General features: G+C 33.5%; 1 protein-coding gene and 1 long non-coding RNA gene across 2 annotated transcripts; both read left to right on the top strand.

Annotated features, from left to right (window-relative positions):
- Positions 1-11513: 11513 nt before the first annotated feature.
- On the top strand, positions 11514-36575 carry LOC123666567. Its single transcript, XR_006745277.1, has 2 exons — positions 11514-11662; positions 36523-36575. It is a non-coding gene; the product is annotated as an uncharacterized LOC123666567 (long non-coding RNA).
- A 430-nt stretch (positions 36576-37005) lies between these two features.
- On the top strand, positions 37006-71660 carry LOC123666566 (filamin-A). The gene is made up of 17 exons (XM_045600675.1): positions 37006-37330; positions 38107-38276; positions 38453-38578; positions 38801-38914; positions 39157-39345; positions 39679-39781; positions 39993-40135; positions 40879-40987; positions 44339-44503; positions 44962-45201; positions 59246-59436; positions 62449-62604; positions 63372-63441; positions 66019-66137; positions 69046-69142; positions 69774-69980; positions 70604-71660. Exons 1-17 carry the CDS (start codon positions 37201-37203, stop codon positions 70786-70788), a joined length of 2514 nt encoding a protein of 837 aa, XP_045456631.1. The 5' UTR covers positions 37006-37200; the 3' UTR covers positions 70789-71660.
- The last annotated feature ends 429 nt before the right edge of the window (positions 71661-72089 follow it).

Raw genomic sequence — 72089 nt, 5'->3', positions numbered from 1 at the left:
GTACCCGTCGCCCGTTCGTAACTATAAAAACGACAAAATGATACATTTCACCTTAACTTTTTACTTATGTGACCACTAGTTGATATTTTTGAGACGCCATGTAAAATATTTGAATACCTATCAGCTGACTCGGCGGACTTTTGAATTTCGAATTTCTTGTGTTAATTAGTTAATTAATTTCTTTGTGAAATTCATACGCGTACATACATTTCGGCGATTATATTTTGATTATACAGATAAAAAAGATTGTAATAATCCACAAAAAACCAAGGGTTTAATAAGTCGCGTGTAAAAGCTTCGATGCCAATTTTACAGGTTGTTGATAAATATATAGTTAATAGTTAACTGACACAACAGTATCGAACGGATAAAATTTTCTGATATGCTTTTTTCTAACAGTACTAAACTAAACAGTATAATATCATTATACTGTTAATAATTATATGTATATAAAAGAAGCCAAATCACTCCCAACGTTCAAAAAATTAGTTAAAAAGCATTACGTTAAGACTGAGGGCGATTCCAATTAAATTTAACCATTTATTTTATTTATTAATTTTATTTTAATTTTTAATTTTTATTGCGAAATTGATTGTGTTCTATGAGATAGTGTTGTTATATTTATTAGTTTATTATATTATATTATTCTAATGTATATATGTATTGCTTGTAAGTATTAATGTGTAGATATTTGTATGTAAGTTTATTATATTATAACTGCACCACCTACCCGATCTTCAAATAAATAATAAATACTCAATCCGATTTCGGGTTGTCTGGAAGAAATGGCTAACTAGCCAAAAGACAGCCTCTTGTACTACACATTCTTAAGTTTTCTGTATTATTATTATTTTGTATTTGCGTATTGTGGTGTACAATAAAGAGTAAATAAATAAAAATAAAATATCACGGAGTATTTCTGTGGTCTGTGGTATGATAATACAATAAAAAAAAAAATTAAAACTTATGACATCTATGTAATAACATAATTCATAAATGAGGTAAAATGCACACATCAATAAAAATTAAGTAATCTATAAATTACACACAGAAATATAAATAATTCAAGCCACAGTAAAATCAATAATTAGATAAATAAATATGAATAGGAAAATTTCACCCAATTATTATCAATTAAATAATAAATGATTAAAGGTAAATTAAAATTCATACAACTTTACAAAAAATCAATCATACCAACCACTGATTCAATGCAATTATAATTATAAAATCAAATTAATTTAAAATAAAATTGCCCGGCACTAATAACCGTTACATTCTTGATTTAAAAAAAATCATAATATTTATTGAGTTATATACCACATAATAAAAACACATTAAAAAAATATACGATATTTTTGAGAACATTTTATCGACGTCTCAATATCAATAAATATAAAGGAAACCTTGAAAAACTTCGCATAGTTCCAATCAGCGCTGTATTCTTACAACAGAAATATAAAAATGTCAACTTCTTAATAAGAAACAATATATAACTATAATAAAAACAACCGAGAATGTTTTGTTTTAAATGCACAACCGGGTCGACAAACAGTACGAATTTAGCGTCTCATGTGCATTGCCGACCCTACCGCTGACCCTCACTAGGAACTCTGGTTACCTTAATCAATACAGGAACACAACACTGTTTGAAAGCAGTATTATGTATCTGTGATCTTCTGTAAGGTCGAGGTACCTCCCCAGACGCACTGTTTCAGATTTTGGCATATATAAATATATTTTGCTGTGCCATACCTCAATAATACGTGAAGAACAAACATAAAGACATAAAAAAGTGTAATATAAAATAGGTTTTATTAAACTTATGATAGATTAGACTAAAATAAATATTAATATTTCGTGCTATATGTTATTTATGTGAATAATATCGGTCTTTACAAACACCCCGTCTCGTAACCCACGAGAAAAATAGGCATTTATGTTCCTCCTATTTTATATGCGAACTTTGCGCGCCTCTCCTTCTACTTGCTCTACGTCTTTCTCGTCTTGGTGTGTCTGTAACTGCTGTGTGCTTGATAATTGCTGCGTTTCTCTATCTTGTGATAGATGTGTGTTTTGTGAAAGTGGGTCTTGTATGTTGTGTACGAAAACAGTATCTCCAAGAACTTTACTAAGTATGATTGTTGTATGTATGGCTGCTTGTTTCTGAAGAATGCTAATGTCAATGTTGGAATTTAGCTGCTCTAAGTACTTTTTTATGCTTTTAGCTACTGTTCCTGTTGCTCCTATTACTATTGGAATGACAACCGTTTGCGTGTTACAAACGGCTGATTTCAATTTTTAGTAGGTTGTATTTGCTTAATTTTTCAATTTTTCTCATTTTTTATGATATTATAAATTATTTTGCACAGAATCTGTTTTATATTATATATTTATGCGGTTGTTACTCGTAGTTACGTTGGTACTACCTATAAGTCGACGCTCATGTGTATTTTTAATTGACTTAGACGACTAAAAAAGGAGGAGGTTCTCAATTCAATTGTATTTTTTTATGTTTGGTATCCTCCTCAGAACCCTGACTGGGTGGACCGATTTCGATGTTTTTTTTTAATCGAAAAGCTGTGCCATGCAGTGTCATGTGGTGCCATTTAAATTTAATTGAAATCTGACAAGTAATTTTGGAGTTATATCCAATAATGCGTATTTACTCGACCATTTTTTTATCGACTTACATTGTATTATACTGGTCGATGTAATTGAAGTCGGCTTTTTTTTGTCGTTTGCAAGCAAACACAATTATACGTAGAATTTTTAGTTAAATTGTCTGAATACAAAAGCTTATATATTACAATAATATATGATACACGGTCAAACATAAACAACATAATTTCACTATGAAAAAAAAATCTATTCTCTTAAAAATACGTATTAAGATTCTATCTATTGCAAGTTTTTAGAAGCTCGCATTCCAAACGAAGCTTATGTGCTTGGCGTGAACCCAGCGCTGGAACATTAAGACATTACGCTTCTGAGTCGTCACTGGGGAACAAATTATATTCTATTTTCATATCTTTTATTAATTTATAAAACATTTCACGAATTTAATGTTTCGTGTATTTTGTCTAAACCTTCACGCACTACGCTTCACGCATCACCACCTAGAGACACTTCGGTTCTTTAATGTGGTTTTATGTGTACATTGTTTGTTTGTATGTTGTAAAGTTATTCATTATAATGAATGTTTATGCTTTTCTTATTGTAAATTCCAATTGGTATAGGTCACATTATTAATATTTGTACACTTCCCTAATGCTTTTTTACCGACTACAATAAAAAAAGGATGAGGTTATCATTTCGATTGGATTTTTTATGTAGCTACCTCATAACTTTTAACTGGATGACCCGATTTTAGTGACTCTTTTTTCAATCAAAAAACTGTTGACTTGTGACTGGTGCTTGATATGTACTCCCGTTTAAATTAGATCTAGGTTGAATGAGTACTTTTGAGTTATGTCTAATAATTCGCATTTACTTGATGATTTTTCTTCTAATTACGTATATTACTGGTCGATGTAATTGAAGTGTACTATATCGTCTTATATATCCACGTGGCTTTTAGAAAAATGATTTTATGGTTTGAACGAATGTGGATGTCCGTATATTATATATATATCACAACCAAATCATATTGCGATCAAGTACTAAAGTACTATAATTAAATAGAGTTGGTCCGGTGAATAGGGCACGATTGGACAACCAACGTTGTAGGATCGAATGCGTTGATCTAGAGATCTTAAATTATGATATTAACTTCTATTCATACGCGCTAAATTGCAATCATGATAACAATACAATTATTTTGGTCGAACTAGTGCCAAAAATAAATTCTTTTAGCTCGTAGTATAGATTCAAATCACGCCGCGCTTCATTCAAATCTAAAATAGTGTCACCCAGTCGGTGACAAAGATACGGAAAAACAAAAAATACAAAAATATCTCTTTTAAGTTCAGTAACATTATAAAAGGTAGGTGCAGTTGGAAATAATCTGTTTAAAATCTGGAACACCCTGACTAGGGAAGTACCTCGACCTCACAGAAGATCGCTACTAAATAATACTGCTTTCAAGCATGTAGTCCTGGTGATTAAGGTGACCAGAGCTGGGGGGGGGGGTATTAGAAGGAAGGTCGGCAACGCGCTTGCGGTGATTCTGATGTTGCAGGCGTCTATAAGCTACGGTAATCGCTTATCGTCAAGTGAGCCGTACGATTGTTTGTCGACCTAGTTGCATATATGTATATAAAAACTTTTTTAGTTTGAAAATATTTCCAATAGAAGCACGTCTCGTTAAATTCAGTAATACTGTGACACATCATAATAAGCGAATTAAATAGCGAAAACGCGTGAAAAATCGTGATATTCTAGTTGATATTAGTGCCAAAAGTTGTAAATAATTAGTCGCGGTGGGCGAGTTCTCAGACGCTTTCTAGGTTTCAATATCTTGTGACTCAGACGGATATTATAAGAAAGTATGCACGAGTCAAATATAAATGGTCAAATTGAAGTGTTGTTGCTTTGACTCTGATACATCCAGTAAAAGATATTTTTTTTTAACTTAATATTATCATAATTATGAATATGAAAATATTTTCTAATCATTTTTATTATAAATTAGTTTTTGACTGTATTTTGCTTGGAAAAAGACTTTCAATTTCCATGAGTGAAAATCCAAAAATCTTTAATTTTCAATAAATTAAGTCTCCAATATCCTAATTATATTAAAAGTGTTATAAAATAATAATGTTTTGCGTCATATCAAGATATCTATTATAGTATTATTTATTTATATTATTATATTATACACGTATATTATATTATTGTTATCAATAAGTAGATATCTACATCTTGAATAGGTACTTTCTTTTTAATGCTTAATTGGAGTTTGAATATAAAAATACGAGAAGTATATAAGCTTTAAGTTTTATATATTCTTTGTTTTATCTACTTAATTATTATTCTTCACATGATATAAATCCAGACGTAATCCGAATGACTTATTTTACAATTTGTCAAACGATTAATATAATGACCAACTTCCTTTTTACATAAATCCTTCTTTAATCTTTGACTTGTTTTTTTTTAAATGATATTTTCCAATAAAAATGATAAAGTTAAAAGAAATACTCACGGTTTCGTTCTCCGTCATGTATCATAATTTTGACAAACGACTCATCGTAAATCATTGGGATTGTTCGACTGATATATTTTGTTGTACTGGCTTTATCAAAAAAAAAAAAAAAAAACAAAAACAAAAGGAAACATATTATATTTGTAAAACAAATGCTGATAGACAACGCGTGATGCAATTGGACTTAAAGGTTTCAGCGAAAAAGCTTTCGCACATTTTTATTCATTATAATTATGAAGATAATGTATGCTAGTATTTTTTTATAAAACTCGTGTAAACATTTTTGATTCTATGCGACAACCCGCGATTGTTATTTTGAACGTCCTAATATTTCGATGATTTGGCGGGCGCCATATCATGTTTTTCTTTTTACGTACATATTTTTCATTAATAAAGTTATATCATTCAACACAGAATTATAACAGTTCTAAAGAGTAGCTGTTTGAGAGTTAGAATTTGCTGTGTGGTTACGGCAGTGAAGAGTATAGCCATCACCTCTCTTTCCGTGGGTGTCGTAAGAGACGACTAAGGGATAGCACAGTTCCACTACCACCTTGGAATTTAAAAAGACGACCAATGGCGGGAAATCCATCCTACTGCTGGCTTTGAAATACACAGGCCGAAGACGGGCAGCAGCGTCTTCAGTGCGACAAAGCCAGCCCTGCGGTCACCAACCCGCCTGCCCAGCGTGGTGACTATGGTCAAAACACATGAGTGGCCATTTTTGGCGCATACTTATGGAGGCCTATGTCCAGCAGTGGACTACGATAAGCTGAAGTGTGTGTGTGTGTGTATGTGTGTATAAAAGCAGTATAACTCCCCTGTAATCTTCTGTAATATTGAGGTATTTCCTCGATCAAGCTGTTCTATATTTTGAACAAGATTTTTGCTATGAATTTGTTTTATAAGTCATGAAATTTTACGTCGATTTTCTTGAGTCTGGTAATCTAATGGAACCAAGCGTTCAGAAGAGTTGATATATATTTAAGCTTATTGAAATGGTCCAATTCAAATAATATATTATAAAACCGTATATTCGTGTTTAATAATTACGGAACTGTACAAATTCCAGCTCTTATATATACACATAAAGATAAAATATATTTGTTACTAAGTGTTGTACTCTCGTGTCACATTTGGCAGACGTTCAGAATGAGAAATAGGAAAAAATTATTAATATCAATGTTTTGTGAATCATTTAGCGCCATTTTAAATAAACTCCTGATTCATAAAAATTATAATGATTTCAAAACGGTCTGAGACCGAAATAAGCCTGTGTCTATTGTCATTTACATTGAATTTATACTTTTGAAGTTTGTTTTTTACCACAGTTTTAGGGCAATACTCTAATATAAGTATTAAAAACGAATAGTTTGTTTGTCTGTAGGAATTTATAAGTCCGAATTTTTATTACTTTTTGCCATAAAAAATTACTTTACGACCCATAACACCAGCGGAGCAATAATCATAAACGCGGGTGAAACCGCGTGTGACGTCTTGTATATAATAAAAGCAATTTATTTTAAGACTAGCTGTGTCTACGAATTCGTCCGCGTGGGATTTAACAAAATAGCTATTGTTCAGTTCGCAGAGTTATAAAATAAATAAATTTCTAAAATTAAAGTAGCCTAAGTTACTCCTTATTACATCAGCTATCTGGCAGTGAAAGTCCTGTCAAAATCGGTCCAGCCGTTTCAGAGATTAGCCGGAACAAACAGACAGACAGACAGACAGACCGACAGACAAAAATTATAAAAAATTCTTTGATGGTTCGCAGGAAAGTGGAAACCTTTTCTGCGAACCGTCAAATAATACTTATAACAAATGGACACAACGATAAATAATTATAAAAAAATGTTATTTTGGTACATGTACCGTGTATAAATCCACATGCATTTAGTAAAAATTGGTTAATTTAATATTACAAACAGACACTCCAATTTTATTTATTTGTATATAGATGTACGTATAATAAAAATTTAGAGAAGCCAATTATGTACTTTACTTACTTACTTTCCTTTTTTTTTTAATTATTATCTAATTATATCTAAGTACGCTTTAGTGTCAAAAAGTACTGATCTGGTTTTGATAAAATTTTGTGTAAATACAGCCTATATTACGTTATAATGTAGATTTAAAAATTAATAGTTTCAGCGCGACAATAACCATTAGGTACATCTATATGGTGAAATCGCGTGGGCCATGTTATTATTAGTATGTTAATTTAATCTTTGTAGAGTTATTGTTTGAATTCTACAATGGAAAAAATATTGTAGCAAGTATTACTGTGATATAAAATAACTTCTATGAATATGTTAAGTCGATAACCGAAGTGAGTTCAATGTAATACATACATAATCTATATATATATATATATAATATATATATAAATTAATCTCTATTTCCCTTGGTCACGTCATCACGCGTGACGGCTGGACCGATTTCGCTAACTCTTTATTTGTTGTGTTTGTTATTGTCAGGAGAAGTTTTCATGAAAGAAAAATAAGAAAATTGCGCAGAAAATTAGAAAATTTAAGAATACTTAACCAACATATAAAATTTGACGCCACGTTGGCGCAGCGATCACAGCCATGGATTCTACCTGTTGCGCTGGCGGTTGCGGGTTCGATCCCCGCACATGACAAACATTTGTATTGGCCATACAGGTGTTTGCCGTGGTCTGGGTGTTTGTGCAGTCCTAGTGGGTCTCTCCATCGTGCCTCGGAGAGCAGGTTATAAGCCGTCGGTCCCGATTGTTATCATGTACATCTGATAGCGATCGTTACTCATAGACTCATAGTAGGGAATATATCCACCAACCCGCATTGGAGCAGCGTGGTGGATTAAGCTCTGTTCCTTCTCCTACATGGGGAAAGAGGCCTATGCCCAGTAGTGGGATATTACAGGCTGAAGCAAAATATAAAATTATTTCTAATCTAATCTTAGACAATATGAACTTTTTAATGTTAGCTTATGACGTTTGACGTAGAATTGACAAAAGATTGGTTATAACACTATATATATATATATATATATATATATATATATATATATATATATATATATATATATATATATTTTTTTTTTTTTAATTATACCAGTTCAAAGTCAATATTCATAGTTAAGACAGGATAACGTCTGTTGGGTAAGCTAGTATGAAATGAAACTGCCTACATTACCAAAAACGAAATTATATAAAAATAGACGATTTAAAATTGGACTTTAAATCTCAACAAAATGGATTATCCCAATCACTTCCAAGCAATCGAAATATTTAACACGATCTCATGACTGAGATCCTTATAATATTGGATGACTCCAATATTAACAAAGCGCAGGCGTAATGCATTGTAAGAAAAATAAACATCGTATATCAAAGGGATGTTTTAACAGCATCTCACTTGTCTTGATCTTCTCATTGATCTCATTCTTAATCCATGTTATGTTTACTCAATTTTGTAACTGTATTAAGAGCATCACTTATGGAAGACAATCGCTTAGTAGTGGCAGCTTGCCAGATAACTGGCAGACAATACATTAGGACTTATCCGAGTATGATCGTTGTAATCATTTAATGAGTATTTAGTAAAACATGCCAGATAGTATCAATGACCTTAAGGTGTTGTCTCATTGTTTGCTGATAAAATTTATCTCCTGTATAAGCTTTTGATAGATTTTATCAGAGACAGACACTCAGTGCCTGTTTCATTTCAACTAATAAACTTTAACAAGTCTTGTAATCACAGGTTGCAATTGAAAAATGTAAAAAAGATATACATGTCAATAGTTTTTATCTATTCATCACTTCAGCCTATCGCAGTCCACTGTTGGACATAAGCCTCCACAAGTTCGCGCCAAAAAATGGCGTGAACTCATGTATTTTGCCCATAGTCACAACGCTGTGCAAGTGAGTAGGCGACCGTAGAGCTGGCTTTGTCGCACCGAAGGCGCTGCTCCCCGACTTTGGCCTGTGTATTTCAAAGCCACAGTTTTAAAGCGTATTAAATGAGGTTCTAATGTAATAACCGCTCTTTTTCTTCTGTCCAAGACAATACAAGCAATTTCGTCAACGTGACGTAAAATAATTAATACACGAAGCTTCCCTTTCTTATAACACTGAAATAAAAACATACTCACGCACAAAAATATTATAAAATGAAAGGAAATGGCTTCGTAAACATATTTTTTTCGTTTTTAATTAAAATAATGTAAACATCAAATCTACAAGTGGCTATTTGCTTCATTTCTGGACATCGCCCAAAGCGAGCGAATTCTCGAAAGATTTAGAGAATCGATATGTAAACATCTATTAATTAATTTAATTAATGCGTTGTTGTATCGTACGCTTATTTACGAGAGAGTCAAATGTATGAACGTAATGAGTGAGGTTTTTAACCCCTGGAATTCATAGCCTGAAGCCTCAGAAATATATACTTGTTTATTTACTAGCTTCCTAACTTTTATCGCGTGGATTTTGGCTGTTCGGTTTTGTTCCTTTAAAATATAATTTATTTCACTCAGTGATTAGTAATAATAATAATAAATCCTTTATTGGATCAAATACTTTACAATTTCATAATCCGCCAAACTACGTGACAGTTTATCCGTGTATTTTTAAGTGTCTCTAATGGCGTGAAGTCATCTGTTAATTCATTCGTGGTAATTCATAATTTCATAATTCAGCCAGTAGTTTTTGAGTTCATCCATTACAAATAGACTTATGTGTAATTTAGTGATAATATACAGTTTCAAAATATTAACCCATACTATTATTATATAGCTGAATTTTTTTTTTTGTGTTGAATTGAATGAAATGAAATTGTAAGTTCATCTATAATTCTATACAAATAAACACAATTGGAGTGTCTGTTTGTAACATTAAAATAACCGCTTTTGAATAAATGCATACGGATGTATACACGATACATATACCAAAATAATGTTTTTTACAATTTTTGTCTGCCTGTTTGTTCCGGCTAATCTCTGAAACGGCTGAACCGATTTTGACGGGACTTTCACTGGCAGATAGCTGGTGTAATAAGGTGTAACTTAGGCTACTTTAATTTTAGAAATTTATTTATTTTAAAAGTCTGCGAACTGAACAATAACTTTTTTGTTAAATTCCACGCGGACGAAGTCGCGAGCACAGTCACTAATCTAAATAATATTTTAGTGCGTACTTTTCTGAAATTAACGCGGGACAAACCCTGGGGCCAGCTAGTCACTTAATATCTACGTAAACCTGCAGTGGATTAGCGTTTTTTATTTTAAATATATAGACTAGCGCTTGATTGCGATCTAAGATGGTTCGCGCTTGCCTAGAAGATGCCTATTCACTCTGATTTATAATAACGTAGTAGACTTATTTCTATTCTCTAGATAGGAGTATAGGTATTTGCCTAGCGGAAAATATAGGGAAAGATGAATTTTAATTCGTTACTATCAGATAGATACTTTAAAAAAATTTGAGATTAGTTTTATCTTAATTAGATTTACGTCGATCACGATTTAGCCTGTGCATATTAGGTTTCCTCCTCTTTCTCCATGTAGACGAAGGATTGAACCTTAATCCTCCACGCGGTTCCACTGCGATTTAGCGGATATATTACCTAATTCGAATAATGATTGCTATCAGATATATATGATAACGACCGGGACCGACGCTTAACGTGGTCTCCGAGGCGGGGGACCCGCAAGGACAGATATCCAAGCCGGAGAGAAATAATGATATTTGCGTAACTGCAACTATTACAGATATTGATATATTAGTGACACGTGCATATATAAATAATAATTTAACTTCTCTAATAAAATATCCAAAGTTAAAAATATATATTTTATCGTAAAGACTAATATAAACTTTTTAAATCTACATTCGCGACATTTATTGTATCGCAAATATATTATGTTTTGTATGACAGTTCCAAGGTCGTTTCTCCAGCGTAATGTCGTTCAAACCTAAGCCAAGACTGCCGCGCTTAATGTTATCTGTCAACGTCCAATGACGTTTACTATAATATTAAAAATATTCTCTCGCAAATAATAACATGAAAAATAAACCTACTGTACAGAGTATGTATGTATGTACTCTATACATATATGTACAGAGTATATACATACATAATCTGTGCACCTAAATTTTTTTTGGATGACACCAATTAATCAAACAAATAAATGTATACGTAAGGCATGTTTTGAAACGTATAAAAACAACAAAAAGTTCTTATATGTTAACATAAAAGGAAAAATGCTGAAAATACCAGCGCATAGAACCCGCGTCCCTCAGAGAAATCTCAGCGAAAATAACACATGTCGAAACGTGTAAAATAAATGTAATTATAATAAAATATATAAATAAATACTTAGTTGTATGTTACCACGCGGTCGGAATCCGACTAAAACCGACTGGCTAGTCGCAGGTCGCGCTCAACGCCGTGCGGTACCCTCTGGTATTCACATTATCAAATTATAAGTGGGCAGTGTCAAGTGATTTTAGTGTTCTAAAATTAAATTACGGTTTGTGTTTAAAATTCGAAATGGCGGGAGTACGGATTATTAAATTTTTAATTTTTTTCATACATTTTTAACACTACACAAGTATTTGTTTAAATTAATTAAGACTGGTATTGGTGAGCTACGCGACCGCTACGAAGAATACTCGTTGCTACGAAATATCTATACGACTGAATCGTAGCTAGATCGCTGGATCGTTACTGTCGATTGTTTCTAGATCAATTAAAAATTCGTAAAACGATGTGATTTTATAATACACATGTGGGTTAATTAGTTACACAATTTCAATATGACACTAACATTTAAAATAATTACACACCTAGTTAAAGTACAATTTATAAAAGTGCGGTAAATACACAGATATAATTTTAAAAAATAATAATTGTTAAAAAAAGTTTTTATAACCTTTTAAAAAACTATCTGTGGCGAAAAAGTTGCAATTTTTTTGATTAAATATAAAATATGCGATATTTAAAGCTTGATTTCAAATATGTTGGAATGTATAAAATTAATAAAATTTATTTTTAGCGAGTCACAAGTTTGTTCGTCCGTTATATTTATTACGTACTACAAGTGAGCGGTTGTGCTCGTTATTAAAATCATAGTAACTATTTTAGACTTTCGAGCCAAATTTCTTAGCATAATATTAGATTTCAAATTATTTTAATAGCGATCTTCTTAAAAACTTCTTTTAAGTGTAAAGGAGGATTCATTAAAAAATTGTATAAATATGAGCGTTAAGTGATGTTAAATCTTTGTTCCATCATCGTTACCAATTTGTATTGTTTTAAAATATTTCTAAATTATGAGAAATTGCAAAAAGCAAAATACAAGAAGCTTACGCAAAAAAACGCAAAATACTATTTCAATAAAGTATAGAAATTTCCAGCAGTTATGCACAAAGCAGCAAATCATCATATGTTGCATTATACTGTATATTAATTTTCAAAGACTACTAACTGCGTTATATTATCTTTGCAAGGAGTACTAATATTTATAACTTATTCCAGCCAAGGCTTGTTTCTTTTTAAATGATTTCGAAAAAAGGAGGAGGTTCTCAATTCGAACGCATTTTTATGTGTGTGAGTACCTCATAATGTTTTAATGTGTGTACCGATTTTATGATTCTTTATTTAATTTTTACTCAAAAGTTGGTTCTTGTCATGTGGTCTCATTTAAATTTGAGCTAGATCTGACAAGCATTTTTGGATTAATCCTGAATAATTTTTAATGTACTCTACTTGTCGATGTAAATTGAAATCAAAGACTCCTATCTTTTTTTTTAAACAAAACATTATATTACGTAATTTTTAGTACACACGTAGACACGTTGTCTATGAGATTTCTTATGAAGAAATATAGACTATATCCAAAAAAAAAGAAACAATAAATTTGTCAACGGTACATGCCATCGTAATGGTTAGTAGTGATAATAATTTAACACTTCATCTATACTACGAAAAAAATCTTTCATAAAGATAAATGGGAAAGGAAATATATAATAGAGGCTAGGCTTAAATTATATTGCTATGTAAAAAAATGGTACTTTATTCCGCTACATTTCAGTTTATCCTGTACGTGTCAGGATATACATAATTACAAGTAACATATCATTGCCTAAGCTAATTACTTGGCATTTGTCAACAAAATTTCAAATCTTCTAACTGTCAATTCCGAGACGTCAAAGTTTTCATTCAATTCGGTTTATGAAATAATTGTGTTTGCAGGCAAACGAAGAAAAACCGAATTCAATTATATCGACAACGTAGGTAGACGAAAAATTAATCAAGTAAATACGCATTATCAAAGATTACTCCAAAAGTTGTAATCAGATCTCGATGAAATTTAAGTGTGACTACATGATAAACATCGACTTTTGATTAAATTAAAAATCATCAAAATCTGTACGACGAGTAAAAAGTTATGCGGATTTTCGAGAGTTTCCCTCGATTTGTCTAGGATCCCATCATCAGACCCTGGTTTTCTTATCATGGTACCACACCGAGGATATCTCCTTTCCAACAAAAAAAGAATTATCAAAATCGGTTCATAAACGACGGAGTTATCTCCGAACACACATAAAATATATATATAAACGGTCGAATTGAGTAACCTCCTCCATTTTTTGAAGTCGGTTAGTAATATAATTGAAATTTCTCTGCATCAATTTTGAACAATAAGATATTAGCGTTCTTTAACAATCCCTGATTTCTTAAACCACGAAATATCCATTGCACTTAACGAATCTTTGTTTTTACGTAACGAATCATTCAACAATATTTATCATGACTTCAGCCTACCGCAGTCCACTGCTGGACATAGGCCTCCCCAAGTAAGTCCCAGACGTTATGGAGCGAACTCATGTGTTTTGCCCATAGTCACTACGCTGGGCAGGTGGGTTGGTGACCACAGAGCTGGCTTTGTAGCAGTGAAGACGCTGCTGCCCGTCCTCGACCTATGTATTTGAAAGCCAGCAGTTGGATGGTTGTCTTGCCATCGGTGGGCTTTATTAGTTCCAAGATAGTAGTGGAACTGTGTTTTCCCTTATTCGCCTCTTACAACACTCAAGGGAAAAGAGGAGGTGGCTATATTATTTACTGATGTAACCACACAGCACAATAATAATAATAATATAAAAATATTACAGACATGAAATGTCTTACAAAATCAATTTTCACACTACTATGACTAATTATTGTTATAGCTTTGTTGATGGTTAACACAAATGCGTATATCCTGAATGTACCAAGCTTTTCCTGTGTATTTCTCATAAAAACAAACCTTGGGATTAGTTCAGTCGTCGTATATGAAATTCTGAGTAAGTGCTTTTATGTCAGTTACATTATTTAATTATCATAGTTACTGCTGCGTCACCTAATATCGTATCGTGATGTTCTATAGCCTCAAATCAACATTTTTTTAAAGCTTACGGCTCAAATCATTACCGTAGCCTATAAGCACCTGGAACACCAGAAGCTTAGGAAAAGTGTTGCCGACCATGTCCCTAAATCGACACCCCCTATCCATCGAAGAACTGGTCACCTTACTCACCACAGGAGCACAACATTGCTTGAAAGTATTATTTAGCTGTGGTCTTCTGTAAGGTCAAAGTACTTCACTAGTCGTGCTGCTCCAGATTTTGAGCAGAATATTTCATAATGTGCCCGTACCTTCGTTAAAACTTCCATAAACAGGTTATATATAATAATACACTCAGATGTTTTTATATTGAAATTTATATATGCTAATATTTTGTTTTCAATAAATGATTCTTAAATAAAATTATCTTATTAGAACGATTATATAATTAAAAGTATGCTCTAGCAAAAGCGGCTTTACCACTGTTCATTTTGTATCAGCCAAAAAAAAATTGTGCGACTTTATTTGTGCGACGGGATTAAATAAAATGAATATTAATTCATATTAGAATACTAGCTAATCTCGGACTTTTTATTTCTTCGTGATCGATCGTGAATTTATGTCTTCTTGAATATATACATTTTGTTCGATTTCCTTTAGTACAAACCTGTCTTTATAATAAAATACACAAAAATAATTATTCGATTTGGTGCAGTTATTTGGAATTATGCGCATACATACGTTTCGGCGATCCATTTTAATTTATATACTAGCTGACTCGGCAAATGTTGTCTTGCCGCTAAACGCTATTTAAAAATAGGGGTTGATCATAGAGGTTGTATGTATTTTTTAATGTTGTATCATAAGAAAATAAAAAAGAAATAATTTATCTAAAAGTTAAAAAATAATAATTAGGGGTGGACTACCCTTAACATGTCGCGGTGTTTGTAGGTAAACTCCTCCGAAACGGCTTGACCGATTCTCATGAAATTTTGTGTGCATATCGGGTAGGTTTGAGACTCGAATAACATCTATTTTTCATACCCCTAAGTTATAAGGGAGGGGGGGGGGAGCATCATTGGGGCATTTGCGCAACAACGTTTGCGGGGTCAGCTAGTATAATATGTATTTTTTTACTTTCAAGATTCGATTATAGTATAATCTACAAAGCTCGGTTTCATATGACGGCTGCTTCGTTTCCTGTTCGACGCAAGGGGGTGAAGCGCGTTTCGTAGTTTGCTTTTCTACTCTTTTGTTTACGGTAGTTTTCTAACTCGGAAAGTTTTATTATAAAACCGAATAACTGTAGTACAATATGTTGCTCCTTTTTTTTCACACTTCGAAGTCTAGATGAAAATCAAGATTCTTGAAAATAATAAATGTAGTTAAAATAAATGAAGTTAAAAAAACATAGTCATTTGTATCTTGTGTTATAGGTTTTTTAGTTTGATAGCAAAACACTAGAAGTAATCTTATTGTATTCAAATCTTCATTTGACTTTTATTGAATCTAGTTTTGTTTCTCGATATTACATAATTTATAATATGATAATGACTACATTAGTATAAATATAAATAGTTAAGCTATATTTAACAGATAAATTACATTAAACTAAAAAAAAAACCTTAAGTATAATTATATATGTATACATAATATAATAACTAAAAAATATTATTAAAAGGAGTCCCTTTAGGCAAGGTTCCGAAGATACTGGCAGCGTTCCCCCTTTGAATAGCTAGACTAATTCTTTGTCCGAAGTAGCTGCCAGCTCTTCGGTCTCCTGTGACGTCGACTATCCTTTAAAAAAAAAAAAAAATTATAATATTATTTAAAAAATAAAAAATACATTTAAATATATATTTATTGTAGAGTAAAGAATCCTTTGTGTTTTGACCAACGTTTAATTTCAATACCTGTTTTATTCAATACTAGCTGCCCGGACAGACTTCGTTCTGTCAAAAGTTAATATTAATTGTTTTTTAAGTATTAAAACCTTCCGTTGGCCTTAAGGAACATACAAAAAATAAATTAGCCGAATTAATCATAACATTCATTTTTGTTTATACAGAAGTCAGTTTTTTTTTATCTGTGTTATCTGAAATAATATAACCTTTTCAAGTAGCCAAAAAGTATATCAAATAGCATCGATATATTATAATATTTCATATAATTATTTACTGGTCTTACTCAAAAAACAAACGCTAAAATTGATACCTCTCCTTGTAATATTAGTACAGATTATAATTTGAGTAGGTTTGCGGGGCCAGCTGCTCTCAGGCAGGATGTATAAATTTCTACGCGACATTCTTGGCGGCACGCGCTAGGCGGCGATGTACTGCGACCCGATTATTTCTGTGATCGTATCGAAATATTTTCATACTTGTGTCACTTTTGTATGTTTTCACTATTTTAACATATGATAGAATTTAGAAACGTCGGTATTTTTATATGAAATGTTTATAACGAAATGAAAAGTGAAGTACAGATCTGTAGACAATTTGTTTTCAACGTTTTCAGCTTAAAGTTCTGTACAAGTTCTCATATAAAATAATCTGTAAATGTGTACAGCGCTTTTAGTTGGAAATGTAGAAATTGTGATCTGATTATATTTATGATTCAAATTAGTCGAGTCCGTTTCGTGTCGTTTCCGCCGGCAGTCATTGATGTTTTATTTAATACATTTAAATGACTTTTAAAAATATGACGGAGTCTAAAAGACAGTATCGCTCACGTCTTATTGATTTTTCTATATAAGAATAGATGAGATAGTATATGCAAGGTATATGCCTATTCAAATAAAATATAGATTCGACACAATATGCCTCTAATAGTCATGCACCCTATACTCGTAATTTGTTGTCAAAAGAGTCGGAGAAAAATATAATATATTTTTACTCATACCCTCAGGCCGTAGGATTCTTGGAGTGTTGATTTTTAATTCTTAATTACCTCTGTTTTAATAAATAATGAATATAGCGTTTCTGTTAAAAGCATTTTTCATATATTTTTTTTATGTATGTTCGGGGATAACTCCGTTGTTTATGAACTGATTTTGATAATTCTTTTTTTGTTGGAAAGGAGATATCCACGGTATGGTACCAGGATAAGGAAACCAGGATTTGATGATTGGATCCAAGAGAAATCAAGGGGAAACTCTCAAAAATCCGCATAACTTTTTATTGGGTGTACCGATTTTGATGATTTTTAATTTAATCATGTGGTCACATATTAATTTCATCGAGATTTTATTACAACTTTTGGAGTATAATCTTTGATAATGCGTATTTACTTGACTATTTTTTTATCTACCTACGTTGTATTACTTGTCGATATAATTGAAGTCGGTTTTTCTTCGTTTGCCTGCAAACACAATTATATTATGTTACTTTTGTATTTTGATTACGTGTTGAGTTTATCACAAGCGCAATATCAATATGATAATGTCAATATCTATTGCGTAACGAAATTGGTTACGATGTTTAAAAGACGATATAAGTATAACATAAATGGTAAAAATGTAATTTAATTGTTGGTTTGTTAGGTTCGGCAACCCGCTCTTGATGCTCGATGTGTTACAGAGATAAACTTAGATAAGCGTTGATCGTCAGGCGAACTGCAGGCTTATTTTCCATCATAATAGTATAAAAAAGTTTTTATAATTATAAATTGTATTTTTAAAATAATCGTAATAATCTATGCAGTTTTCACGTAACTAAAAAAAGTTGGAATTTTTTTTAAAAGTCTGAATAACAACATGAAACTAATTTAAAATAATTAATTTTCATGATAGTCAAAATAGTGATCAATTATGAGTCACATGTTCCAACTTCTGGAGCATACAGTCTCTTGATGACAAAATCAAGGTTACCTAGACACTTCTAGTCAACAGCATTAATCACTTAGGATACTACAGTATGGAAATCCTAGATGAGTAATAGATATGTTGTGAGGTGTTGGAGCCAAATGGGTCAAGTAAATGTGCGGTAGGAAGTGGAAAGTTGACGAATACGAGGAACGTTCTGGAATTTTAGTAAGTCACTGTTCTCTTATGATATTAAATTTCGCTTATGTTTCTTAAAAAAACAAATTATCCATAACAGTTTCTTTTAAAAAGTAAGCGTTATTATGGATGAAACCGCAAAGAAATAGTATGTTCATAACTTCTACGTCACTAGTTTTATTTCAAAAATATTTATAAAATGTAAAATTACAACTGAATATTTAAAATGAAAATTGCACTAATTTAGCAGTATAAAATAGGTTTTATTATACCCATTAAAAATTTATACAGTGTTTCATACACAATTTCAATTAAGAAAAGTGTATAAAGAAAAAATTTCTTCCAGCTAATCAATTAATAATAACTAGTGGTCAGCTAGTGGTCGAAATTTGACCATAATTAATTTATATGTTTTTTTTTGTTATTTATAATATGTTTGAACATTATAAAGGTTCCGTTGTCGAAAACTATACTTCGATAATAATACACATAATTGTGTTTGCTCGCAAACGAAAAAAAAACCGACTTCAATTACATCGACAAGTAATACAACGTAGATCGACGAAAAAATAGTTAAGCAACTACGCGTTATCAAAGCTTACTCAAAAAGTAGTTATCAGATCTCAATAAAATTAATATGTGACCACATGATAAACATCAGCTTTCGATCAAATTAAAAATTATCAAAATCGGTACAGCCAGTAAAAAGTTATTGCGGATTTTCGAGAGTTTCCCTCGATTTCTCTAGGATCCCATCATCAGATCCTGGTTTCCTTATCATGGTACCAAACTAGTGATATCTCCTTTCCAAAAAAAAAAGAATTATCAAAATCGGTACATCCAGTAGAAAGTTATGCGGTATAATACAACGTAGGTCGACGAAAAAAGCGTCAAGTAAATACGTATTATTAGATATAGCTCGAAAAGTAGTTGTTAGATCTCAAATAAATTTAAATGGGACCAATTGGCACACACCACCTTTCGATTAAAACAAAATTTGTCGAAATCGGTCTACCCGGTCAAAAGTTCTGATGTAACATACATAAAAAAAAATACAGTCGAATTGAGAACCTCCTCCTTTTTTGGAAGTCGGTTAAAAAGAGTATAACGTGTGTGTGCCAAATACATGGTCGTGATGTAATGTTATTTTTTTTAATTAACTTAATGATTTTTTATGCATAGTTAAAAAAAGTATCATCTTTCTGCACTCCTTCTCTATATAATAAGTGTGCGAAATTTCACACTCCTCCGTCCGCGCACTTTTCGTAAAAAGGGGTACACAGTTTCTGCTTCACGTATAATTAATAGTAATTTAAAATATTATAAATTTTTAATAATCAGAATATGTATCCGCAATATGATATATTTAAATAGCAAGACATTAGAGTAAGTAAAATGTTGCTATTCCTGTGTTTGAGATAGTGTTATGTTCATGACCTACTCAGTGAATGTCTAATGATTTCATAACGGATATAAAGTTGACATTTAAATGAATGAGTCTCTTCTTACACTTTTGATGTGTAAAGACTACTTGAGTTTAAGTTTTATTTTTATAATAATAATATTTGATGATGATGAGAGACGATGGCAAGAGACCGGACGGTATGAGTTTGATTCCATGGAAGATGGGCCGGGTGCTGACACGCTGGCCCCTTCCCATCTACATGGAACCAACAACACAGCTGGTGCGGCTTGTGAAGCGGCTGAAAAAAAAAAAAAAGCAGACAAATACAGGGGTCTAGGCTCCGAATATGATTTTGTCCCATTCGGCGTCAATAATATTTTATATATTAAATATTTATTTTCGATCTGGATGTCTGTCCTTGTGAGTCTCACCACCGTTCCTCGGAGAGCACGTAAAGTTGTCGGTCCAGGTTGTTATCAAAGACACTTGACAGCGATTGTTTCTCATAGTCAAGAATATATCTGGATCCAAGAGTTTAGCAGTGTGGTAGATTAAGCTCCGATCCTTCTTTATTATAATTATTATTATTATTCTCCTACATGAAAAAGGAGGTCCAGCATTGGGATGTTAAAGGCTGAATCATTAAACAAATCAATCATATAGCTGACCCGATTTTGTATCGTCTCAAATAATTCAAACACGTGAAATTTAAATAGAAAAAATCTCAATATACCCGACTAGAAAATAAGTCAGGCTCAACTAGATCATTCTGCGTTACATACCTTATCCGGTCCAGGTCGGGCATGCCCGGTCCGATCCTTCCGAGGAAGACGAAAAAATTTCTACTCGGGTAATCGTCCTACTCACTTAGCCGTATAAAATATACTTTATGACCCATTCTCATACTTAACATATATGTATAAATATATTTTAAAAATATATTATAATGAGTTGAGTTCTGTGAAAAGACTGCGACCACAATATGATACGAGATTTGTATACCTTTCAACCCCACAGAAGTTGTTCTGGCTTGCGAATTTTCGAACGTGTAATAATCTATAAGTTTGGTTCTTTCTTCAAACTGTTTACGTATTTTCCTTAATTTCTCATTAAGCACCCTCTACAGAGCGTTAAAATTAAAAAAAAAAAGAACAATATAGGATAAAACCTGGAAGTAACCGAAAACATTAATATGGAAAACCGCACGGCTCCTGTCTTCTGTTAAATGTTAATCTTGTTTTCTGAAATTTTTTGAGTAAAATGTATTCTTTTTTTGAAAATCTTTTAAACCACAATACCAGATTTTATTTCTGTGTAGAATGATTTGAGGGTTATTGACCTCAGGTACTAAATTTTGCTGTCTAAAGCAGAGTACAAAATGCTAGTCTATGTTTTAATGAGTTCCAGTGATATATAAATTCACGATTAGTATCACGAATCCGTTCCAGTTTCCACATTTAAAACGATCTCTGCGCTCGCGCAAAATATTGTGAAATTTATAACGTTTATTATTATCTGCGTAGTTTAATTTGTATGATCTCATTTAAGTTGTTTAGCTTTTCATGTTATTTCCTAATTTCTGTTAGTTTGTTTTCGATAAATTACTTTAAAAAACTAATTTTGTTTATTAATCACACAACAACGAACTTTCAAAGAGATATTTCGTTCGAAGAAATTGATTTTTTCATACCACTATGATGGTAACAAAGCATACTATCCCGGATATGATATCCGCTGATCCTACGTATGATGCCGTAGTCTATGGATGCCTGCAACACCAGAGACCACGCAGGTGCGTTGTTGACTCTAACTCCGCTGCCAACAGAACCAAGCTCTGGCAACGTTACTCACCACAGGAACACAACACTACTTACTACTACAGAAGACCAGATATTTGGCTGCGACCTTCTGTAATATTGAGGTACCTTAATATTGTATTGTCTGCTATATACTTCATATGGTGTTCAATATAGAAGATAAAAATTCTAGCAGTTTAATTTTAGCCTTTTTTCCAATCGTATTTAAATATCGAAACATAAAACACACGTATACATAGCCTACGTATTTTTCTGCATCTCCAGCTACATGTCAAGTGTCATCGTAATCTTTTCAGTAATTTTTATTCGAAAAATAAAATAACAAAACTTGTTTTTCACAAACTTTCGCGTCTATTATCGAAGGAATATTTACGGACTATTGCCACAGTGTAAATTTCAAATCGAATTTTATTCTTAAAATCACATAATAACTACACTAAACTTTGTATTTATATTTGTAAGTACACAAATAAGTGTTTACGCTAGTAAATATTACTTAAATATAGGAACTGTTTATTAACGTCATCTGTTAATTTATTACTATGACCAATTATAAGACATTACTTTGACAGATGTTCCAGTGAAGTGGCAATAATCTTAGTGCTATACAACATACTATTTACTTCTTCTTAAAGCATACCTGACCTTCATTTTTAAATAGTTTAATTTTTTTAGTTATGGATGCCGGTAGAGCAAGCAACTATCCATACAATGATATATAATTTATGATGAGTAATTGTGAGGTTTTTTCTAAAAAGGGAGGCAACCATCTTAGCCTTAGCTATATATGATATTGTAATACTGCGGGCTTACGTTTGTGTTTATGAGACAATTCTGCCGCTTATTATGAAATAGTAGCTGTACCCGCGTTTTTGTCTGTATTTGCTATCTCTATGACATGGCTATAGTACCGTTCCAAACTAAAATACGGTAAAGTATAAATATTGGAATCCATGAAGTTTGAGATTCAAGTTTTGGATTTATCGAATTAAATATATGTTTATACACTTTAAATATACGTCTATTAAAATAGCGATTAGCTGACCTCGACGCCAAGCGCGATGAGCTCAAAGACAGTCCACTCGCCGCCATTCACTATAATTATGAGAGTGGTAAGCTCACTTGCCCACTTTGTGCAAGGGAGTTTACTGCAAAAATCGGCTATATAAGCCATCTCCGTGCGTAGTAGCGCCTAGCCCTGTATGGGGTCGAAGTGGTCGCCATGGCCGAAATTTGGTCGGATACATACAATTAAAATAGGTTTAAAACATGTTTCATAATTGTAATAATTAAAGAAATTAATGGCATCAAAATTTTACAAAAATTGTGAAAAACGGTTACTGCCTTTTACCTAAGCACGGTAGTGTAAGATAATGCACGTGTGCTATCTTAAGATGAGTGGTATGTCTAAAGGTTTCTGTACATTTTGCGTTTTAAGATATTTGGAACTAATATTGAGGATCTTATATTTGAGTAATATTTACTAGTGTAAACAGTTATTTGTGTACTTACAAATGTAAATACAAAGTAGTTCACTATTTTAAGCACCAATGACCATGTACGATTTTATTTTTGTGTTACCCACACATTAGGAATACTAAACATTGTTGAATATCATATCAAAAATTGACCGCTCCAGCGGGGTTCGAACCCGCGTCTCCGACTGACCGTGTCGGCGCTCTAGCCAATTAAGCTAAGGAACGACGTACCCGCTAGATTGAAATTTGTTGTGTTACCCACACATTAGGAATTCTAAATATTTTTGAATATCAGTTTCGCTTAAACCGAATATAAAAATCATCATATCAAAAATTTCGATCTAGCGGGTTCGAACCCCGCTGGAGCGGTCAGTTTTTGATATGATATTCAAAAATGTTTAGAATCACCAATGACCATGTTATATTTACTAGTTATTATTTATAGTACCTTATTTCTGAAAAATAATCGATTAAAATGCCTAGATTAATTCACAACGTACTTTACTAAAAGTTTTTTATATCTTTATGAGATAAATAACGTAACGTCCCTAATAAAAGATAAAAACAAAAACACCCAACGAAAACATATCCTATATAAACTGGTATTAAAAACACACTGTTTACCAACGTGTGCTAAATTAGTAATTGGTGAAAAATACTAATAGATCTCAGTTGTTGAAATACGTACAGCGCGTATTCAACGAAGAATTATTGAAAATTTAAATCTTTCGCGTAGCAGTTATATTCGGAAATGTTTAGAATAATTTACCTTTACAAACAAACAGACTCGCATTAAACTAGTAATTAAAATGTAAGTGAACCGTTTCAGAGAACGTTACTATGAATTATTGTTTTTTTATTTATTTATACATTTTATCTATTCTAAAAACTATTTGCGTTGTGATCCAAACGTTTTGTTATTTGTATAAAGTAATATATAAAGTTTAATACATAAAGTACTAACTTTATGTATTAAACTAATAAATAATATATAAAAAATATAAGGCTTATGTTATTACTGCTGATTTTGGATATTTGTGCTTCTGAGGAAGTGTTAGGAGATTCAGTTCGTAAAATCTTGGTAACGATCGTTACTCTAGGTAGGGAAACAGATTTCCTATATCTTATTGAAGTAAGCTCTAAGCTTTCTCTTATATGGAGAAGACGCATTTGACCAGTCGTCGGATATTTATCGGTTATTTCTGTTCACTTGATGCAACTATATGTACTATAATTATGGAATACAATGCACCAAAATAATATTCTAAAATTTATTCGGAATGTTCGTCAAGCTATGTACTTTGTATTTGTGTTGGGCTCGGTTTTCCGCATTTAGACGCAAAGGTGGTCCATTATGCGTGTTTGTATTTGTGTTTATCTGTTTTTTTATATCTTTACGTATTATCTTCTCAATATATATAAATTACGCGTCACGTTGTTTGTCCGCGGTGGACTCCTAAACTACTTAAACGATTTTAATCAAATTTTCACACCGTGTGCAGTTTGATCCAACTTGTAAGATAGATTATATTTTATTTAGACGTATGTAATTATTATATTTAAGAAAAAAAATAAGGCGATTCTAAGTTCGCCAGGTCAGCTGGTAAAATACATTTCTCATGACAAACATTTGTATTGGCCGTATAGAAGTTCGTCGTGGTCTTGGCGTTTGTGCGTGTGTACGAGTATTGTGCACGTATTTGAACCCCCGTAGATCCTAATCGAAACTCCTACTGCGGGCCGTTGACTGTGAAGCATTTATTTATGTCTTAATATGCATACAACGCTTCATGTAGGAGAAGGATCGTTAAGTAACGTTACTCATAGTAGGGAATATATCCGCCAACCCGCATTGGAGCAGCGTGGTGGATTAAGCTCTGATCCTTCTCCTACATGGGGAAAGAGGCCTATGCCCAGTTGTGGGATATTACAGGCTGAAGCGAAGCGTATGAGTAACGATCGCTATCAGGTGTACATGATAACAACCGGGACCGACGACTTAACGTGCTCTCCGAGGCGCGATGGGGAGACCCACAAGGACTGCACAAACACCCAGACCACGGCAAACACCTGTATGGCCAATACAAATGTTTGTTATGTGCGTGGATCGAACCCGCAACCGCCAGCACAACATATATGCATACAAGTAATAAGTATATTTTTAATATTTTGGTTTCTTCTTATTCGACATTTTATTTTCTTTGCTGATAGTTAAAAGGTTTCATATCATATCAAGGTCGTCTTTGTTTATACTAAAATATATAAATATATACTAAGTTTTTGTATTTATGTATAGATGTCGTAATACACATGACACCCGACCGTGACACGTCGTGAAGTTTTATGGTGTTTGTAGATTTTAAACGTTGACATTTGTAAAAACTATTAACCTATATTATTCAAAAATACTGGCTGTTTTACATAATTTAACTGTTGTTGTTTAGTTCATAATAATTTTTTAAATAAAAGTATGTAGTAATGCGTGGCGATTAAATTTTTTAGAGTGATCATATTAAAAAAATTGAATATAAGAAATAGAAATGTACTGCTTCTTTAGACAATGAAATTAATAAATAATAAATAGTAATAAATAATAAATATCTACACAATACAAACACGGTCGGTCGTCTGTTCCTAAAGTAAGCGACTTAATGCTTGTGTTATAAGTAACAGCTGACTAGTATTGCTACATTTTTTTTCGATAAACATACTTATAAATAATACATATACAAATATATAAAGAAATATATATATATATACTACAGCCAATCTGGCTGGGAATCGAACCCACAACCCCCGGAGCAGAAAGCAGGGTCACTATAAACTGCACCAATTGGCTTTTACGAAAAAAAGTAAATGGGGGTTAAGGATATGAAAAGAAAGGGTTGCAGTGACTCCTGGCTTTCTTTCTTACCTTACGAAACTTAAAATTATTATTTTTTTAAATATGAAAAACAAAAATCACAAAAAACGTCTAGGAACTATCTCTTCTTTCTATGTTCGGCACCTTTAAACAAAGAAGTTACTAAAAAAAACGTGATTCAAAAGAATATAAAATTTATGAACTATGTAAACATAGATTTTATTTTAAGTGTCCAATCGCGTGTAACAAATTGGCGTGACGAAATTCGAATGTTATCGAAATAGCTGTGAAAAAATGCGATTTTATTACATTGACGTGAAATATTTGAAAATCGTCGCTTTTTTTTGTCAAATAACTTCACATAGCGAGAGTGACATGTTTACTCGCAAAAAAATGACAGAAATTTTAACGAACACGTGTGTTTTTTCCAACGCGTATTAATAGTGTGTGATTTTTTAAGGACAGCAAGGTTCACTTAACGTCTAATAATTCCTAGTAATTATTTTCGATTCAAATCTAACTTGATTTATTATTGATATGTGGCACATCAGGATCAAAGTCTGGAGCAGCCCGACTGAGCACATAACTCAACTTACAGAAGATCACAGCTAAATAATACTACTCTCCAGAGATCTAGCTCCAGAGGAGCTCAACTTCTGGGGACGCTTTCGATGCTTCTGGTGGTGTAAGCGCCTATATGTTACATTAACTGTGCACCATCAGAAAAACTGAACGCCATTGTAATGTATAATTAATTTAATGTAATAAATATTTTCTCGATATTGATGAAAAAAACAACTTAACACGTGGTTCAATAAGTCCCGAGACTAAGTACGGTCTAAAAGAGCTCTAAAAGGTCTCCAAGAGCGATACAGCCCCTCCAACGCTTTTCTAACTTTTCTATCCCATGTGTGTAGAACGATTTGTCTTTGGCTTCAAAATAAGCCTCCGTTGCTGCAATAACTTCACTATTTGAGTCAAATTTCTTACCCTGAAGCATTTTTTTGAGGTCTGCAAATAGCCAGTAATCGCTGGGGGCCAAGTCTGGCGAATAAGGGGTATGAGGAAGCAATTCGAAGCCCAGTTCGTTAATTTTGGCCATCGTTCTCACGGACTTGTGACAAGGCGCGTTGTCCTGGTGAAACACCACTTTCTTTTTGTTCATGTGAGGCCGTTTATCCGCAATTTCGTACTTCAATCGCTCCAATAAGCACATGTATTAGTCACTATTTATATTTTGCCCCTTTTCAAGGTAGTCGATGAAAAGTATTCCATGCGCATCCCAAAATATAGACGCCATAACCTTACCGGCCGATTTCTGAGTCTTTGGACGCTTCAGGCGGCTTTCACCAGCCGCTCTCCACTCCGCTGCCTGCCGATTGGATTCCGGAGTGAAATGGTATATCCAGGTTTCATCCATTGTTACATACCGACGTAAAAAATCCTTTTTATTATGATTCATCAGCGCCAAACATCGCTCTGAATCATTGATACGTTGTTCCTTTTGATTAGTTGTAAGCAAACGCGGCACCCACTTAGAAAAAAGCTTTTTCATGGCCAAATTTTTATGTAAAATAGTGAAAACACTACCAGCTGAAATCTTCACTATCTCGGCTATCCCTCGCACTTTTACCTTCCGATCTTCCAATACGATTTTGAGGACTTGGTTAATATTTTGTTGAGTCACTGCTTCATTTGGACGACCTGAGCGTTCCCCATCATTGGTGTCCATGCGACCGCGTTTGAAGTCGGCATACCACCGACAAATGGTTGCTTTAGAGGGAGCTGATCCTGCATAACATTTTATAAGCCATTGCTGTGCTTCAACGGTATTTTTTCCCATTAAAAAACAATGTTTTATCAACACGCGAAACTCGTTTTTTTCCATTGTATCGAAATTACAACCGTAGTGTCACTTAAATGTTTCAAAATCAATAATTTTATTGTTCCATTTTTAAAAATTTGACACATATTCTTGTATTGATAGCCAGTACTTTTTAAAAATCAAAAGAGTTTTTAATATATGCGCCATTTCCAGGTTAGTCTCGGGACTTATTGAACGATCTAGTAAGTAATGAAAGAAAGTTTTTAGTTAGGAAACGAAACTCATATAAAAATCAACTTTACAATGATGAAAGTTTAGAGAAATGATTTCAATGTGTGGTAGTTACTTTATGTGTAAAACATGACTAGCCAAACAAATTTAGTCAATCTTCATATTTTTGTGGCCTAATTAATATGTCGGATTCTCAATAATATTTTTACAAACGTTATAGAAACAAATCAGATTGACGTGTTTGAGTTGACTTATATATTAAAAGTTAGGTTATCTGGGTGAGACAATAACGTGGATGTGTAGGCTTGAACTGAATCCCACAGCTGGGAATCCCTGATGTCCGTGTATGGAAAGCATTATTGTTATCATGGTTCAATAGCATCAACCGGGACCAACATGGTCCGACGGTGTTACGGCTACAAACAGATTCATTGTGATGGTAAAAATGTTTTATCAAAATGTTATATGTTTGTGCGTCAGAATATAATACAGTTTCAAGGCCTAAAACTCTTCGTTAACAATCTATTTATTTATTACTTACAGGTATATAATTATAGTATTCTAATATCACTAATTGATTCGAGTATGTTTGTCCTAAGAACTCTATGCGTACCATAATATACCAGGCACTAAGATGAGGTAGCTTGTACTGATTTTACCATTATTCAAATATTTTTTCGCGCTTACTATGAATCTATTTTCATATAAGGCCCTCGGTATGAAAAAAATATGATGAGTAAAATCTACTGAACGAATGACCTCGTTACGTTTTTGTGCATCCTCTATCAGAACCTAAGCTCCGATAGATGGCGTTGTTTGATTCGTTTATTTACCATTTGATATGCTATTAACCTTTTTCTTAGACTAGTAAGTCTTTTTTGTGCCTATTTAGACAGTCGATCTGAAGGAGTAAACTCCAGTCGTACGTCGCGTATCGGAGCTGACACACACACTTTTTGTTAGTATTTCTAACTCACGCCCTATATTAATTATTTGTATTAAGGTCAAAAAAAAAAAAACGGAGTCAGGCAAAGTCGCAGTAAAGTATGTTTTGGTTGTGTTATAATGTTCTAAATTTTAAACATATTTTGACTAAGCATAAGCATGATTTTGTAAGATTAATGTGAAAATTTTATTAAATATAGGACAAGCTGTAAGATTTATTTGCTATTTTAATAATTCTGTCATTCCCAAAATTGTTGTGTCTAGATTCGTTCTTGTCGTAATTTGTCTCGACAAATGTTCTGTTGTCTTTGATTCTTTAAATCATTATTACAAATATGAAATATTAACTTCACGCTTTATTAATAAACTTGAAAATTTATTGATATATGTTTTCAATAAACTGTTATAATATTTAAAAATTTAAATCAAGTTCCGAGCGCCGTCACCAATTCGGATAATTCTTTTTTTGTATTAGTTATTATCGTGACATTTTTTTAATAGTAAAATTATTAAAGAAAGGGTGCTCTAAGTTTGCTAGGTCAGCTAAGTCAATAAAGTTATGTTTTACTCTGAGATGTTTATAATATATTTATATTTTTTTCTTTATTGAAATTGAATTGTCTTTTCAATGGGTCACAGAATTTTTCGTTACATTAATATCACATTATTCAATATACACTATTACTAAAGGGGCTCAAATTATGCATAGTTAGCGCGTTTTTCTCGAACTGTATGATTAATGAACAATTCTAAAATTATGTCTAGACACACAAATAATACAACCATCTTCCTTTTGTTTAAATTTTATTTAATAAAAAATTATACACGTACATTGTTGACAGAGTAAAAATTTAAAACAGACGTTTCAAGTCGGAAATATCAAAGAGTTTGTACCGTTAGGATCGTAAAAAACGAATAAATTGATTTCTTTTGATATTCGTTGGAGATATTAAGTGTATCTGGCCGTCACGCGTCGTTACTGAAACACTTGTGTTTACTACAAATCATTCTAGTTCATTTAGAGTGTAACATTGATTTATTATTATAATGTGGAGTATGTATATTCTTTATGTTTTCTGAGAAATATATATGAAGCGAACTACATACCTTTGTAAATATTTATATATTTAATGGTTCTGGTAAGCCTGTGTAGCGTCTTTTATTCTTTATATCTATCACAAAAGTAAGCTAAAAAAAGATAAGAAAACAATAAAAAAATGTTAACGTTCAAAATATGGAGCAGCCCAACTGGAACAGTGCCTCAACCTTACAGAAGATAGCAAGGAAATAATACTGCTTTCAAGTGTTCCTGGAGGGTTGCATAACAAGACCTTAAATAATCTGCTACTTTCCAGTAAGAACAGATGATCTTACGAGTTTTTTTTAAACGAAAACAGCAATGTTCATCAGCATAGAGACAAATAACTGATCGATCGACTAATTCAGCCTGTAAAATACTAATTGAAGTAGGGCACAGCAGGAAATATCCTGTTCAAAATCTGGAGCAGCCCGATTGGGGTAGTACCTCGACCTTACAGAACATGACAGCTAAATAATATCTACTGCTTTCAAGCAGTGTTGTGTTCCTATGGTGAGTAAGGTGACTAAAGCTTCTTGGAAGGATTAGAAGTAGGATCAGCAACGCCCTTGCGACGCTTCTGGTGTTGCAGGTGTCTATAGTCTACGGTAATCGCCACCCATTAGGTGAGCCGTACGCTTGTTGTAAAAATATCCCACTGCTGAGCATAGGCCTCTTTCTCCTGGTAGGAGAAGGATTGAAGCTTAATTCAGCATGCTGCTCCACTGTGGGTAGGCGGGTATGTTCTCAACTATGACTAACAATAACGACTGAGAGGCATAGACCCACAAGGCCAGTCATCCAAAATGGAAAGAAATATTTGTACAAATACAAATATCCATCGCTAGCGGGAATCGAACCCGCAAACCGGTGTTTTAGGTGACCACTCGCACCACTATTCCAGAGCGGTTGTTACTAACTGAACTGTACTGAAATTGATTGTTGTTGTCACACTGATGAGCGACCTTTTCTCTACTACCAAAAGATGAGTTGAGGCTTAATGCACCACTTCGCTTCACTGGTTTTGTGGGTGATTTCCTTATCACGAGTAACATTATCCGTTGCATGGAGGAAACACTAACACAGACAAGGAAACACCCAGAACAGAATCAAATATTTGAATAAATATAAATATCCTGTTTGGGCGGATATCAAACACATGACCATCGGTTTAATGGATGTTTCGTCATTACACCCGACAAATCAATTTTTCTTCATAAACAAATCAATTTATAATGTTTGTTTATAAATTAGATTAATATATATCTGGGTCATAGTACATTTAGGATATGATGAATTTTTATTGAAATATGTCACAACAAGGATTAATTTGTTCAGATTATGGAACAACTCGCCTGGCAAAGTATTTCAACCTTACAGAGGTTTACAGTCAAATGCTGCTTTCAAGTAATGTTGTATTCCAGTGGTGAGTCACGCAACTAGAGTTCTGGGGGATGGAAAAGGGTTAGGGTCGGCAAAGCGCTGTTATGCTACTGGTTCTGTCGTCCATCGGTATCGGCATCGGTGTCGGCATCGGTATCCTTATACCATCAAGCGGGCTGTGCGTTTGATTCCCACCATTGTAGTAGAAAAGAGATCTAAATTCTTATTGAAAGAGTTTACCTGGTACTTAAGCTACGGATAGGTTTTGTCAATAGGAAAATACCTGTTTCACCCCAGTCAATGAACTATAAGTTTAGTATTCGAAGTTTACCATTAGAAATATCTGAGAGAAAGTGGACATTTATTTATTTATTACTACTTTTTTTGCACAATTAATTAAATAATTGTACAAAAGGCGGGCTTAATACTAAAAGCATTCTCTACCAGCCAACCTTAAGACGTACAAGAGCGAACGTTTGTAGGTGTGCAGAATTGAGTATTAGTAAAATTCACATTAAGAGAAAAAATGAGAAAAGAAAAAAAGAGAAAGGGAAGAAAATTAAGGTAACGTTAGTGAGAATCGTTCGTTATATTATACACACGAGCAAATAATTCATAAACATACTATACAGATACATACATACATACATAGATAAACAGATACAAACATACATACTTACATACATACATACTTACGTAATACTTAATACTTAATAAGTTGACGACAATAATCAAAACACAATTATACAATTTATTATTGACATTGTAGGCGAAAAAAATAAATTCAACTTTTATCATTTATTAATCAGATAAATTAATTAGGGGTCGGTGAAAGAGGCCCTTTAGTGTAGTCAGAAATATTAAATATTAAGCGATATAATTAAGCAGTCGAGTGTGCGACGTTGATTGACGCTGACGGTAATTATCTATTTGGAATGTTGCCTACCAAAGCGAATGAATTGATCCTGATAAAATTTAGTGGTATTATTTTAATGACACATAATATTATTGTTTTACATTGCATATTTATTTTATGCCACTACTAGCTTAACCAATGAACTTTGTACATATATATATATTTTACGATATATAGTTTTTTTTTTCCAATTTTCTTTCATAAAAACCTCGTCCTGATAACAGAGAACTACCTAAGTTGGTACAGTCGTCTGGTCTTTCGGTGATTAATTTTATTAGGAAGGGCACAGCAGGAAATTCCCTGCTCAAAATATGGAGCAGCCCGACTGGGGTAGTACCTCGACCTTACAGAAGATCACAGTTAAATAGTATTGCTTATGTTTCTGTTGGTGAGTAAGGTGATCAGAGCTCCTCGCAGGAATAGGGGATAGGGTCAGCAACGCGCTTGTGATGCTTCTGGTGTTGCAGGCGTCTATAAGCTACAGTCCCTTACCGTACCGGTGAGCCGTACGCTTGTCTGCCGACCCAGTTATATACAAAATAATTGTGTTTGCTCACAAACGAAAAAAAAAACTGACTTCAATTTCATCTACGAGTAATAACAACGTAGATCGACGAAAAAATAGTCAAGTAACTACGCGTTATCAAAGATTACTCAAAAAGTAGTTATCAGATCTTGATAAAATTTATATGTGACCACTTGATAAACATCAGCTTTCGATTAAATTAAAAATTATCAAAACCGGTACACCCAGTAAAAAGTTATTGCAGATTTTCGAGAGTTTCCCTCGATTTCTCTGGGATCCCATCATCAAATCCTGGTTTTCTTATCACGATACCAAACTAAGGTTATTCCCTTTCCAACAAAAAAAGAATTATCAAAATCGGTACATACAGTAGAAAGTTATGCGGTATAATACAACGTAGGTCGACGAAAAAAGCGTCAAGTAAAAACGTATTATTAGATATAACTCGAAAAGTAGTTGTTAGATCTCAAATAAATTTAAATAGGACCAATTGACACACACCACCTTTCGATTAAAAAAAAATTGTCGAAATCGGTCCACCCGGTCAAAAGTTCTGATGTAACGTACGTAAAAAAAAAAAATACAGTCGAATTGAGAACCTCCTCCTTTTTTGGAAGTCGGTTAAAAATTCGAGATGGTAACAACTGCTCTGGTGTCGAGGTGCGTGCGCCATGTATGCGCCTAAACATCAACGGTTTGCGTGTTCGATTCCGCTCTGAATGAATATTTTTATTTTTCCACTTTTAATGTTTGTTCGGTTTAATGTTGTATTTATTTGTTTTTTTTTTAATTTTTTTTATTACGGAATTGACTGTAAATGCTATAAGATACTTGTTGTTATATTTATTAGTTTATTATATTATATTATTCTAACGTATATATGTATTGCTTGCAAGTATTAATGTGTAGATACTTGTATGTAAGTTTATTATATTATAGCTGCACCACCTACCCAATCATCAAATAAATAATACTCAATCCTATTTCGGGTTGTCTGGAAGAAATGGCTAACTAGCCATAAGATCGCCTCTTGTACTACATATTCTTAAGTTTTCTGTATTATTATTATTTTCTATTTGCATATTATGGTGTACAATAAAGAGTAAATAAATAAATATATTCGCTAATCCGCAGTGGAATAGCATGGTGGATTAAGCTCTGATCCTTCTACTAAACGGAGAAATAGCAATATGCCCAGTAGTAGGATATTACAGGCTTAACCTTATCTAGATGGTTGTAAGCAAGCGTAGGTTACGCGTGATGATAAACGGTCACCGTAACCTTTAAGCGCCTGCATCACACAGTGTCACAAGCGTATTATCTACATCAGGGGTGTGAAACTCGATTTTGCAGAGGGCCATATTAAATTTAGAATGTGTAGGCGGGCCAGATTCAAATTAATAAAAAATGTTGTTTGCGCATTTTAAAACTTCCGTAGAGGAATCGAGTGAAGTCATGATTCTTCTTTGTATGACACATTGCGATCTTGGGCCTTATCTATGACGTCCCTGATCTACACTATACATCTCTGTAAGCTATAATATAGAGGATCTCAGCACTATTTTAAAGCAGTATTCATTGACTGTGCTATTTTGTAAGGTTTACGAGTAGTTACTCGCTCAGTCTGTCCGCTCTAGACTTTAAGCAAGATTTTTCTTGCTAAATTTTACCTTATTTTAGTTAAAGTTTCGGATAGGAATTAAGTTTAGAAATATTTTTATGCAAACTTTAAGATATGTGCCTATTAAGACACTAAATAATGTATTTTAATAAAAATAATCTACAACCAATATACATTTTATTCGCAGATTTTCAATTTTAATAACGACAAAATCATATTTCAATCGTCAAATAATTTTACATGCTATAAATTGGCGATACATCGTTTCCTAGATTTGTTGACACGGCGCGATCGTCAGACTGTCAAAGAGCGGAAACCTCGACTGAAATAACCGTAATATTGCATGCATTATGTGACAAACCTGTAAGGTCAGGTTTATGTAACGTTAAATGTATAACTATCTAATTCGCGTGGTTCCACCTGTATGACGTTCCATTGCTCTCGAATTTTAGTGCAGTCTTTGAGATCTTATGTTGCTTTTGATATTTAGTTTATTAAAAAAAAAATGGTTCAATAATTTTTTATATCGAAGAGTCTTGACAATCATAATAAAGTTGCTTTTTCGTGATTTTTTTTTTATTCGCGTGAATCTATATTAGATTATAATTTCTTCATTATAATTTCGTACTAAAAATCAATTGAAACGTGTTTCGTGGATAATTTTATGATTTTTAAGTCAATGAAACACGATATTGACTTTTGAAAATGATTTTATCCGTAAAGAATAATAAAATTAATTAATTATATTATAGTTTTTACCTAAATAAGATTCTAAATTTGAATTTGAATTAATTAGAAAAAAAAAAACGTTGCAAACCGCTCTCAATAGTTACTCTTTTAATTCTGCAATAAACCTAATTTTCTTATTTTTTTTATTTAATTATAAAATCATTATAAAATCTACACGTAAATACATACATAATACTCTAACATTATACCCACACATCTATATAATAAACTAAAATCTATATAATAAACTTTATATATACAAAAAAAAACCAATGATGAAAAATGTATCAAAAATGTACGACCTTCTTCACAGTATAATACAAAAATTATCTAAATTGCTTACACACTTAGCCCTTAATCTTGAATATTTATAAAATGGGTCTGAAGAAAGGAATGCCATTTGGTATTTAGGTTATAATACATTAAAAAAACACCAAAATCTTTTAAAAATACCTGCGCCATGTAACGCCGTCTTAACATAATACTGGAGGCGCATCCACTACGCTGCCAACTATTTTTATGATTTTTAATGTCAAAACTTACACATAAACACCGCATTTTATATATTTTATAAATAAAAGTTATATATTGCAATGTGATTGGGTGATATTCGACGTCACTTTAAAATAATGTATCTCCATGGTATGTTCCTAATTGATAATTATCTTGTCGAAATGTTCAGGACTCAAATAAATGGTACAGTGAAGTACTATGAATGATGTTGGACGTTTTCATCGACTCCATTTCACATTCTAGTGAAAACATCGAAAATCGTAATGTTAAAATGGTCCAAAGCGAACATAAATTAATTGAACTTCAACTAAAATACACGTGACGAATATAATTTACCGCTAAACTTCGTTCTAGCTTCAAAATAATTTTATATAATATTATTTCGGGAATTCTGCTGTTTATTTGTGCTGCTATTAACAATGCTGTTTAAATTTGGAACGCATCTTTTTTTTAAATGTTTTGTATAAAAGAAAAACATACATTTTTAACAGTTTTTCGTCTCCGCATTTTAATTTTTCCAAACTATTTTTACAAATTATAAATATTTAATCCGTCTAGTAAATAAATAAGATTATTGTGAATCTAATTTGTGGTTTAGTTATATAAACGCAAATACAAAAAAAAAAACATTCAAATAATAAAAAAACGTCTATTAAAAAAATTAAGTGTTACAGAGCACTAACAACAGAACACACACAAAATTAAACATGTCAAAAATATAAAAAAACCATACACCACACAACACAATATAAAATAAGTTTTCAATTTGAAGAGTTGCGAGGATTTTAATTCCTAAATGGCGTTTATGTCTGGTCTCTGGAATTCGATCGTCGGGTGCAACGATAAGGAAGACGACTGGAACGACGTGTCCGTCTTCTATTTTGATAAAAAAAAGAAATATTTCTCAGTGTCTGAGATTGATAAAGAAGTAATACCGATTGTGTTCTCTGAAGCTCATAAGATTGGCTTCAACAAAACCGGTTTCGGACTTTCGTACACACCTATTAATTTTCTGACAATCTTCCATATCGATAGTAGACAAGGTTTGTTGTTAATTGAGAATTTTCGAATTTTGTTCAATTTCCAATACTGTTCCAAAATCAATAGATAAAAATCCAAATTTTAAAATTTTAGAGTAATGGAATCAGTTTTCACTCTCATCAATTACTCTTTTGCACAATCCAGAACCCATAATTATATTTCACGATCAATATTTTATTTTTACACTTTTGTGCTTTTTTGCCCCGTGTTGTGTTTGTTTTTTTTTCGGTATTTCAATAACTCTTTCTAAAATATGGCATGATTGAGGATTTAGACTAAATTGTTTGTTTGGTATTCCAGCTGAAGTAAAGATGCCAAGCGGCCATATCGACCAACCAGTCATCGAAGACAACAGAGATGGAACAGTCAGTATCAAATACGATCCTAGAGAAGAAGGTGTTCACGAACTTTATGTGAAATACAATGGAGAACATGTTCAAGGTAATCCTACTAAATTATTTGGGCTAACGTAATAGGTATTAGAAAATTTCTGTTCTAAAATGAGAGCAGAAAACCTAAATATTATTAAAATTGTATCGTATTTTTAATGAGCCTTCGTATTTGATGATTTTGGGCTTGCCTGATTTCATTATATTTAGTAACATTCCCTCTAAATTGTGTCTAACTGATAAAAAACGCGACTAATTAAATCAAAAGTTCAAGGATAGTCATTCCGCACTTCAGATTAAATAAAAAATAAATGTGAAAATGTAACAAATCGTTTAGTTTACAGAATATTTTTAAAATATGTTTGCATTATTTCTGTTTGTTCTAAAAATCACCATTATCTGAAGAAAACTGAGTTAAAGAAAAAAGAAACGATTCTAAGAAATTAGTCTTACTATAACCTATATCAATAAATAACATTTGGAAGCAATAATTTTGCTGTAAACAAAACACATCAAAAATTACTTTAAGTAAATAGGTTACGGTTGCCTTTGATACAATACCGAGGAAACGCTTTGAATAATATATTATAAGATATTTTTGCCATCGAAACTATTAAATCAGAATTATAACAGCTGCACGAAAGTGTGATTTTGTAAGATGCTACAAATTGCAGCCAAATAGTTTAAGTGGGTCAAGGAGTAGCTCTTGTATCTTAAACGTCAAATTGTGATCACAGGCTGAATTTCTTTTAAGAGGTTAAGATCAAAAATCTAAAATGCAATTAGTTGAGAACATTGTATTTAACACTATTTTAAACAATATTTCAGGGTCACCGTATAAGTTTCACGTTGATTCCATTTCCTCGGGTTACGTGACGGCGTACGGCCCTGGACTGATCAGTGGAGTCAGTGGGGAACCCAGTCAGTTCACCATCAGTACCAAGGGCGCTGGTGCTGGTGGGCTGTCTATGGCTGTCGAAGGTCCCAGCAAAGCTGAGGTTAGCTACTACTTTTTAGTAAAACATGCTATCCGAAAATTTCTTTTGTAAATTAAAACAACATGTATAAGAACTTCAAAAAGAAGAATGTAACCTTTGAAAGAATTTAGTAAAGGAAATATTTTAGTGGTTATTGTAAACACCAATTCCTAAAATTAAGTGTGTAAATATTTCAGATCACATGCCATGACAACAAAGACGGTACAGTCGCAGTATCTTATCTACCAACTGCTCCTGGCGAGTATAAAATCTCTGTGAGGTTCGGAGACAAACACATTAAAGGTTCTCCATTTGTCGCTAAGGTAATCTTTATATCTCATCAATCATTTTATCAAGCTCTGCTTATCTCTACTCCTTATCATCTATTATACCGATTGTATTTAATTTCGATTCTTTATTATTTGGTTTCAATTTTATAAGTAAGACCAGCATCTCTCATCATCTCATTACCTTCTTTGATATAACTTTTTTTAAGTAGGGTATTAAACAATTACCTAATATATTTATTTTTATTTTGATTTTAGGTTACGGGTGAAGGTCGTAAGAGGAACCAAATATCCGTAGGTAGCTGTAGTGAAGTCACTCTTCCTGGAAAGGTCAATGATAGCGATCTTCGCAGCCTCAATGCTTCAATCCAGGTTATGATCAACTCACTAGATTTGATAATACTTTTGTGTGTCCACATCTCACCAATATTCTATCATGACATTATAACCCATATTTTACAGCATTTAATATTATGAATATTTGTTATTGATATAAATAATTTAACCTCACCAGTATGGCAGTATTAGATGAAGTAATTTATTTTAACCTATAAAGCTCCAAAAACTTTTGATATACTAAATATAGCACCTTCAATGTTTTTTATATTCCACAGGCTCCCTCTGGTCTTGAAGAACCTTGTTTCTTAAAACGTCTGCCTTCTGGTAACATTGGAATCAGCTTCACCCCACGCGAGGCTGGCCAGCACATTGTTTCCGTCAAGAAGATGGGCGTCCACATTCAAAATTCTCCCTTTAATATTACCGTCCAAGAACAGGAGGTGGGAGACGCTAAGAAGGTCAAGGTAAGGGCAGTTCATTTTATAGTACAACTACTAGTCTTGCCTAAAAATAATACAATTTCATGTTTCGATGATGACATGTACACAGCCCAAAAGTAATTTTAACACTAGCAGGCTAGCTAGTGGACTATCCACTAGTATTTTCAACAGCTGTTAATTCATAATGATTAGTTCTTTCCATTGACATTGTCGTTCTCGTTCGTGGAAAGAAATATGTTTTATTCCTAATTTATGAATTCTTTTCTTTTTCTTTCAAAACTTTAATATCTCTTTGAAATTCCATATACTCGTATATTGCTTTTACCAGAGTAGTCTTTGAGGGCGATGTTTTTCTAGGTCTCCGGAACAGCCTTGAAAGAAGGCAAAACTCAAGGCGAGAACACCTTTACTGTCGACACAAGAAATGCTGGTTACGGTGGTCTTTCACTTTCCATTGAAGGTTTGTTACTATTTTGAATATTATTTCATATTTTAAATATGAATGATGTCTGAATTTGTGGGGTGATGGTACAAAATACTAACGCCCTAATATCTGCTCTTGTATAGCCTAATATTGACTGGTAGAGAATGGTCTAGCATTATTCCCGCCTTTTCATACATAAATATGTAGTGCAATGAAGCATAAATGAATAAAACTTTTATTTTATTAGGTCCCAGCAAGGCTGAGATTCAATGCGCTGACAGCAAAGACGGTGTACTGGCGATCAGCTACAAGCCAACGGAACCTGGCTACTACATCGTGAACCTAAAGTTTGCTGACCACCATGTTGAAGGATCTCCATTCACGGTTAAGGTAATATATTTAATAATTGTTTAATATTATCTATAAATTAAACTGTACAAATTTACTTTTGGATCAAGAAGATCGCTACTATAAATTCACTGTATTTAAAGAACTTAGTCCAACTATCTAGAGAGATTTATTCACTACGATGAAAAGTTCAAAATTTTAAGGTTTGTTAATCGCTACATAAGTTTTGCCAAAATGGTATCACCATCTAGTATCGAGTTTTAAACAAACTTTATCTAAATAATCCATATGAGAAGTCTATCTTATTATTATGTTCTCATTCTTTCTATTTTTATGATAGTGCTTAAGAATCTGTACAAAACTAAATTAATTTTACCTTATAATAGTGCTTTGGAATGATCTATCGTAATATGGTTAAGTCGCTCCCCCATTCTAACTTATTAATTTTTAAAATTTAATTGAGGTAGGGCACAGCAGGAATGTCCTGCTCAAAATATGGAGCAGCCCGACTGGGGTAGTACCTCGACCATACAGAAGATTACAGCAAAATAATACTGTTTTCAAGCAGTATTGTGTTCCTGTTGGTGAGTAAGGTGCCCAGAGCTCCTGGGGGGGTTGGGGATTGGGTCGGCAACGCGCTTGCGATGCTTCTGGTGTTGCAGGCGTCTATAAGCTACGGTAATCGCTTACCATCAGATGAGCCGTACGCTTGTTTGCCGACCTAGTGACATAAAAAAAAACTCCCTCCCCAACCCTGACCTATGAGACGCCCCTACGGTGCGCAGGTGACGGGCGAGGGCAGCAACCGCCAGCGCGAGAAGATCCAGCGCCATCGCGACCCCGCGCCGCTCACCGAGGTCGGCACCAACTGCAAGCTCACCTTCAAGATGCCGGGTCAGTTCAATTATTTCTTTCTTTCTTGTACACCTTAAAATTCACAATTTAAGAACTTCCGCGTGAAACGGTGCCAAGAATGCTGGCAGCATTTCCCTTTTGAATCGCTTTAGCGATTCTCTGTGCTAAAAATGTACCAGCCCTCTTGTCGACAGTGGACTGTGGAGGTAATAGGGCAAGGAGTTATCTTTTTTAAATTTCTTTTGGCACTGCTACTCCAAGGTCTGTCAAGTCATCAACTTGCTGTTTTGACTAGCTCGTTGGAGCAGTTTGTAGTAGCCCTGCTTTTTGCTCCGTGAGTTGCGGGTTCGATTCCCGCCTGAGTCTAAGTGTAATATTTGTATTTATATATTTATATGTATATGTAATATTTCTATGTATATTTCTCAAAAAAAAAAATAGGCATTATCAGCCGACTGTTACCTATAATACAAGTATTAAGTTGCTTACCATAGGAAAAGACGACCGTGTAGTATTCATATTCTAATTTCCCGTGTCATTAAAAAGAAAGCCTTAATAGTAGGATGGAAAACTTTTTCCTAGTATCTGGAATAATACAAACGCCAACGGCGTTCTTACGATCTACGTAAGATTGCCGGGGTAGGCTGGATGAGGATTGCGGAAAACCGGGATGCCTGGTGCGAACTTGAGGAGGCCTATGTCCAGCAGTAGACTGCAATAGGCTGAACTGACTGACTGACTGACAACGGCGAGATTACGATGAATTTGTTTTAAAAGAGACAAGACGTAAGGAAAGCAAAAAGGAGGTTCTAAGTCAACTGTGTTTTTAGGCTTTTCTTATATGTTAGGTAACATATAAGAAAAGCCAAAAAAATATTATGCAATTTTTTTTTACCACCTTATATATATTACTGTCATGACGCAAATCTGTCATCAATTGATTTTTTGTTATCAAATGCTGTAGAACATAATGGAACGAAAGTTTTCCAAGGAATTGGTTAGGAAGGAAAACAAACTCATGAGAATGTTTTTTTTTTCGCGATTGCGTCTTGTTAAGATATTGAGTGCTTGAGTGTTTTGCGTCCATTCGCGCCATTTTCAGAGGAATCCGCGTGGCAGTCGACCATAGTTTATTTAAATTCTTGAAGACGTGCAAAGTTCTTCAGAAAACTCGTAATTGTTTTTAGTTCGTCACACAATTAGTACTGCTGCGTACAATATAAAAGTTCGTGATAAAAATTCTCATTTCATTCCTTTTCACGATAGTTAAAATGAAACTTACAAGCGAAAGAAAATGTAGTCCCAGTGGTTGTTTGAAATTTTCGGAACGAAGTTCCTTACGGCAGGCTTGACCGACTTGACCGAACTGAAAAAAATGTGATACTAAAACCGTAAGAAAAATATATAACGGAAGTGACGTAATATCAGTCACACGACTGTATAAACTTTTTTAAAAAAAAATATTTATGTAATTTTATACTGTCGACAAAAATAAATAAAGATATGTTTTTTTTATTTCACAACAGTTTGAATTATTATTATTATTTGTTTTGATTTATTATATTTTACGGTATCTGTTATTTTCTAAAATACTAAATTTCCTAAATACTTTTATGTACTTAATTAAAAACCAATCAACAAAATTAAAAAAAAAATTTAAGAACTAGAAAAAAAATATAAAATTCAACATTTTTTTCAAATTGTGTTGCTTCTATACTATCCGAAGGAACTTCGTTCCTACCTGGTGTCCATGACAACACATAATTTTTTTGAAATTTAGCCGTCAGTCTTACTTTAACATATATAACAGTTTTAGTGTGTAACATGCTAAGATTACACGAAGTTGGCGAAATATTTTGTTAAATAATGCTTTTCTACTGTGTTGTACTATAGCAATAAACTATTTTTTATTTAAATTGAATGTCGCCACAAAGGAACGGTTGATGTTTTATTAGAAATAACTATCTAGCAAAGTATGATAGAATTTAAAAATCGTCCGTTATATTCCTTAGTAGCCTAATATGTAACTAATTTACGGTAACAAAAATAACTTTAGCTACCATTACTCCTTTGAAGGTATATTATTATATATGTATGTTTACTTTTAACATCACTTCACAGTACACTCAAGTAAGTTGCTGATAAATTTAATCTCGTACATAAGTTATTAATGGGTTAGATCATTAGGACGTAAAAAAGCCCTTAGAGCTTAGAGCTTGCAACTTATAAGCTACAATGAGAATAAAAACATAGTATTGAGTAGTTTTTAATTAATTTATTTTTAATCTAAAAATAGGAATATAAACTTTATTTGATACTATTATATGTTAGGATCGAACCTGCATCTCCGACTGACCGTGTCGGTGCTTTAGTCAATTAAGCTATGGAACGATGTACCCGAGACGAAATTTTTTGATATGATGATTTATTCGGTATCGGATATATTCGGTTCTAAGCGACCGGTCGGAACGGTCGATTTTTGATATGATATTAAAAATTGTTTAGATTTAGATTCCCTGATGTGTGGGTAACACAGAAATAAGTAGTACGTATTATATATACGTTAGATTAGAAAATGATTGCTAATGCGCTAGCAAGTTCGAGACCCGCTCATGATAGGATTGGACTGGCCGCACATATTTTCATCATCATCATCACATCAGCCTTTCGCAGTCCACTACTGGACATAGGCCTCCACAAGTTCACGCCAAAAATGGCGCGCACTCATATGTTTTGCCCATAGTCACCACGCTGGGCAAGGCGGGTTGGTGAACGCAGGGCTGTCTTTGTCGCACCGAAGACGCTGCTGCCCGTCTTCGGCCTGTATATTTCAAAGCCAGCACATACTTTAGTGCTTATTTATTTAACATTTTAGTTTAATAATAGTCTCAATAGTTCTAATCTGTATTATTTATCAGCACGTAGGTATCTTCTATACATTAATACATGAAGCCAAAACTTTGTACCCCTTTTTACGGAAATTGCGCGGACGGAGAAGTATGAAATTTTGTACGCTTATAGTTTATATAGAGAAGGGTGCAGAATGTTAATATTTTTTTTTAAATTATTCATAAAAAATATAAAATTAATAAATAAATAAAAACTGTACACACTATCATGTGTTTGACTTTGTTGACTTTTGACATGTATTGACTTTTGTTGATAGTCAAAGTCTGTAGCCAATTGAAAAATTAAAAAAAAGGTTCATTTTTTATTTATTATTGCTTTTTTTTAATTTAAATTTTCAATTATGGCAGAATTTCGACCACTGGGCGATACTAGTATAAATAAATATATAAGTATATACTTACACATACACATGATTAAAAACTGTTCTTAACCATTTTATTGAAAGTAACTAAAACTTTATTAATAATCGTTTTCGTCCAGGTATTACATCCTTCGACCTGGCGGCGACCGTCACCAGTCCTGGAGGCGTGTCTGAAGATGCTGAGATCCAGGAGGTAGAAGACGGTCTCTACTCCGTCCACTTCGTCCCCAAGGAGTTGGGTGTCCACACTGTCTCCGTCAAGTACAGGGAGATCCATATTCCTGGTAAGTTTTGAATACCTGCACCGAGTATTGTAAAAGTCTTAACATCATCTGCAGGTCTTCCAAGCAAATAGATTACCAATTAAGCCAGCTTTCAAAGCACCATCTAAAACAAGTATCTATGTTACCTCAAGATCTTTTCATTTATTTATTGAGAATGAGAATAAAATAAAAAATTTAAAGTTTTACCATAAACTTGAAGCTATGATCATCTGATATCAAGAATTATTTTAGGGTATATATATTATATTATTGAAAAATAAATTAGAAAAAAGAAATACGCCAAAAATATAAGTGTACGAGTATTTAACATGTAATCACAAATTTTACGAATTTTACTAACTTTAACTTTATTTATTAACTAACGTATCTTTTACACTTCACGCTTTATTCTCATCCATCTTCAGAGAACTAGAACTTGATAGAACTAGAAATGTAATAATAATATTGGTTTCTTCTAGGATCTCCTTTCCAGTTCACAGTCGGTCCACTCAGGGATTCCGGGGCCCATTTAGTGAAGGCTGGTGGTACTGGCCTCGAGAGGGGAGAAGCTGGCCGATTCAACGAGTTCAATGTATGGACCAGGGAGGCTGGAGCTGGACAACTCGCCATTTCTTTAGAAGGTCCCAGCAAAGCCGAGATCGACTTCAAAGACAGAAGAGATGGATCGTGCGACGTGTCTTACAAGGTTGATGAGCCAGGTTAGTTTGTATTTTTGTTCATGTATTTTAAAATTTAAGTTCCTGTCAAGTATTGATTATGTAATTGGAACTTTAAGAATATATATTTAGACATGTTCTAAAGTATTTATAGAAAGATTTTGACATTTATTCAAATATTAAGAAGTAAAACTTAAAATGTGTACAGTATTTGTTTGCCAAGTATATATCTTTTAGAAGGTATGTCTGCTTATATCTTTATGTCACTGCATGTAGTCAAGAAAAAAAAAAACACGAGTTAGCAAAATATTAGGTTCAATAATTTTTAAGCCCTCGAATTTGGAATTCGATAACCAACAAAATCGTCTTTTCAAATATGGATAGCGACAAAGAACAACAGCTTAGACATTGTCAAAAATGGTATGTCGGGACACCACTGACCATTGTCAACAAGTCACCAATGTACCGCGGAGTTAGTATAATTCATTGCGAAGCCTTATCGTCCCCGGATCAGCAAGTCAAATGACCCGCCGCCCCCGCGGAGCCACGTTGAACTGTACACCATAAAAAACCACATAAACACTGAAATGCACTTCATAAATAAATCGCCGGACTTGCTCCTTATCCGAGCCGGCCACGCCCCTCTGTCGCGCGACCAATGCCGGCCGGCTTGACCGCGGCCAAGGCGAAATTTACTGCGAACCATTTTGACAGATCGATTTTTTAAATTGTTTTTCATTTTTTTACTAAACGGCTAGCATCTCTTTTCTTTTTTTTTTTAAGTGATAATAGCTGTCGCGTTTTCGGTCAGTGATTACGCGAATTTACGATATAAGTTTTTACTAATGTCCGTCATAACTCTTCGGTCGTCAGGTTTTGCGTGGTAATTTTATGAAGACATTTTTAAATGTTAATCCACTTATAATTGCACCAATCTTCGGATGCATTGAATTATGTACTTTTTTGGATGTTGACGTCAATGATTAAAGACAATAGAATTGTTTATAATTGTTTGTCTATGTCCAGTATTGCTTGGTAATTAATGAATTATGCATTTTAAATACAGTTTGAAACAATTACGGCGTCAGCTGCAAGTAATCACAGTTTAATTCGAGAGGGAATGATAATATTAGGATTGCTAATTTTCTCGTTTGCATATTACTATACATTAAGAACTAAGGAGCGTTTAATGCACACGCAAACGTCTCTTGCATATAATCTTAATGCAATTAAATCACAAAATTTCTTAAATTTTTCTTACTTGTAAACAACATTAATTCGGCTAATGCATTTTCGAATAAAGAATTAAGTCCTAAAATTAAATTTAAAATTCCTAATGTGTGGGTAACACAAAAATAAAATCGTACATATTAAAAAATTAAGTTTTTTTAAATATTATTTTTGATACATCGCTTTTGTATTAAATCGACTTTACAATTATAATATACGTAAAATTACTAAAAAAAAAATGTCGTATAATGTTAATGACATTAAGATACTCCATTTTTTAAATCGCGTTGTGAAGTTTACATTAATTACAATAATTAACAATTTAATGTTTTTTTTTAAACATCTATTAAGACAGACAGTTTATAAATACATTTTGCGTAGTTAATATTTAAATTTGAAACCTATTTTTTGTAAGTTAAGCTTATGTCCCTGTACGTAGATAATTAAAAAAATTAGATAACACTTAATAGCTATTCCTATGGCCTATATTCAGCAGTGGACTGCGATAGGTTGAAGAAAAAAAATAGCTATTCTGATCAGTTTTGTCGCCAAGAATAAATAAACGATTTACGTCATTTGAATCAATGCATGCAATGTTCAAAATCGAAAAAAGATATAATTTGTAATTATCAAAAGGAAAAATTAAAAATCAAATTATTTTACCAACATATATCTGGTCTGTTCATAATTAAGCTAAAAGTACATTCGATAGTATCAACTAAATATGCTAAAACTCCAAGTGACAATAAAATTAAAAGCCTTAAAAAATACTAAAATATTTACTACTAAATTAATAAAACTAAATGTATACTGTTTTTGCATAGAAAGACCTACAAGATAATTCAAAACAAATAATATTAAATAATTCAAATCAAGATAATACAAAATAAGTTCAAGATATATTTATAATTTAAGTGATTTAAAGGACTTAATTAAAACAGAACATTTTACTTTATGGAAAATTTGATATTTATACAATAAAAAAAAATGAATACCATAAACGAAATTGATATATATTCGTAATAATAATTCGAAAAGAAAAACCTTAAAATTTCGTCTAACACAAGCCAGTTAAAATATTCCGAAAGCAGGATCGAATTCCGAAACCTTTCGGACGTGACATTCCATCATAGTGCGATGTCTCCTCTCCAAGGATTTCGTGACTTTTTTCCGCTATAACATCCGACCCGCGGTCAATTAAAATGACTCTTAAACACCAGTGGCAAGGAATTCCGCTTCTGAACTAAATTTGTCCGCTTCCATTGTGTTTGTTTCGACAAAAAAAACGAACGCATCCGACAAAGAAGCGGTGCCTTTTTGTCAGCGGATCCTTCATAAGTACAGCGAATAGAAATTTTTAAAAATATTTCTTTGTAATGACTTAAGTTGGGCGTTTTGTACCGGTAATGTTTTCAGCGTTGTGTTGCTTAGTTGTGTAGCTTATGTTTTTTTTTCCATCGTAATCTGTTCTGTTCATATAATGAATTATAAATAAAAATCGCATTAGTTATAGTAATTTAATAATTTAACACTTATGTGTAAAGCCTTACCGTGTATGATAAAATTATGGAAATCTTTTTTATTTTATGTAAGTAATAAAAATATTATCATATGCTTTGTTAAAATAAAAATTCAGTAAATATATAAATAATTTTCATCCTCTAAGCAGATGAGTGAAGTTCGTCTCTAGTGCGTGTCTCCTACTATTAACATTTCTATGAAAAAGAATAAAAAAGAAAGGCCTTAAAATTCGGGCACCGCGCGGGCGCATCGGGCATCAAAGAACTCGAATTCATTTTACTCATTCATTTATACAGAGATTTCTGCGGACGAATTCCTTATAAACAACCAATGATCGCCGATAATCTCAAATGATTATAAGCTGCCTCTGTAATTATTGATAAATATTATCATTTTGGTTTTCACTATTATTAGACGCGCGGTACACCCGCTACAATATTTGTAGGTACTGCTCCATTCATCTTACTGAAAGCGATATTTTAAAGCTTACAATGGTCTCAAATAAGATAACAACTTAATTTAATATTTTTGAATCCATATGTCTTTATTTGTTGTTTGTGTATATTAATATTCTTGGAGAAGTGAATACATTTATTGATATCACCTTAATTTATTGTTTTCTAATGTTTACGCGAATTTTACTCATTTAATAAAACACTTTTTTCGGATTTTATCGCGGATATTTCGGATTTGGTCACGGGAGGACTGGTCCTCCCGTGACCATGGTTGCTGTAAAGTATCCGAAACGTCGGGAATCAAAAGTTAACAATAAACCGCGATAAAATCCGAAAAAAGTGTTTTATCACCTTAATTGTAAAAGTGTGCCTTTATTTGTTACGAATAAAATTCTTTTTTTTTCTTGTCATCATACATACCTAATAGCAGTCGTTACTCATAGTAGGAAATATACCCGCCAACACGCACTGGAGCAGTGGGGTGAATTAAGCTTTCAATCCTTTTCCTATGTCGAGAGGGCCCTATGCCCAACTGCGGGATGTTACAGACTGACTCGTCTTTATTAGTAACTAAATTCGATTAAATCTTACAATTATTACTTAACTGAGGTAGGAGACAGCAGGAAATATCGTGCTCAAAATCTGGAGCAGCCCGACTGGGGAAGTATCTTTACTTTACAGAAGATCACAGCTAAATAATACTGCTTTCAAGCAGTGTTGTGTTCCTGTTGGTGAGTAAGGTGACCAGAGCTCCTGGGGTATTGGAGCACTGGTTGGCAAAGCAGTAGCGATGCTTCTGATGTTGCAGGGTTCTATAGGCTACGGTAATCCCTTACCATTAAGTGAGGTGTACGCTTGTTTCCCGACCTAGGTGTATAAAAATAAATAAACATTGGACCTAAATCTCGCTACAAAAGCATTTGTGTAAATAGGCTTTCAAACTCTATGTAAGTAGTTAGAATAACTTGATTTTAATTACTTGTAATTTTTACTCATGTCCATTAATGTAGGATATAATTAAAAAAAAAAAAAAAAAAACATAACTAAATAGGAGTAAAAGGCCTAAAATCTATTTACCTTTTCAATTTGACAACGTACATACAGTACTTCAAGTCATTCATTATGGGTATGTTCTACTAATTACCTTAGGATACTTCATTTTACTCATTCTTGATATGAAGACTACGAATAATTTGGCTTCGCTACGTTAAACCACAACAAAATGTCATTGTGGTTTTACCCGCGTAATGTTGAGTTGTAATTTTGCTACTCCCAGTCCCATCGTGATGCTTTATAGCCTATATTACTGGTTGTAACTTTCTAGTTGAGAGAGGCTTGTAATAAACAAATTTTAAATTTGTTTTATAATACATAAATGTATGTAAATTTTTGTTGTAGCGCTATTTTCTTTGATGTTAAACTCGTATTAAGTAATGATAAGTGTTTTTATTTCATTTACATTATCATAATCATCGTTTTATATTTTCTCAGTACTCGCTCGCTTCGCTTTAATTAAAATTTAATAGATTTGTAATTATAAAATAGAGATTTCCTAGCTAGCATTTCGTTCTTTGATAATTTTAAAAACGTCTCATAAACAGTTGTTTGTTTAAGATTAAGAATTTTAGTTGAGTTTTAATTTTAAACGATGGCGAACATTTTTTTTGCCGTCGGTATGTGTAATGTTATATCGTCTTACTCATAATAAAAATGTCCGTAATCTATTAACTTGGCTACATTTTTCTACAGTTTTTTAGTAAAAAAGAAAACATTTGAAACATATTTTTTAAATATCATATCAAAAATCGACCGTTCCAGCAGGGATCGAACCTACATCTCCGACTTACCGGTACTCAAGCAAATTAAGCTATGGAACGATGTACTCGCTAGATCGAAATTTTTGATATGATGATTTTATATTCGGTCTAAGCAACCATACATCGTTATACGTTGTAATGCCAGGGCGACTGGAACGATTAGGAGAGGGTAGGAAGTGAAAACGGGATCGAAGATAAGAAGGAGAATTTGGGTCACGTATGATGTTAAAGAGAGTAGATAGGATATGCATATCACGGCGAAGACGAATAGGGAGCCATTTGATCTGAGCACGGAAGTGAGAGATACGATCAAACTTTCGCAAGCCAAAAATGAAGCGTACTGCGAGATTCTGAAGTCACTCCAATTTTCTAAGCAGCTCCTTTGTCACATCCAGATAGCATACATCGGCATAGTCAAGGATAGGTAGTACAAGGGATTGCGCGAGCATATATTTGGTTTTGAAAGGAAGAAAATACTGGAGACGCTTGAGAGAGTGGATCGAGTAATGTATTCTATTCTATTATAACGTTTCAGCCTGTAATATCCCACTACTGGGCATAGGCCTCTTTCCCCATGTAGGAGAAGGGTCAGAGCTTAATCCACCACGCTGCTCCATTGCGGGTTGGCGGATATATTCCCTACTATGAGTAACGATCGCTATCAGGTGTACATGATAACAACCGAACCGACGGCTTAACGTGCTCTTCGAGGCACGGTGGGGAGACCCACAAGGACTGCACAAACATCCAGACCACGGCAAACACCTGTATGGCCAATACAAATGTTTGTCATGTGCGGGGATCGAACCCGCAACCGCCAGCGCAACAGGTATAATCCATGGCTGTAACCGCTGCGCCAACGCGGCGTCAATCTATACTACTATATCTATAATACTGTTCTATTGTAAATAAAATCAATTTATAGTTTAAAAATCTTATTCGACATCCCTTCTATCGTATGGTACAATAATTTAATTTATGATCTAGTAATTCAATATAAATTGAATAATATTGTATTTAGATTAGTTTCTCAAAGAGCCTTTTAAGATTTTCGATATGACGTACTTTAGTTGCTTTTTATTTACTAACACAGGTTCTCTGCGTCACACTGCGCAACACTGCCTAACGTTGACATTGACATATATCAGAGCATTAAATTTTTAAATAGATATCTTATACAACAAGTTAAGCCTCACGTAGCCTACGCAAGCCTGAAATAGCCACAAAAGAAACAAACATGTTTATCGCTACATCAGTAAATAACATGTTATTTTTCACATATATTTCTATTTCTAAAAATATGTACTAGAACAATGAAAGTAAAACTAAAAACCTTAATATATATATATATATATATATATATATATATATATATATATATATATATATATATTTTTTAGTTACTCTATACATAATAACCCAAAATGGTCACCAACCCGCCTGCCCAGCGTGGTGACTATGGGCAAAACACATGAGTTCACGTTATTTTTGGCGTCAACTTGTGGAGGCCTATGTCCAGCAGTGGATTGTATAGGCTGTAATGATGATACATAATAACTAAAATATATTATTAAAAGGAATCCCTTTAGTCAAGATTCCGAAGATACTGGCAGCGTTCCCTCTTTGAATAACTAGACTAATTCTTAGGTCGCAATTCGTCAGAGGTAGCTGCCTCCTCCTAGCGCTAGGCCCCCATGGATCAAGGGCCCATCAACGCACTGAATGGAACAAAATCATATTCGGAGCCTAGACCCCTGTATTTGCATGCTTTAGTTTTTTCAGCCGCTTCACAAGCTGCACCAGCTCTGTTGTTGGTTCCATGTAGATGGGAAGGGGCCAGGGGCAACGGTTACAGCCATGGATTGTACCTGTTGCACTGGCAGTTGCGGGTTCGATCCCCGCACATGACAAACATTTGCATTGGTCATACAGGTGTTTGCCGTGGTCTGGGTGTTCGTGCAGTCCTAGTAGGTCTCCCCACCGTGCCTCGAAGAGCACGTTAAGCCGTTGTTCCCCGTTGTTATCATGTACACCTGATAGCGATCGTTACTCATAGTAGGGAATATATCCGCCAACCCGTATTGAAGCAGCGTGGTGGATTATGCTCTGATCCTTCTCCTACATGGGGAAAGAGGCCTATGCCCAGTAGTGGAATATTACAGGCTGAAGCGAAGCAAAGCAGCGTGTCTGAACAGGTTGCATCCCATACCAGCACCCGTATTATTACCCCAACATTTATAGTTATTTTTATATTGTACTTAATCATTACAGTTTTATTTTTTGTTACACTTTTAACATTATTATATCCAAGTAAATAAAAAACTTCATACATATTAATCTAGTTCGCGTTTACATTAGGTATATACGAAATTACATCTGACATCTAAAATGTTATCGTTTGCAAATCTGACATTTAACAATATTTCTTATTCTTCCAAATATTCACCATTAATTATTAACATTAAAGGATGTAATTATAACATAACCTATGTATATGTAATTTACTATTAACATTCTATAAATTAATGTTTATTTCTTGCTTATAACAGAAAAAAAAATCAATACCGCTGATTTTATGAAAAATAAACAAAGACTGTCGAATTTAAATTCAAATTAGATACTACTAGTGTAATAAATGTCAACATCAATAAATTTGTTGACTTTTTCTAAATAAAACATTTACATTACTTAAGTGAGCAACATTTTAAAATTTAATAAGTTTTTAACTTTTCAAGCAAAACATTGCAGTTAAATCTTTGACTCTTAGTTCCAATTGCTTTTAATTTTAATAGCTTTCAGAGTGTATTTTATTACAATAATTAGATACTTATGTAATAATTACTTTATAATTTATCTATAATCTATAATATATATAAAAGCGAAAGGTCACTCACTCATCACGAAATCTCCGAAACTATAACACCTACAAACTTGAAATTTGGCAGGTAGACTCCTTATAGGACGTAGACATCCGCTAAGAACGGATTTTACGAAACTCGACCCCTAAGGGGGTAAAACGGGGGTTGGAAGTTTGTATGAAAGTCCTATGTTTTTGAAGTAAGAGACTTGAAATTTAAAATGTGTGCTCTTTATATGATAAGAAGGTGTCCAAATAATGTATCTTTAGAAATCAACTTCCTTTTGGGGTTAAAACGGGGGATAGTAGGTTTACTCACTCATCACGAAATCTACGAAATTATAACTACAAATTTGAAATTTGGCAGATAGACTCCTTATAGAGCGTAGACATTCGCTAAGAACGGATTTTACGAAATTCGACCCCTAAGGTGGTAAAACGGGGGTTGGAAGTTTGTATGAAAGTCTTATGTTTTTGAAGTAAGAGACTAGAAATTTAAAATATATGCTCTATAGATGGTGAGAAAGTATCCAAATAATGCATCGTAATCTATATATATAAAAGAGAAAGGTCACTAACTCACTCATCACGAGAACTCAAAAACTGCTGGATGCTATCTATCCAGGTTGGAAAAAGATAAAATATGGCAGGGAGGTAGATTATAGTTAGCAGACGTCCGCTAAGAACGGATTTTACGATATTCCACCTCTGAGGGGGTTTAATTGGGGTTGATAGTTTGTATGAAACATATACAGCCTGAAAATAGAACTAAAAATGTGGTGTATAGAGAGGTTTTATAACAATAACTATTAAATTATACTAAATTGTGCATTTTAAAAAGTTACTCATTTTGATAAGCATTTCAAGTGACTGAAATAAAAACATAATTTGCGTTAAGCATCTTAATAGTAATGCATATCTTCATAACCACGCGGACGTAGTCGCGGGCAACAGTTAGTGTATTATAAAACAAAGTTCCTAAAAGTGTATGTGATCGATTCGTTCAAAATTTACTGAACGGATTTTCATGCGGTATCATCATTGGAGAGAGAGCTCCACCATTGGCAAGAGGAAGATTCACGGAACGGCTAAGCCGATTTTGATGAGAGTTTCACTGGAACTTTGCCGGGAAAACTTTGTGATACACTAATTTCAACGCGGGCGAAGCCGCGGGCATAGCTAGTATCATATATAATTAATACGCTAAGGTTAAGATGTTTACCTCCCTTTTTAGAAAAAACCTTACAATTATTCCACATTAATTCAACATCATTATATAGATAATTTCTTGCTCTACCGGCATCAACAACTAATAAAGTTACTATCACTTTTTTTGTAAATTAATTAATTATTAAAATTATATTTATGACGGCTTTAATTTTAAAACACCGTCAACATGATTGACGGTCGGTAATTTTTTTACTTATTTAACGGGATTTATTGCACGGGTGTTGCTAGTATTAGATTAATACTTTTAGAAATCATATGCAATTGTTCTGAATACATAAACAGAGACTATTGAGTGATAGCTAAATTATAGTAAAGAGGGCTTTATAACACTAAATTAATTACGTACAGCTTTTGAAATTTATTCGTGCAAAATTTCAACCGTTATATAATTTTTAATGAAGACAGTAGCATTTTGAAATCTTATATTTGGAAATATTACAGAATAAGTTCATAGCTTTATTATTATTACTAACCTTTTGTTACTTTATCGCTCTTGGGCTACTGTGTCCCGCGGTAAAATTGTTTCTCACCACCATGGGTAGACTGGTAGAGATTTCTTATATAAGTTCGCCCTTGCCAACTTTCTTTGTGAACATGATTATAACTATGCTTTTAAAGTGCAATAAAGAATATATAATATTTAAGTGCCGCCTTATGACTGCGTTTCGATTTCTAAACAAACAACTGTAGATTAATGAGTGTTGAGCCTATGTCACTTTAATATAATTATTAGAAAAGTGCTTCCTATGTTGTAATACCTTACTTCTCATTTATGAAAAAGGCCTCTCTGATTCTTCGCAATAATAAAAGAAATACGAATGAAAAGGAATGAACAATTTGCATTTGAAAATACCTTAAAATTAATTAAGGGGTATTAGGCGTCTTGGCAGTGTTTTCCATACATATAATTTAGTTTTAAGACATTACCCTTCATGTAATGTCCAACACTAGGTGTCAGCCGGTTTGCTCTTTCTCTCCAATGGGATATCTCGGCACACGAGTTCTTCTTTTACCCGTAGCACCATAATGCTTATAATTAACGACACACACACACACACACACACACACACACACACACACACACACACACACACAACAGCACATATTTGGATTTACTTCTGTGTCGGGGGTCCCGAAGCACACAATACATAACCCCATCCCACCATACACACCCAGAAACAATTGTTTAGTTAATATAAATATTTGCCATGAGCGAGAACCGAGCCCATGAAACAAAGGTTAATAATCAAAATCAACAATTAGAATGTAAAGCCATGAAGTATTAAATTATATCATTGCTTAGAATAACAAAACATTAAAAATAACATTAATAGCTACCTCATTCAGTAAGATGTTCGGTCCACCTGCGATAGTAGCAAAAAACGAAAGCGAAGTTTTTGTAAAGTATAAGAAACAAGAGGAAGTAGCCGGGATATCGAACCCCGTAACATGTCAATACCACCGCTTTGCATGAGGCCTACGTCATTATTTGGGAACCGGGACCCGTGCCACCGAGTTTTGTTGAATTTAGTTTAAATTCAAATTGTTAAAATTTTCTGTTTTTGGTTGAGAATCGTGTAGGACCGGGATGTTTGGCGCAAACTTTGGGAGGCATCTATCCAACAGTGGACTGCAATAGGCTGAAGCAGTATTAGTAGTAAACCAAATAAAATGTATAATTTTATGGCAGAAGCTTAAAACAGAAACTCATTTAAGACCCGAGTTGATATTACTATTGAAGTACTGGTATGGCATTCAAAGTAATGTGGTTAGGTGGGGTAATGCACTTAGTGATCCATACAAACTGGAGTGTGGAGTGAGACAGGGGGGGCTGACGTCACCCAGGCTGTTCAATCTTTACATGAACAACCTGACAGAGAGGCTTAGCAGAGCAGGCGTTGGTTGCTCGATAGACGGTGTTATAATGAATAATTTTAGTTACGCGGACGACATGGTTCTGTTGAGCCCCTCGGTCAGTGGTCTTCGAAAATTAATAAAAATCTGTGAGGAATATGCTAAGGAGAACGGACTCAGATATAATGCTAAAAAGAGTGAAATTTTAATCTTTCGAGGTAAAAATAAACCATTAAATTTCAATCCTAATATACATCTCTGTGGAACTCCTCTAAAACAAGTATCTGAGTTCAAATACCTTGGCCATATTGTGAATGAACGCCTGGATGATGATAGTGATATCGAGCGCGAGCGCAGAGCTTTGTCTGTTAGAGGTAATATGTTGGCCCGTAGATTTGCTCGTTGTACGTCACAAGTAAAGGTAATTTTATTTAAAGCCTTTTGTCAGTCTTTTTACACGTGTAGTCTATGGGAGAATTACACTCGGCGAGCATATAGTGCTCTGCGTGTACAGTACAACAATGTGCTGAGGGTTTTGTTGAAGAAGCCTCGGTACTGCAGCGCGTCGGCAATGTTTGCGGATGCTCATATAGATGATTTCTATGCGATCATGCGCAAGCGGACCGCGTCCGCAATGCGCAGATTAATGAACAGCTCCAATAACCTCCTCAGCACATTGGCTGTAAAGCTAGATAGTCCCCTCTGGAGACGCTGGGATGGTGCACACGTAGTTGCGAGGGAAGCTTAAAGAAATAAATTTTGATAGCTTTTACTTTTTTTTTTTTTTTTTATAACTAACATAGTTGTTAAGAATTATTGTAACTGACATTTAATTATAATTTTGATTTCAATTTCGATTTTGCCTTGATTCTTAGTTTTAATTTTTGATTTTGGTTTTACGGTGATAATTTGTGATAATTTAATATATTGAAATTTTTTGAAACTTAATTTAAATTGAATAAGTTATTATTTCTTAAGCTTTTCTATTGATTGAATTATGATTTTAGTTTTTAGTTTTAATTTTAATTTTGATTGAATTTTAATATTGATTTTTTTTTAAATTTTTTATTATTGTAATTTTGAATTTTAGTATTTATTTTAATTTTTTAATTTTAATTATTGTAATATTGATTGAATTTTAGTATTGAATTTGGTGATCATTTTAATTTTTGGGTTTGATTGAATTTTTGTATATTGATTTTGATGTTAGTGTTATTTTTATTGATTTTTGACTTGGTATAATTTGTTTGTTTGTCATTTGTCACAATTGTTGGAACTAACATAGCGTAGGAAAAAATGTAACTAACAAAAATATGGACATAATTATGTCTGAAATAAATTATTATTATTATTATTATTATTATTATAATTATGGAATTTGCTACAGTTTTTTAGTTTTTTATTATAAGCTATCATATACCTAATGATATAATTCCTTATTAAACCCATTTCTTTTTGGGGTAGTAATAGTCCATAAAATTATGTCATGAACTAAAAAAAATAATAAATTGAAAATAATCAATTGTATAAATCGGTTTAATTTGTTACATATGTTAATCAATTCAAATTATAAGTGGGTAACTAAAATAATAGAAGATACCACTGATTAACTAAGAATAAATTTACCTTCTCTTAAACTCACGATACGAATGCGATGTCACCGGTCCCTACACTAGTTGAGAGTACAAAACACGACATACCCGAAAAAAACGCAAGATTATTTTTTGTCCAATCAATGAAAAACATTCTAAATGAAAAAAAAACACATGTAAATAAATCTGTAACAATATGCCCTCCACGAAGTTGGAATGTTCATATAGAAAAAACATTTTGAGAAAAATTTAAATTTCCACAAGAGGCCCAGAAGAAATATGGCCGCCATCGTTAGTCGGTTATTCAGATTGAGTGACGTCTCCTCCGTAAAAACCGTCTTTCTTGAAATTCAAATTGCGGTTTTGTATCGTTTTTTTTTTCAATTTTGTCGGTTTTTTCGATAGGACAGAAAATTTATAGGACATTTCGGGAGGATCGTTAGAAATAGCATGTTACGATTTTTTCTTGTAATAAAATACAAATTAATTTGTTACAATCATATATTTTGTAGTTTTGAGGTTTTTTTTATCAAAGCGTTTTCGTGTCAATCAAATGTTGATTAATTTTATGAAATCAAACGAAACACCGATTTAATTGAACGATATAAGTGAATTAATCAACGTTAATAGCTTGTTTAATTATAGGCAAAACTTGAAATATATACAAATGACATATTTTAGTCATTTTCTAATTATTTTTAAAATATCATTTACAAAAATACTTGTTACAACTTTACCGTACTTCTCAACAACTTCAAGCGACAACTATCAAATTTTGTTTAACTCTAAATTATTTAAATTTACTTTTGAATTAATATATATGTTATTTCTATTTTCTCTCTCTAATAAGTATTAAAGATTATTATGTACTAGCTGTGCCCGTGACTTCGTCCGCGTCTTATTTAAAAAAAATATTTATTGTTCAATTTGCAGAGTTATAAACATAAACTAAAATAGTTTAAGTTACTCCTTATTACATCAGATATCTGGCAGTGAAAGTCCCGTCAAAATCAGTCTATTTCAGAGATTAGCCGGAACAAACAGACAGACAGATAGACAGACAGACTGACAGGCAGATAATTGTAAAAAATGTTATTTTGGTATATATACCGTGTATATGGATGTCCATATCCATTTAGTAAAAAGCGGTTATTTTAATATTACAAACAGACACTTCAATTTTATTTATTTGTATAGATTAAAAGAACTAATGTAAAATAGTTTCGACGAGGTATTTGCGTAATGGTCGCGGGTTCGATCTTTGCTTAAGACAAACCATATTGCCAGGCATTTTGAGTCTGGGTATTTGTGTTAAAGTAGTTTCTGTTTCCAGAGCCCCGACAAATGGTTATACTACTGGGCGGTTCATAATATAAAAATAATAAAAATAACAATGTTTATTATTTAGACTACAAAACATCGATAAGTGTGAATGATATGAATATTCAATAAGTATAACAAACTCAAAGAAAGTTAAGTGTGAAGCCTTTATTTAACAAAAACAGTTAATTTAAAAGTATCTTCAAACAGGTGAATACCGCATCGGTCTCAAGTTCAACGAGCAGCACATCCCGGATTCCCCCTTCAAGGTGTACATTTCCCCAGCGGTGGGCGACGCCCATCTCCTTGAAGTCGCACAATTCCCAGACTCCGCTCAAGTTGACAAGCCCACGCAGTTCTACATCAGGCTGAATGGTGCCAAGGGCAGCTTAAACGGCACGGTTAGTATCAATCATACATATAATAAATAATATTATATAAAAAGCAGAATACAAACTGCGCCAACGGACTTATAATTTTGTACCCTAAGGATACCTTAGGAATTATAAAAATAGCATCAGACCTCAACATAGCTAGATTTTAAACGAACGCTTAATGCCCGGTTGACATATTTAGATAACGCCCCGTTTTGCTCACGAACAGCTTAATTTCGAACCAGATATGTTCTGAATTCGATGGTTTGTAAAACTACACGTTTTCTGAATATGTTGGACTTTCAAGTATTTCAATTGTTTGAATAAACATTTTGTTAATTATTAATGAATAAAGCACGATTTAAATCGTTGAGCAGTACCTAATTTGTATGAATTAAATGAAATGAGAATTATCTATATATCCCTACTGTATAAACTGTGTATGTACTGCTTTCAAGCAGTGTTGTGTTCCTGTGGTGAGTAAGGTGACCAGAGCTCCTGGGGTATTGGGGATAGGGTCAGCAACGCGCTTGCGATGCTTTTGATGTTGGAGGCGTCTATACGCTATGGTAAGCGCTTACCATTAATAAAGCCCTACGCTTGTTTGCCGACTTAGTTAAAAAAAAGTATTCTACTTGAATATTGAATAATATATCTATAAAAAAAATGTATGTTACACAAAATTTATTGCATTGTATTGCGTGATTTTATTGTGTTGCGTGAACTTAGTAAACCTGTGACTTACGGGCTAGTGATAAAATGATAAATCAATGCATGTATGTATTATTGTGCATGTTTCTCTTTAGTTTAAACGTGAAAAGCTATTCATAAAAATACAAATGCTCATTTAAAATTTACGGTTAGTAATCCGTGTGGAGTCCGCGAATCCATGGCAATATGTTCGCCAATAAGAGGGTCATTTGATTTATCGTGAGAACATGAGATCCAACGAGGAGTTGTTATTAAAGATTTATGATAGATGGACCCACTGCTAGGCGTAACATTGTCCAGTGTCGGATAGTAAGTTGATACGTGAAGATTCTTTATTTGAAGATTGATTGACTGATGATTTATTTTGATTTTTTTAAGGATTCGGATTTTTGTATTTATTTTTAACGTTCCTATAACACAAAAAGTTGTGTATTTATATAGTTATTCATGCAGTATAAGTATATTATTAGTCTTTAAACAATTGGTTAAAGTTCGTGTGAAGTTACTACTGATTGTCATTTGTCATCCTTTCCGACTTTTCTAGGCATAATATTCGCAAACTTTTTACAATTACCAGATAAGAAATATCGCCACAATATTAATTGACTTACGCATAAACGTCCTTAGTTTTACATAATACACTACAAAAACAATTACAAACAGTAATAATAAAAAAAACATATAGAAACTTCCTTACAAAATTCCCTATAATATTTGTCTTAACACGCACTGGTGTTACAAGTATTAGTAAAAAAAAAATGTAATAAAACAGACTGACCGCACGTGACCGCCCTCAGCATAAATCACGTCGCTTCATATTTTATAACTCACAAGATGGATGCCCAAGTTTCACGATGCGTTATAAAAATTAATATGGCTACAGTATTGTTTCACGAACTAGAAAGATTTATACATGGGTAACCTAGCTGAGGTTTTTATGTGATGAATGGGAAAAAAAGTGCGTGCGTACAAAGTACACATGTCAGAAGTAAGACTTCTTTGGCAAACTTATTGAAAAATATAAAGAAATAATTAGAAACTAATTGAAAACTAAGGCGATGCAAGACACAAGGCGGCTGACGCATGTATAGGACGCAATAGGCGGTATCATAATTTAAAAAACGTTGCACATCAAAACGTCGCACATCTTCGTGACGTTTCATCCGTTTTCAGAAATTTCAGTTCAAAAAATACATTTCAGATTTAGCTAATCGTTTGTATACATTTTTGAATATCATATCAAAAATTGACCGCTCCAGCGGGGTTCGAACCCGCGTCTCCGACGTACCGTGTCGGCGCTCTAGCCAATTAAGCTATGGAACGATACACCCGCTCGAGCGAAATCTTCGATATGATAATTTAAATTACGGTTTAAGCGCTGGAGCGGTCAATTTTTGATATGATATTCAAAAATGTTTAGAATTCCTAATGTGGGTAACACAAAAATAAAATCTTAGATATTAAAAATAGCACGGTGTCGTCTCCTGTCAAAGATTTTCATTGTAATATGAAACTTTGAATAGTTACGGGTTTCTGTAAAGAGCTCACTATAGACGGCGCCACGGTTCGCTTAAACCGTAATTTAAATTATCATATCGAAGATTTCGCTCGAGCGGGTGTATCGTTCCATAGCTTAATTGGCTAGAGCGCCGACACGGTACGTCGGAGACGCGGGTTCGAACCCCGCTGGAGCGGTCAATTTTTGATATGATATTCAAAAATGTTTAGAATTCCTAATGTGGGTAACACAAAAATAAAATCTTAGATAATCGTTTGTATATCAAATGGAAACTATAAAAATATGTAACTAATTTTAATTATGTAAATCGCTGTACAAATAATTCTAATTATTTCCCTCTTCTCTGAAAATTGACTGTTACGTCACTGTCACACAAATAAAACTTCTTTTTCTACTTGGCATTATTGGCCAATAAAAATTTATAGCCAGAATCTGTATTCCGACTAACGCTTGCGTGATATTTTGCATCATTTTCAGTTACACCATTATCATTTCGGTTAGAAAAATAAAACTAATATTGACAAATACACGCACACAATACCGCGCGTAAAGATAAATCTAAAGCTATGATGTAGATTATTTATGCCAAAGTTGTAGTCCCTTTCTTCCCGGGTGTCTGTGTGTGATATTTTATCCCTTGTATTTTACAGCGAACTGTTTATCTAAATAAGATTTACTGAAAGTAATCTGTTAAGTCTTGAAATTAGTGCAATCAATAGAACCATTTAATCTACCTCGTTAGAATAGATTAAAAAATAAACTTAACCTACATCAAATTTACACTTTAATAATGTATTTTCTTTGTGCAGATCAACTCCCCATCGGGCAAGACCGATGACTGCTTCATCCAGAACATCGATGGGGACCAGTACAGCATCAGGTTTATGCCTAGAGAGAACGGCGTCCACAACATCAACGTCAAGTTCAACGGAGTTCACATCCCGTCGTCTCCTCTTAGGATCAAGGTATAATCTGAATTGAGTTGTTCTTTTGTCAAGTTAGTTTTATAATGACTTAGTTATAATGTAATGTTTATGTACATCATATGTCATTTTATGTTCCTTTTGTTACTCTTAAATGATGCACAAAAATCAAATATTTTTACAAAAAATCGTTTTGTATCACTCCCCAAATGCCTTTGATAGCATCTACGGCCATTGATATAGAGTATAATTATCTTATACATTTTATGAGGGTTGGCGAATATATTCCCTACTATGAGTAACGATCGCTATCAGGTGTACATGATAACAACCGGGACCGACGGCTTAACGTGCTCTCCGAGGCAAGGTGGGGAGACCCACAAGAACTGCACAAACACCCAGACCACGGCAAACACATGTATGGTCAATACAAAAGCTGCGCCAACTCGCATTGGAGCAGCATGGTGGATGAAGCTCTGATCCTTCTCCTACATGGGGAAAGAGCCCTATGCCCAGCTGTGGAATATTACAGGCTAAAACAGTAAGAAGTATTTTGTGAGGATCGTTACTTTTGTCATGTCATGTTATCCACCAAATTAAAGTGTGGTGCAGAAGATATCCATTTCATATATAGGCGAAAAGGCCTATGCCCAGTAGAATTTCTTCAGATTGTTAGAACTTACTAACAAAAAATTCATTATTTATATAACCTGCAATTACTTTTCGGGAGACTAGAACCAGTACGTTTGGGAGGTCATCATCATCACTCTATTCTTAATAGCATTCTTACATATATATTTCTTCTACAGGTCGGTAAAGATGATGCCGATCCCGCCGCAGTTCACGCACATGGACCAGGTCTAGGAACTGTTAAGACAGGTACGTTTTGCTTATTTTTCTATAACATATTTAGGTAGAGAGCAGCAGATATATTTTGCTCGAAATTTTGGAGCAGCCAAACTCTCTTTTCATATACGGCGCCATCTACCGTCATACACACTAAAGTCGCATAATAAACATTTAATTTGCAATAACAAATATTGAGATCAATAACTGAGATAAAAATGACCCTATCTCCCAAGTTAAATTAAATTACATATGTTTACGAAATTTGATAAAAATTGGTTCAGTAATTTTGGAGCTTATCGCTAATATACACCGTGACACAATTATCTATATATATATATATATATAGATAATAAAGAAATTCTTTTTAAGCTTTATATTTATCAATTTTGTAATTTCTATAATATATAAATTTACGCCAGTACGTCTATCAAAGAACAAAATACTAGTTGCACATTCATAATTATTTTATCTTTCACACATGAGAAGGAAAAATAGTCGTGATCACCATATTTTTGACATTTATAGATCATTATTTTCTTCCTGGAGCAAAGTATACATTTACATTCATTACATATGTATATCTACTTGTATTTGCTATTAGAAATATTTATATAATTTTTATTATTAATAAAAAGTAATGACAACAATTTTTAAATACAAATAACTGTTGGACTTCCTGCCCGCTCTTCTCAGCGGAGTCTGCATTCCGAAATGATGGTAGCTTCCCGTTTAATATAATATATCCCGTTTAATTACTTTGTACGATGATAATTATAAGTTTTATGAAAGCCTTTGTTAATACTAGATGAAATTTGATAAAACTTAAGTTTTAGTTTAAATCGATTTCGATCTTATATATTAGTATGAAAGTTAAATGAACAATTTATACTAAAATCTTAGTCTAACAATTAGTCTAGATATTTTGCATATAAAATGTCTCATTATTTAAAAAATAAGATACACAAAGTAATGTGTTTTAAAAAAAATGTTTTCATATGTTAAATAATGTTAATATTGAAAATATCGAGTACAAATTACATAATCTTTTGTACAAATGAAAATTTTATGAATTCGTCCTTGCTAGGCCACTAAAGACAAGTTACACCAGTTGACAGAGTACGTGACTTTAAATTAATTATAAAATTCAAATTAAATTTAAACATAATCATACGACATACATAGAATAAAGTTGATAAAACTAACATAATTGAGTTCATGATCTTAATAAGTCAAAAAGATCTCTAACTATCTGTATCTATCTCTATCTAGAGATACACATCGGTCAATGTATATTGAAGGACTTCTACAGTAAAGCTACTTGCATGCCTCAGTTTTACTCATACAATTTTTTTGCTATCAGTTTATAGATTAACGTACTGAATTTTAGATTATTACTAGTTATTAAAGAATACTGTTTCTCTTGAATATGTACATCCGTTCTCTAGAATACGTGTTTGAGTGAGTATTTATGTATGTCAAAAACGTAGTTTCGTTAGAAAACTGTGCATAAGAGTATTATTAATCACGACATTGAAATAATTCTTCGCCTTTGTAATACAGTTTGTGCTACCGAATGAAAAATTGTTGATAATTTGGTAACCAATCGTAATAGTTTCTTGTAATTATAAAATTAACATTACTGGACTTTTTAAAGTGATATGCGACTGATTTTTTTAAAATTAGGTTCACAAATTCAATGATACAGATATAAATTAGTATTAAAGATCAAAAATTGTTGTTATGTAACAATAAAATATTATCAACGTACCAACGTACATAAAAAATCATTTAATCGTATTAAAATTTGATGAATACTGAGCATATTTTTTGGGTAATTGAATAAGCAAGCTGCAATTAACATTCTCGATACCACTACGCGTAATTAATAAATTACTTTTAAAAATAATTCGAACGTTATTTAGGATATCGATTGCAGATAACAAAACTAGTAGCAAATATAATAACTATACTTACTTCCTTATCTATGAAGGTGTGGATATAATTATACACTCATGCGGTCTCATAAAAACTTTAAATGTATATCTGTTTCTTAGAACGCGATAAGCGAAAATTATTTAATTTAAAAGAAAGAAAATTTAAAGAAGATTTTTTATCGATGAATATTTGTAATTAGCACCTCGTTGTCGCATCTGGATATCTTTTGGTTTTGTGGAAATGTCAGGATGAAAATAACCTATGTGTTAATCTGTATCTCCGACAATTTATGCACAAAGTTTTATGAAAATATATACATAATATATAATATGATAGTGTTGTTTTTGCGACAAAAAACGTATTTGGCATTAATACATACTTTTTTATTTGATTTCATTTGTAGTTGGTAGGCTTTGTTAGTGAAATAAACTAATTGCGTATCTTTCAGACTTACATCCGTTGATTAAATAACGACTTTTTCAAATTTCAATAAAAATTATTACCAAAATATAAAATACAAAAATATTCTAACAATTTTTATGTAGCAAGAATTCCTTATCTTCTTAGTAGTCATAGGATTAATATATAATATATAATTCAGGTTAACTTTGTAAGTAGTTCTGTAGGTATTTAACTACTTTTTTGAAACTAAACACTTATAAATTGTTACAGGCGCTAAAACTGACCTGATAATTGACACCTGCAATGCTGGAGCTGGTATCCTGGCGGTCACCATGGACGGACCCTCCAGAGTTGCCATGGACTGTACTGAGGTTGAAGAAGGCTACAAGGTAATAATAAATAATAAACGCCTCGTCGGATATTTGTATTTATATAAATATTCATTTCCGGTCTAGTTGTTAGTCCTTGTGGGTCTCCCCACCGTGCCTAGGAGAGCACGTTAAGCTCTAGGTCCCGGTTGTTATCAGGTTGTACACCTGATAGCGATCGTTACTCATAGTAGGGAATACATTTTTTTTTTTTTTTTTTTTTTTTTTTGATATCGCAGGGTAACCCATTTACGGGTGATATCCAGGATGCCCGGGTAGGCATTCCTAGACCATATGTCGGCTTAGCACTTGGGGGTGCACTACCGACCAAAACCCCTGCGGGAGCCTTCAGCCGCTTTAATTGGAGGGTCCCGGAACTGCAGGCAACAGGATCCCTCCAGCGACAGGCTGGCCTCGGCAAAAAGACCAGACTTCTCCTCCATGGGACTGTCCGGCTCACCTCTGAACAATCCCGACGACGCCATGTCTAGCAGGACCGGGTTCCCATCCCGGCCCGACATGGGCACAGGGGCGTTACTGGAGACGCATTAAGTAGCGCCTCCTACGCACCCCCGTTCGTCGCCTGCGGATGGAGGCCTCGTCGGCGGCCCCCTCTCTCATCCGCTCGTCGTTCTCCTTCTGGGACATTACTGTCTCGCAGAAGGAGACCATCGCCTTCCAGGACTCGTCGTCACCGAGCATCGCGGTGATAACGCTCGGCAGTGACAAGTCCCCTCCGAGGACTGTCGTCAGATCGCGACGTAGCGCCGCCCATCTCGGGCACACCTCGAGGGTGTGCTGGGCAGAGTCCACCGCCGCGCCACAATCGTGACATTCAGTCGTCGGCTCCCTTTGGGCCGTCCGACACAAGTATTCACCAAAGCAGCCGTGCCCGGTGAGAACCTGCGTCAGACGGAAGGTGAGGGGTTTGCGCTTACGGCGCATCCACCGCTCAAGGACCGGGCGCAAGGCAGCCGTTACGCGTGTGCCATACGGCTGCTCCACCAGGTCCTCCCCCCACCTCCGCATTAATGCTTCTTGCCCCATCCGGCGCACCCGTAGGATCCCGTCCAACGTGAGGTTCTCACCGAGAGCCCTCCTACCCGAGACGTATGAGTAGGTCTCGGCAAGGACCTCCGCCACGAGCTCCCACGGGGGGTCGCCAGCTAGAGCAGTAGCTGCAGCCCACGATACCGTACGATACCCCCGAATCACCCTCACCGCGATGATCTTCTGCGCCGACCGCAGTGCGGCCTTATTCTTCGCAGTGAGGCGATCCGCCCAAACCGGGGCACCGTACGTCGCCATACTCCGGCAGACTCCGGAATATAGCTGCCTGCAGGCGGCGCTGGGTCCTCCGAGGTTCGAGAGGAGTCTGCCCAGTGCACTCGCCACCTTCACGACCTTCGGTCCCACCATAGCGAAGTGTGGACCGAAGGTCCACCCTCCGTCAAGGATGAGCCCCAAATATTTCATTTGGGAGCTCATCCTGACCCTCCCCTCTCCGATCTGCAGGGTAGCCCCCGGTGGGGGTCCCTTGCGTCCGGTCCCGCGAAAGAGGAGGGCTTCGGTCTTTTCAATTCTGAAGGGAATACATCCGCCAAACCGCATTGGGGCTGCGTGGCGAATTGATCCTCCTCCTACATGGGGAAAGAGGCCTATGCCTAGCAGTGGGATATTACAGGCTGAAACGAAACGCCTTGTTCTCAATGACCCCCACTAGGATCTTTCCCGTGTTGGTCCGAAAACACACAAACGCCTTACGCACGGTCCTTAGTACGGCAAACATCTGTGGGGTCTATAAGTAATGTTTACTATTAGCAAAGATCAAACCCGCGACCTCCAGCAGAGCGGCCCGTACTGTGATCCTGCGCCACGGCGTTGTGAATAATATTTCTAAAGAATTTGTCAAAAATAACAATAGATATAGGATTATTGTTGGACCCCTTGCAAGCAGTTAAGCTTATAAAGCGTCCAGGTATGTCAAAGATCTTTAAATCTTTTGTATTAGTGGCCAATTGACCATTAAATAGTTTTCCTTTTTAAACTTTTTTCACTTCTGTACTTTACCGACAGCTTTACCGACAAGCTTATTAAACTTTAATCCTAAAAGATGAGCTTTTAGGTTTCTCTTCTGTTAGTTTCGTGATTTTTAGAATATTTCTAATGTAGTAACTTCTCAGGAATACTTTGACATCATGAAATTAATGATTGTAAATATAAACGTTTTAAATAAATTGCATTATAATAAAAATAAAACTTTTTATCTTTATTCGCTGCTTAAGGAACAGAAGTGTAAGTAACATACTGTCTATTTAGGAATATAGAAAAACTACAGTGTAAATATTAAAGTTCATTTTAATTTTATTTTATTGAATAATTAACAAATATGCACATATAAGGAATAATAACTTAACAATTAAGATAATAACTTTAGCTACCAATTGTATATATTTTAAATAATTTAAAGAAAGCTTTAAAAAGTATCTTAATCTGGCGAATATAGTTTAAAACATTTCTGATATAATAATAAAATAAAGTACACAAAACTTTTGTTTTTATTTTTATTATTAACTAGCTGACCCGGCGAACTTCGTATCGCCTAACACAAACTTTATCGTATGGTATTAAAGTTCAAATTGACTTTTAAGTATTATCACAAATCTTTTGTATGGAAGTATAGAAACGTGTTGTTTTTAGACTTTTTCAGGAAATTCAAATTTTTTTTTAGAATTTTTCTCTCCGTAAGAACCATCCTCGTACTTCAAGGAATATTTAAACAAAATAATTAGCGAAATCGGTCCAACCGTTCTCGAGTTTTGCGCTTAGCAACACATTCAGCGACTCATTTTTATATTATAGATGTCTGTTTGTGACAGATATTTCACATACTACATAAATGGAAAATTTATGAAATGCATGTGTCCAGGTACGATACACGCCTCTGGCTCCCGGCTTCTACTACATGAGCATTAAGTACAACGGACATCACATCGTCGGCTCACCTTTCAAAATTGAAGCGACGGGTAATTGTTTATGTATTAAATTATTAATTAAATTGTTAAAAAGGGAGGCAAACATCTTAACCTTAGCGTATTAGTATATATGAATCTTATAAGATGTTTGCCTCCCTTTTTAGAAAAAAACCTCACAATTACTCAACATAAATTACATATCATTATATAGATAATTGCTTGCTCTACCGGCATCAACAACTAAAAAATTTACTATCACTTTTTTTTTGTAAATTAATTAATTATTAAAATTATATTTATGACGATATTAATTTTGAAACAGCGTCAACATGATTGACGGTCGGTAAATTTTTACTTATAATATATATTTTAATTGAAAATAAAAGATTATTGTGAATGTTCAACAGCCAGTAAGAAGTAAAATATAACTTGATGATACCATTGTGTTAAAAGAGATGTAATAGATATTAGAATTAAATATTAGTAATATTTAGTTGAATAAGTTTTTATAAAGATTTTAAAGTTCAAGTTGATCAATATTTAATAATTTTGTTTTTGTTTAAAATTGTTCTTATTAAAAAAATATTAATACTTAAATTTTAGTCAATACCTACTGTAAGATTAAGCACTTTACATATTGATTTTTATTTTTCCTTAATTAATACACATCTTGTAATTCTAGGCGAAAACTTGGCTGAGATCGGTGCCCAGGAGACCTCATCGGTCACAGTGGAAACGGTTCAGAAGGTAGCGAAGAGTGCTCAGAAGCAAGGTCCCGTACTGCCGCACTTCAAGTCTGACGCCACGAAGGTCACCAGCAAGGGCATGGGTCTGAAGAAGGCATATTTGAACAAGCACAACCAATTTACGGTGCACGCTGGCGATGCTGGTAAGAGATCTCTTCGGGATATGGTTTTTTTGTTCTTTCTTTTTTAACAAAAATTTTGATGAGGTCTTGCCTTTCATCCATTTTAAAGAAAAAAGTTGTGAGCTACCTTATGCGATGTGATAAGATACAAAGGTGTGTTTGTAAATAATTAATTATTTAATAAAAAAATTTCACACATAATTTTACGTGGTAGGAAAAGTTGACCTTTTTTTTATATTGAAGTCAATAAGAATTATTAAAATAAATATATAAAATTATTTTATTTAAAAAGTATAAATTTTAGATACATCGAAATATTTCTAAGATTTTAAGCATTTCTATGTATTTTTAATGTCTGTAGTACAGACGCTAGTGGAGTGTTTATAAAGGAACCGAAGTATTAGTTGTAAGTCTATACCTACCTACCTACTATACGACCTACCTTTTCAGCTCCTAGTCTAGTTCTCACACCTTACACTTTTTACCACCAATTATGAATCTATCTATTGTTTCAAGTCTTTATGAACTAAAATAGACCTAAATACACTCTAAAAATACCAAACATACAGTTTCAAATAAATCCTTGTGCTGTAGCAATACTTTTGCAGTCAAATGTTTCTTAAAGTTTACTTCAAATCAATCAGGTAACAACATCTTATACGTCGGCATCTACGGACCCAAAGGACCTTGCGATGAAGTCCAGCTGAAGCACAAGGGCAAGAATAACTATGAGTGCTGGTACGTCGTCAGGGACAGGGGAGAGTATATCGTCATCGTCAAGTGGGGAGACGACCACATCCCCGGATCACCCTACAAGGTCGAAGTCTAAAACAACTGTATTTGCGTATGTAGCATCATCTGCATCATTTATTACAGTAACTATATCTCGTGTATTTTCAAAATTATGTTTATTTGTATTTGTTTTAATTATATTGTCTAAATTTAGACTATTGTGATCTACATACACTGCTTTCTGATTTGTAATTAAGATTTCCATTTTGTTGTTGGATTGTCTGATTTCGGAATTGATCTCTGCTCGATCTGAAATACTACAAACTACAGATTTGTGTTGTTCATGTTTTTCTATTCCCACATCGTTATCGTGTATTTTATACAAATATAATTTTTTCTTAATTAGCATATATATATTTATTTCGATATCAAAGTTCTAGTCGACTCGTGCCAATGTTTCATTTAAATTTATATGATTCTCGTTTAGTTTTTAGGGCGACTAAATGACAATACATATAAAGTATTATTTAAAAATATTCCCTTTTATCTTTTAAGATGAAAGATGTAATTTATAGAACGTTAGATTTAAGCGAATCAGTCGTTTCTACTTTCTTTTTCTTTATATACCTTCTCTCGAACTTTTTCTTTTAAAAAGTGTGTTGGAGGGTTAATAATTCGCTTTTATTCTTTGGATTAAGGCTGATCATGGATATAAGATTTTTCTTGTCCGTTTTTAATATTACTAACTTTACCGAAAAAATCTTCTTCCATCATCCGCCTTTATTATATAAATTGCATCTTATTATATATTTTGATAAATGATATTTTGCTTTCTAATTTTGAATGGTTTGTGCTGTATGAATTTTACCTACGTAGGTAGAATGACCCCATATATTGTAAATACCTATTTTAAGTACCTATTCAATAATGTATTTGCGACTGTTTACTAAATAAAAACAAGGAAAGTTTTATAGTTTTTCATTTTTATTTCTATTAATACTCTTTTTTTCTAATGGAAGGAAGGAATATAAGGAACTCATAATATATTTTTTTTATTCGAGTAGGCTTCAAAGGCATATTGTATCGTCATTTTACAAAGTCAAATTATATTCGTTTTTTATACTTTTTTGAGGTAGCTCACACCAGGAAACATCTTGCTTAAAATTTGGTCCTTACAGAAGATAACAGCTAAATAAAACTGCTTTCAAGTATTGTTGTGTTCCTGTGGTGAATAACGTGGCCAAAGCTCCGAAGAGGATCGAGAGTTGACAATGCGCTTGTAATGTTACTGGTGTTGCCGGAGTCTATAAGCTACTGTAGCATATATTTTTAATAGCACGTAGTTTCGTTCCTGCTGATGTAATAACTGTGCTATTATACATCAGCAGGAACGAAACT

The sequence above is a fragment of the Melitaea cinxia genome, chromosome 26 (assembly GCF_905220565.1).
Source record: "Melitaea cinxia chromosome 26, ilMelCinx1.1, whole genome shotgun sequence".
Taxonomy (NCBI): domain Eukaryota; kingdom Metazoa; phylum Arthropoda; class Insecta; order Lepidoptera; family Nymphalidae; genus Melitaea; species Melitaea cinxia.
Note: the sequence above shows the minus strand (reverse complement) of the source record. Positions and strands in the feature narration are given on the sequence as shown.

What these genes read in the sequence shown, in the direction of transcription:
- LOC123666566 (XM_045600675.1), top strand. Translation starts at nt 37,201, where the DNA reads ATGCCAAGCGGCCATATCGACCAACCAGTCATCGAAGACAACAGAGAT. An exon ending in GTTCTCCATTTGTCGCTAAG is followed by an intron (nt 38,579 to 38,800) that starts GTAATCTTTATA and finishes TTTTGATTTTAG; the next exon opens with GTTACGGGTGAAGGTCGTAA. An exon ending in AGGTTGAAGAAGGCTACAAG is followed by an intron (nt 66,138 to 69,045) that starts GTAATAATAAAT and finishes GCATGTGTCCAG; the next exon opens with GTACGATACACGCCTCTGGC.